Source organism: Mirounga angustirostris, unplaced genomic scaffold, assembly GCF_029215605.1.
Source record: "Mirounga angustirostris isolate CCGP_5_RB_7025 unplaced genomic scaffold, mMirAng1.0.hap1 SCAF_14, whole genome shotgun sequence".
Lineage (NCBI taxonomy): Eukaryota > Metazoa > Chordata > Mammalia > Carnivora > Phocidae > Mirounga > Mirounga angustirostris.
The window spans coordinates 94918419-94990507 of record NW_026991722.1 but is presented as its reverse complement, the minus strand read 5'-3'; the positions used below and the strand labels follow the sequence as shown (position 1 = coordinate 94990507).

The 72089-nt window shown below is 45.3% G+C and overlaps 1 protein-coding gene across 1 annotated transcript; it reads left to right on the top strand.

Annotated features, from left to right (window-relative positions):
- The first annotated feature begins 27550 nt into the window (after positions 1-27550).
- LOC135362485 (proline-rich protein 36-like) lies at positions 27551-56259 on the top strand. The gene is made up of 11 exons (XM_064577716.1): positions 27551-27571; positions 50150-50965; positions 51008-51246; positions 51955-52139; positions 52372-52481; positions 52603-53442; positions 53502-53927; positions 54445-54550; positions 54663-54829; positions 55213-55265; positions 55494-56259. Exons 1-11 carry the CDS (start codon positions 27551-27553, stop codon positions 56257-56259), a joined length of 3729 nt encoding a protein of 1242 aa, XP_064433786.1.
- Positions 56260-72089: the final 15830 nt, after the last annotated feature.

The following is a 72089-nucleotide window of genomic DNA, read 5'->3' as shown; positions in this document are numbered from 1 at the left end:
GTGTCGATCCCAGGAACCTAACATCATGACTTGAGCCCAAGGCAGACACTTAACTGATTGAGCCACCCAGGCACCCCTCAGAGCTTACTTTAAAAAAAAAAAAAATGGTTCTAAGAGGGACGTTTATAGTGATACAGGCCGAACTCAATAAACAAGAAACATCTCGAATAAGCAAACTTTCCACCTCAAGAAAACAGAAAAAAAAAAAAAAATGGAAGTCCAAAGTTACTAGAAGAAAGGAAGTAACCTATCAGAACAGAAATAAATCAAATACAGACTATGAAGACGATAGAAAGATAAAAAAAGACAACAGGAAGATTAACAAAAGAGCTGGTTCTTTGAAAAAAAACAAAGCTGACAAATTTTCAGCTAGACTTAAGGTAAAAAAAGAATGAGGACTCACAATCAGAAATGAAAGAGATCTTCCCACTGATATCATAGATATACAAAGGCTCATAAAAGGCCACTCGAACAATTACACCCCAACAAGTTAGACAATCTAGAGGAAAAGGATAAATTCCGAGAAACATACAACCTTACAAGACTGAATCCCGAAGAGACAGAAAATCTGAACAGACCAATTACCCATAGGGAGATTAAATAAGTAATCAAAAACCTCTCAATACACAGAAGTCCAGGACCATGTGGCTTTCCTGGTGAATTCCACCAAATTTTCAAAGAAAAATGAATACCAATCCTCAAACTTTTCCACAAAAACAAGAGGAAGGAATGCTTCCCAACTCCTTTTAGGAGGCCAGCACTGCCCTTATCAAAACCTACCAAGATGCCACAAGAAAAGAAAATTACAGATCAGTATCTGTGATGAACATAGATATAAAAATCCTCAACAAAATAACAGTAAACCAAATTCAACAATACAGGAAGAGGTATGAAAAATATTTCAGGGATGCAAGGGGGGGTTCAACATCCACAAATCAAAGTAATAGGCCGCATTAACAAAATGAAGGATAAAAATCATATGATCATCTCAACCAATGCAGAAAAAGCATCTGACAAAATGCAACAGCCATTTTGATAAAAGCTCTCAACAAAGCAGGTATACAGAGAACGAAACTGAACATAATAAAGGCCATACCTGAGAAGCCACATCCTATGCAATGGTGAAAGCCAAAAGCTTCTCCTCTAAGATCATGAACAACACAGGGATGCCCACTCTTGCCACTTTTATTCAACATACAGTTGGCCCTTGAACAATGCAGGGATTAGGACTGCCAAAACCCTGTGCAGTTGAAAATCTGAGTATACTTTTGACTCACCCAAAAGTGACCTGCTAATAGCCTTCTTTTGACCAGAAACTGTACCTCTAACACAATGAGTCGATTAACACATACTGTATATGTTATCTGTATCATAGACTGTATTCTTACAACAAAGTAAGCTACAGAAAAACAATGTGATTAAGAAAATCCTTATAGAGCTAGAGTGTATGATGCTCAGCAAAATAAATCAGAGAAAGGCAAATACCATATGATTTCACTCCTGTGGAAATTAAGAAACAAAACAGATCAACAAATGGGAGGGGGAATACAAAGAACAGAGAAGGAAAAAGTATAAGAGAGTCTTTTTTAAACTTTTTTATTGTTATGTTAATCACCATACATCCTTAGTTTTTCATGTAGTGTTCCATGATTCGTTATTTGCATATAACACCCAGTACTCCATGCAGAATGTGCCCTCTTTAATACCCATCAACAGGGTAACCCATCCTCCCACCCCCTCCCCTCTAAAACCCTCAGTTTGTTTTTCAGAGTCCATCGTTTCTCATGGTTCATCTCCTCCTCCGATCCCCCCCTTCATTCTTCCCCATCCTGCTATCTTCTTTTTTTTCTTTAACATATAATGTATTACTTGTTTCAGAGGTACAGATCTGTCATTCAACAGTCTTGCACAATTCACAGCGCTCACCATAGCACATACCCTCCCCAATGTCTATCAGCCAGCCTCCCCATCCCTCCCACCCCCACCACTCCAGCAACCCTCAGTTTGTTTCCTGAGATTAAGAATTCCTCATATCAATGAGGTCACATGATATATGTCTTTCTCTGATTGACTTATTTCGCTCAGCATAACACTCTCCAGTCCTATCCATGTCGTTGTAAATGGCAAGATCTCATTCATTTTTATGGCTGCATAATGTTCCATTGTATATATATATCACTTGTTCTTTATCCATTCATCTGTTGATGGACATCTTGTCTCTTCCCTCAGTTTGGCTATCGTGGACATTGCTGCTATAAATATCTGGGTGCATGTACCCCTTGGGCTCCCTACATTTGTATCTTTGGGGTAAATACCCAGTAGTGCAATTGCTCGTTCATATGGTAGCTCTATTTTCAACTTTTTGAGGAACCTCCATACTGTTTTCCAGAGTGGTTGCACCAGCTTGCATTCCCACCAACAGTGTAGGAGGTTTCCCCTTTCTCCGCATCCCCGCCAACATCTGTCGTTTCCTGACATGTTCATTTTAGCCATTCTGAGTGGTGTGAGGTGATATCTCACTGAGGTTCTGATTTGGATTTCCCCGATGCTGAGCGATGTTCAGCACATTTTCATACATCTATTGGCCACTTCGTTGTCTTCTTTGGAAAAATGTCTCTTCATGTCTTCTGCCCATTTCTTGATTGGATCATTTGTTCTTTGGGTGTTGGGTTTGATAAGTTCTTCATGGATTTTGGATACTAGTCCTTTATCTGATATGTCATTTGCAAATATCTTCTCCCATTATGTCAGTTGTCTTTTGGTTTTGTTGACGTTTCTTTTGCTGTTCAAAAGGTTTTTATCTTGATGAAGTCCCAATAATTCATTTTTGCCCTTGCTTCCCTTGCCTTTGGCGATGTTTCTAGAAGCTGCTGTGGCTGGGTCAAAGAGGTTGCTGCCTGTGTTCTCCTTTAGGATTTGGATGGACTCCTGTCTCACATTGAGGCCTTTCAACCATTTGGAGTCTATTTTTGTGTGTGGTGTAAGGAAATGGTCCAATTTCATTCTTCTGCATGTGGCTGTCCAATTTTCCCAACACCATTTGTTGAAGAGACTGTCTTTTTGCCACTGGACATTCATTCCAGCTTTGTCGAAGATGAGTTGACCATAGAGTTGAGGCTCCATTTCTGGGCTCTCTATTCTGTTCCATTGACGTATGTCTCTGTTTTTGTGCCAGTACCATACTGTCTTGATGATGACAGCTTTGTAATAGAGCTGGAAGTCTGGAATTGTGATGCCGCCGGCTTTGCTTTTCTTTTTCAACATTCCTCTGGCTATGCGGGGTCTTTTCTGGTTCCATACAAATTTTAGGATGATTTGTTCCATTTCTTTGAGAAAAGTGGATGGTATTTTGGTGGGGATTGCACTGAATGTGTAGATTGCTCTAGGTAGCATTGACATCTTTACAATATTTGTTCTTCCAATCCATGAGCATGGAACGTTTTTCCATTTCTTTGTGTCTTCCTCAATTCCTTTCATGAGTATTTTATAGTTTTCTGAGTACAGATCATTGCCTCTTTGGTTAGATTTCTTCCTAGGTATCTTATGGTTTTGGGTGCAATTGAAAATGGGATTGACTCCTTCATTTCTCTTTCTTCTCTCTTGGTGGTGGTGTATAGGAATGCCACTGATCTCTGTGCATTAATTTTATACCCTGCCACTTTGCTGAATTCCTGTATGAGTCCAGGCAGTTTTGGGCTGGAGTCTTTTGGGTTTTCCACATAAGGTATCATATCATCTGCAAACAGTGAGAGTTTGACTTCTTTTCTGATTTGGATGCCTTTGATTTCTTTTCGTTGTCTGATTGCTGTGGCTAGGACTTCTAATACTATGTTGAATAGCAGTGTTCATGGTGGACATCCCTGCCGTGTTCCAGACTATAGGGGTAAAGCTCTCAGTTTTTCCCCATTGAGAATGATATTTGCTGTGGGTTTTTCATAGATGGCTTTTATGATATTGAGGTATGTACCCTCTATCCCTATACTCTGAAGAGTTTTGATCAAGAAAGGATGCTGTACTTTGTCCAATGCTTTTTCTGCATCTATTGAGAGGATCATATGTTTTTTGTTCTTCCTTTTATTAATGTATTGTATCACACTGATCGATTTGCAGATGTTGAACCACCTTGCAGCCCAGGGATAAATCCCAATTGGTCAGGGTGAATAATCCTTTGAATGTACTGTTGGATCCTATTGGCTAGTAGTTTGGTGAGAATTTTTGCATCCTTGTTCATCAGGGATATTGGTCTGTAATTCTCCTTTTTGATGGGGGCTTTGTCTGGTTTGGGGATCAAGGTAATGCTGGCCTCAAAAAGGAGTTTGGAAGTTTCCTTCCATTTCTATTTTTTGGAACAATTTCAGAAGAGGTATTAATTCTTCTGGAACTGTTTGGTAGAATTCCCGTGGGAAGCCATCTGGCCCTGGGCTTTTGTTTTTGGGAGATTTTTGATGACTGCTTCAATTTCCTTAGTGGTTATAGTTCTGTTCAGGTTTTCTATTTCTTCCTGGTTCATTTTTGGTAGTTGATATATCTCTAGGAATGCATCCATTTCTTCCAGGTTATCAAATTTGCTGGTATAGAGTTGCTCATAATATGTTCTTATAATTGTTTGTATTTCTTTGGTGTTGGTTGTGGTCTCTCCTCTTTCATTCATGATTTTGTTGATTTGGGTCATTTCTCTTTTCTTTTTGACAAGTCTGTCCAGGGATTTATCAATCTTTTTAATTGTTTCAAAGAACCAGCCCCTAGTTTCGTTGATCTGCTCTACTGTTCTTTTGGTTTCTATTTCATTGATTTCTGCTCTGATCTTTATTATTTCTCTTCTTCTGCTGGGTTTAGGCTTTATTTGCTCTTTTTTTCTCCAGCTCCTTTAGGTGTAGGGTTAGGTTGTGTACTTGAGACCTTTTCGTTTCTTGAGAAAGGCTTGTATTGCTATGTACTTTCCTTTAGGACTGCCTTTGCTGCATCCTAAAGATTTTTAATAGTTGTGTTTTCATTTTCATTGGTTTCCATGAACTTTTTAAATTCTTCTTTAATTTCCTGGATGACCCATTCATTCTTTAGTAGCATGCTCTTTAGCCTCCATGTATTTGAGTTCATTCCAACTTTCCTCTTGTGATTGAGTTCTAGTTTCAAAGCACTGTGGTCTGAAAATACGCAGGGAATGATCCCAATCTTTTGGTACTGGTTGAGACCTGATTTATGACCTAGGATGGGTTCTATTCTGGAGAATGTTCCATGGGCACTAGAGAAGAATGTGTATTCCGTTGCTTTGACATGGAATGTTCTGAATGTGTCTGTGAAGTCCCTTTTGTCCAGTGTGTCATTTAAAGTCTTTATTTCCTTGTTGTCTTTTGCTTAGATGATCTGTCCATTTCAGTGAGAGGGGTGTTAAAGTCCCCCACTATTTTTTTTTTTTTATTTTTTTATTTTTTTATTTTAAAGATTTTATTTATTTGACAGAGAGAGATACAGCGAGAGAGGGAACACAAGCAGCGGGAGTGGGAGAGGGAGAAGCAGGCTTCCCGCGGAGCAGGGAGCCCGATGCGGGGCTCGATCCCAGGACCCTGGGATCATGACCCGAGCCGAAGGCAGACGCTTAACGACTGAGCCACCCAGGCGCCCCTAAAGTCCCCCACTATTATTGTATTGTTGTTGATGTGTTTATTTGCTTTTGCTATTAATTGCCTTATATAATTGGCTGCTCCCATGTTAGGGGCATAGATATTTACAATTGTTAGATCTTCTTGTTGGATAGACCCTTTAAATAGGATATAGTGTCCTTCCTCATCTCTTATTACTATCTTTGTTTTAAAATCTAATTTGTCTGATATAGGGATTACCACCCCAGCTTTCTTTTGGTGTCCATTAGCATGGCAAATGGTTTTCCACGCCCTCACTTTCAATCTGGGAGTGTCTTTGGGTCTAAAATGAGTCTCTTGCAGACACTATATCGATGGGTCTTGTTTTTTAATCCAATCTGATAGACTGTGTCTTTTGATTGGGCCATTTAGCCCATTTACATTCAGGGTAACTATTGGATGGTATGAATTTTGTTCCATTGTTATTGCCTGTAAGGTGACTGTTACTGTATATTGTCTGTGTTCCTTTCTGGTCTATGTTGCTTTTAGGCTCTCTCTTTGCTTAGAGGACCCCTTTCAAGATTTCTTGTAGGGCTGGTTTTGTGTTTGCAAATTCCTTTAGTTTTTTTTGTTTCTCCTGGAAGCTTTTTATCTCTCCTTCTATTTTCAGTTATTGCTTAGCGGGATATAGTGTTCTTGGCTGCATATTTTTCTCGTTTAGTGCTTTGAATATATCCTGCCAGTCCTTTCTGGCCTGCCAGGTCTTTGTGGATAGGTCTGTTGCCAATCTAATGTTTCTACCGTTGTAGGTTACATATCTCTTCACCCGAGCTGCTTTCAGGATTTTCTCTTTGTCTCTGAGACTCGTAAATTTTACTATTAGATGTCAGGGTGTTGACCTATTTTTATTGATTTTGAGAGGGGTTCTCTGTGACTCCTGGATTTTGATGTCTGTGTCCTTCCCCAAATTAGGGAAGTTCTCTGCTATAATTTGCTCCAGTATACCTTCAGCCCCTCTCTCTCTTTCTTCTTCTTCTGGGATCCCAATTATTGTAAGGTTCTTTCGTCTTATTGTATCGCTTATCTCTCAAATTCTGCCCTCGTGACCCAGTAGTTGTTTATCTCTCTTTTTCTCAGCTTCTTTATTTTCCATCATTTGGTCTTCCATATCACTGATTCTGTTTTCTGCCTCATTTATCCTAGCAGTGAGCACCCCCATTTTTGATTGCACCTCATCAATAGCTTTTTTGATTTTGACTTGGTTAGATTTTAGTTCTTTTACTGCTCCAGAAAGGGTTTCTCTAATAACTTCCATGCTTTTTTCAAGCCCAGCTAGTATCTTTAAAGTCATGTTTCTAATCTCTCGATCCGACATCGTACTAATGTCCGTATTGATTAGGTCCCTGGCAGTCGGTACTACCTCATGTTCTTTTTGTTGAGGTGATTTTTTCCATCGTGTCATTTCATCAGAGACTAGGTGTCAGGAGAATTGGTGAATGAGAGAACAAAATGCCAACAGGGTAACAACGTCCCCAGAAAGTATACTCTAAACAAATCAGAAAAGCCCTAAGCTGGGGGAAAAGAAAGGGAAAAAAAGAAAGAAGGAAAAGAAAAAGATAAAAACAAACAAAAACAGAACAAAACAAAAAAAAAATAAAAACCAGAATATGATCAAATATGATCAGGCTGGTGCATAGATTAATATCACACACTAGATTATGGGTGTATTTTGTTTTGTTAGAAGAAAGTGCTTCCCAAATTTTAAAGAAAGAAAAACTTATATATGCACAAAAATAAGGGTTGATATAATGAAGGGATGGAATATGACTGTAAAGATGAAAATTATAAAAAATTTTATAAAAGGAATTGATAAGAAGTTGTTTGAAAAAAGAAAGAAGAGGATTAAAAAAAGAAAAGAAAAGGGAGAGAATGTGATCAAGCAGGAGACTAGAACAAAGCCATACACTAGAGATTTAGGGTATATTTTGATCTGTTAGAAAAAACGATCTCAAAAATTTAAAGAGAGAACAACTTATATATATATATGCCAAAAATAAGGGTAACTACTATGAAGGGATAGAATATGACTCTAAATGAAAAATAAAAATGTTTTTTAAAAGAGGGATTGATAAGATGTTGGTTGAAAAAGGGAAAAAGAAAAATACAAAAAAAAAAAAAGACAGTTAAAAAATTAACTTTGAAAGACTAAAGAATCATGGTAAAAAAGCCATGGATTCTATGTACATACTCCCCTAGCGCTGGAGTTCTGCCGTTCTCATTGTTCGGTAAACTTGGTCTTGGCTGGCTGTTCTTGCTGATCTTCTGGGGGAGCGGCCTGTTGCCGTGGTTCCCAAAAGTCTTTGCCGGAGGCAGAATTGCCCCGCCCTTGCCCGGTCCAGGCTAAGTAATCTGCTTGGGTTTGCTCTCGGGAGCTTTTGTTCCCTGCAAGCCTTCCGGACAGCTTTGGAGGACGAGAGATAAAATGGTGGCCTCCCAATCTGCGCCACAGAGGAGCCAAGACCTTGGGGCACCTCTCCTCTGTGCGCCCCCAGAGAAAAGCAGTCAATCACTCCCATCTCCCTGGTCTCCTGACACGCTCCATGCTCACCCAGCCTGTGACCGAGCATTTCTATCCCTGGCACCCGACCCCATGTTGAGTCTCCAGACCCAGCAGATCCCTGTGGTGCGCTCCCACGCCACTCCTCCCAGGGAGGAAGGGGAGTCTCCCTGGATCTGCCGCTTGTTGGGTCCCTGTTGGAGGAGCAGTGTCCCGACTGTGCCACGGATCACGGTTTATGGCAACCCCGAGCTGAGAGCCCTCACCTCGGCTCCGTCTCTGCAGCCGGCTTCCCCGCTCCTATACCTGGGAGCTCTGCCGCACTCAGGCACCCCCGGTCTTTCTGTGACCCTGAGGGTCCTGGGACCACACTGTCCTGCGAGGGTTCCACCCCCTGCTTAGCCACTGGAGCAACATCCCTCAGTGGAGCCGACTTCTAAAAGTTCCGATTTTGTGCTCCGGGGCTCTATCACTTGCCAGAAGCGGCCAACGGAGGACCCCTCCCCCACTGTCTATCCTCCCGAATATCGCCTCGGATTCACTTCTCCGCACGTCCTACTTTCCAGAAAGTGGTCGCTTCTCTGTTCAGAGAGTTGTTGCTATTCTTTTCTTTGATCTCCTGTTGAGTTTGTAGGTGTCTAGAATGGTTTGATCCCCATCCACCTGAATTCCTGAGACCAGACGAAATCCAGGTCTCCTACTCCTCTGCCATCTTGCTTTGCCCCCCCCCCCCCGGATAATAATACTTGAATAGTAGGAGACCTCAACATTCCACTCAGCAATAGACTGTCTAAGCAGAAGATCAACAAAGGAACAAGAAATTTGAATGACACACTTGACCAGATGGACTTCAGGGATACATACAGAACATTCTATCCTAAAACAATAGACTACTCCTTTTTCTCCAACACACATGAACTTTCCCAGAATAGACCACATACAGGGTCACAAATCAGGTCTCAAATGATACCAAGAGACTGAGAATTATTCCCTGCATATTGTCAGACCACAATGCTTTGAAACTGAAACTCAATCACAAGAAAAAAATGAGATGAAATTCAAACACATGGAAGCTAAAGACCACCCTGCTTAAGAATGTTTGGGTCAACCAGGAAATTAAAGAAGAACTTAAACAATTCATGAAAACCAATGAGAAAGAAAACACATCAGTCCAAAACCTATGGGATACTACTAAGGTAATCCTAAGGGAAAATACTTTGCCACCCAAGCCTCACTCAAAAAAGCAGAAAAATCGTGAATGCACAAGCTAACCTTACACCTAAAGGAACTGGAGAAAGAACAGCAAATAAAATCTAAACCAAGCAGGAGAAGGGAAATCAAGATTAGAGCAGAGATCATTGAAATAGAAACCAGAAAAACAGTAGAGCACATCAATGAAACTGCTTCCCAGGTTGTCAACATAGTCAAGAAATTGATATCAAAATCCCAGCTGCCTTTTTTTTATTCCCAGAAATTCACATAATCATCCTAAAATGCACATGACATTAATGGGGCCCAGAAGAGCAAAACAGTCTTGAAAAAGAAGAAAAAATGAGTACTAACAATTTCTCATTTGAAAGCTTACAACTAAGCTACAGTAATCAAGATAATGTTGTAGTGGCGTAAGGATTGACAGCTGGATCAACGAATCCATTCGAATTCAGAGTCCAGAAATAAACCTTATATTTATATGGTCGATTGCTTTAGAAAAGGCTGCCCAGACAACTCGGGGGAAACAATAGTCTTTTCAGGAAATGATGCTGAAACAAGTAAACAACCACATGGAAAGGAACAAAGTGGACCCCTTCCTCACATGATCTACAGGTATTAATTCAAAGGGATTTAAACCTAAGAGAATTACAACCACAACTAGAAGAAAACACAGAAGCAGATCTTCATGACCTTGGATTAGCCAAGGGGTCCGCCAAAAGCAAAAGCAAGAAAAAAAGAGATAAATCTGACTTCATCAAAATTAAAAACTATGGAGCTTTAAATGAAAACATCAAAGGGACAAGACAACCCAAAGACTGGGACAAAACGTTGGCAGATTTGTATCTGAGAAGGAACATAAAACCTTTTTACAACTCAATAATAATTGATTTTTAAGAAATAACGCAATTTGAAAAATGAGGGTAAAGGATCTGAGCAGATACTTCTCTGAAAAAGATATGCAAATGGCCAAAAAGCAGACAAAAAGATGCCTAACATCATAACCGTTAGGGAAATGGGAATCAGAAACTTCACAGGAAACCACACCCAACCCTCCAAGATGGCTGTGGGCACCAAGACAGAGGACACCCAGTGTTGGCAAAGACTGGGAGAAATCAGAACCTTCGTGCAGTGTTGGTAGAAGCGTGGGATGGATCAGCCACTTTGGAAAGCATTCTGGCAGTTCCTCAAAACGCTAGACACAGAGTTATCATCTAGCCTGGAAGTTCTGCTCCTGGGTTTCTACCCAACAGAAATGAAAACACAGAATTACCAGAAAAAGAAACTAGGAAGATGATCCCACCTGAAGTTGCATCAAAAAGAACAAAATAACCCAGGAAGAAACTTCACCAAGAGGTGAAACCCTATATACTGAAAACTACAAGACATTAAGGAAAGAAACTGAAGACAAGACACGTAAATGGAAAGACATTCCATGCTCAAAGATTAGAATAGTGTGAAAATGCCACACTTCCCCAAAACATCTACAGATTTGATGTAATTCCTATCAAAATTCCAATTTCATTTTTCACAAAAATAGAACAAAGGATCCAAAAATTTGTATGAAGCCACAAAAGACTCTGAATAGCCAGAGCACTCTAGGGAAAGAAGAACAATGATAAAGGCATCACACTCGCTGATTTCAGACTATTACAAAGCTAGAGTACTCAAAACAATCTAGTATTGGCATAAAAGCAGACACACAGAGCACCAGAACAGAAGAGAGAGCCCAGAAGATAACCCACACATCTGTGGCCCAGTAACTTCTGACTAAGGAGCCAAGAATATACAAGGGAGAAAGAACAGTTTCTTTAATAAACGGTGCTGGGAAAACTGGACAGCCACATGCAAAAGAATGAAACTGCACCACTATCTTACACCATACAAAAGAATTAACTCAAAAGAATATAAGACTTGAAACCATAAAACTCTTAGCAGAAAACACAGGGAAAGGCTACCTGACATAGGTCTTTGTAATGCTTTATTTAACCTGATACCAAAAATAAAAACCAAAAAAAAAAAAAAAAAAAAAAGTGGGACTACATCGAACTAAAAAGCTTCCAAACAGCAAAGGAAACTATCAACAAAATAAGGCAACCTACTGTATGGGAAAACATTTGCAGATCATATACGGGATAAGGGGTTATTTATCCAAAATATAAAGAACTCGTGCAACTCAAAAGCAAAACAACAAAACAAAACCACAAAACAAAACAAAACAACAAAAAACCCCACAAACAATCTAATTTAAAAATGGGCACATCCAAATAGACATTTTTCTAAAGAAGACATACAGATAGGTCAACATGAACATGAAAAGTTGCTCAACATGATTAATCATCAGGGAAATGCAAATCAAAACCACAGTGAGACACCACTTCACACCTGTTAGAATGGCCATTATTAAACAGACAAGAATGAACAAGTTTTGGTGAAGATGTGAAGACGACGAAAACTCTTGGGCATTGTTACTGGGAGTATAAATTGGTGCGGCCACTATGGAAAACAGTACAGAAGACACTCAAAAAAATTAAAAATAGAACTACCATATGGTCCAGCAATTCCCCTTCTGAGTATTTATCCGAGGAAACTGAACACACTAACTGAAACAGGTATGTGCACCCGTGTTTCCTGCAGGATTATCTACAACAATGAAAATATAGAAACAACCTAAGTGCCCATGAGTGGATGAATGGATAAAGAAATTGCCGTAGGTAAACACAATGGAATACTACTCAGCCAGAATAAAGAATGAAATCTTTCCAGCTGCCAAATGGATGAACCTTTAAGGCATTCTGTGAAGTGAAACAGGCCAGACAGAGAAAGACAAATACTATCCATCACTTACTTGTGGAACTTCAAACAAAACCAAAACAAAAAACTGACCTCCTAGATAGAACAAATGGGTGATTGCCAGACGTAGGGTGTTGGAGGTGGGAGAAATGGGTGAAGAGGTTAGAAGGAAAAAGAAAACAAGCCCAATCACATCTTTTTATTGTAAGTAAGCTGAACCCACAATGTGGCTCAAAGTCATAACTGTGAGATCAAGAGTCTCATACTACACTGACCGAGCCAGCCAGGTAACCCAAATTATAGCATCATCCAAAGCGCAATGATTTGAGAAAGGCTAAAGTAATTTAATCTACAATATTTTGAGGGTTATGTATGTATTTGGTAAACTTAAAAAAGAAAGAACACAGACTTCAGAGTCCCACACTCAGGTCTGTATCTGGTTCTAATATTTACTATGACATTGAGTAAGTCACTTAACTTCTTCTTTTTATTATTTTATTTATTTATCTGTGAGAGAGACACATACAGAGAGTGAGCAAAAGCAGGGGGAGAGAGAGAGGGAGAAGCAGACTCCCCACTGAGCAGGGTACCTGACACAGGGCTCAATCTCAGGACCCTGGGATTATGACCTGAGCCAAAAGCAGAAGCTTAACCAAATGAGCCACCCAGGTGCCCCTACTTAACCTCTCTTGTGCCTGTGTTTCCCCAGCTCTGAGCATAATATGAAAATTTACTTTTAGGATAGCTTTTGTTTTTAATTTTCTTTAAGAAAAAATTGTTTTTAGAATTAAATGAGGTAGAGGTCACATAGAATACTGCTACAACAGTAAGCCCTCAATAAATATTATTATTTTTTAAAATCTTATTCTGGGGGTGCCTGGGTGGCACAGTCAGTTAAGCAGCTGACTCTTGATTTTGGCTCAGGTCATGATCCCAAGGTCCTGGGACAAAGCCCCACATCGGACTCTGCACTCAGCAGGGAGTCGGCCTGAGGATTCACTCTCTCCCTCTGCCCCTGCCCCTCCCCTCTCGAATACATGCCTGTGCATGCTCTCTCTCCCTAAAGTAAATACATGTGTCAAAAAAAAAAAAATCTTATCCTGAACATTTGGCTGTGGTATAATCAAAAGCAGTATAACTTTTCATATTTGGGCGTTATCTATAGTTTACAAAGCACTTTTATACACATTCTCTTATTTGAGTCATGAGATGGTCCTCGGAGAAGAATTTGTTGTTTTTATTTTATAGAGGAAAAAAAAAACCAGACTAAGAGAAGGGGTATGTTTTGTTCAAGGCTGCAGAGGTAACATATGATCTTCTGATTCTCAGTCTAACCAAGGAGAAAAAAATCCAAACATTGTAACAAGAGCCAAAGAAGGGAATTACATAATGATAAAGGAATCAATCCAAACAGAGGATGCAACATTTGTAAATATTTACCCACCCAACAGAGGAGCAACTAAATATGTAGAGCATATATGAACACACCTCAAAGGAGAAATCAGCAGCAATACCATGGGGGACTGTCACACCTCACTTGTATCAATGGATAGACCATCCAGACAGAAGATCAATAAGGAAACATCAGCCTCAGACAACTAGGTAATTAGATGGAGTTAAGAGATACATACAGAAGCCTCCGTCCAAATGCAGCACATGGGATACACTCCTCTCAAGTGCACATAGAACATTCTCCAAGCTAGACCATATGTTAGGCCACACAAGTCAATAAATTCAAGAAGCCTAGAATTTTCCAAAATGATGACTGAAATCAAATCAAGCATCTTTGCCAACCACAGTGGTATGGAATGAGAAATCAATTACAAGAAGAAAACTGGAATTTCACAAACATGCAGATTAAACAACATGCTACTGAATAACCAGTGGGTTTGTGAGCAAACCACAAGAGAAACCAAGAAATACTTGGAGACAAATGAAAATGGAATACAACATAGCAAAATTTATGGAATGCAGCAAAATGGGTTCTAAGAATGCTGAACTTGGCTGGCCTAGACGGCGGAGCATTGGGACTCTTGATCTTGTGGTTGCAAGTTTGAGTGCCCCATTGGGCATGGAGTTCAATATATTTGTTTTTAAAAGTTTCATTTACTACTGGATCACGAGGGCAGAATTCGAGATAAGCGATACCGTAAGACGAAACAACATTAGAATTATTGGGATCCCAGAAGAAGAAGAAAGAGAGAGAGGGGCAGAAGGTATACTGGAGCAAATTACACCAGAGAACTTCCCTAATTTGAGGAAGGAAACAGGCATCAAAATCCAGGAGGCATAGAGAACCCCTCTCAAAATCAATAAAAATAGGTCTACACCCCAACATCTAATAGTAAAATTTACGAGTCTCAGAGACAAAGAGAAAATCCTGAAAGCAGCTCGGGGGAAGAGATATGTAACCTACAATGGCAGAAACGTTAGATTGGCAACAGACCTATCGACAGAGACCTGGCAGGCGAGAAAGGACTGGCAGGATATATTCAGGGCAATAAATGAGAAAAATATGCAGCCAAGAATACTCTATCCAGCTGGGCTGTCATTGAAAATTGAAGGAGAGAGAAAAAGCTTCCAGGACAAACAAAAACTAAAGGAATTTGCAAACACAAAACCAGCCCTACAGGAAATCTTGAAACTGGTCCTCTAAGCAAAGAGAGAGCCTAAAAGCAACATAGACCAGAAAGGAACACAGACAATATACAGTAACAGTCACCTTACAGGCAATAACAATGGCACTAAATTCCTATCTTTCAATAGTTACCCTGAATGTAAATGGGCTCAATGCCCCAATCAAAAGACACAGTCTATCAGATTGGATTAAAAAACAAGACCCATCCATATGGTGTCTGCAAGAGACTCATTTTAGACCCAAAGACACCCCCAGATTGAAAGTGAGGGGGTGGAAAACCATTTACCATACTAATAGACACCAAAAGAAAGCTGGGGTGGCAATCCTTATATCAGACAAAATAGATTTTAAACCAAAGACTGTAATAAGAGATAGGGAAGGACACTATATCCTACTTAAAGGGTCTATCCAACAAGAAGATCTAACAATTGTACATATCTATGCCCCTAACATGGGAGCAGCCAATTATATAGGGCAATTAATAACAAAAACAAAGAAACACATCGACAACAATACAATAATAGTGGGGGAATTAACACCCCCCTCACTAAAATGGACAGAATATCTAAGCAAAAGACAACAAGGAAATAAAGACTTTAAATAACACACTGGACAAAAGGGACTTCACAGACATATTCAGAATATTCCATGCCAAAGCAACGGAATACACATTCTCCTCTAGTGCCTATGGAACATTCTCCAGAATAGATCCCATCCTAGGTCATAAATCAGGTCTCAACCGGTACAAAAATATTGGAATCATTCCCTGCCTATTTTCAGACCACAATGCTTTGAAACTAGAACTCAATCACAAGAGGAAAGTCGGAAAGAACTCAAATACATGGAGGCTAAAGAGCATCCTACTAAAGAATGAGTGGGTCAACCAGGAAATTAAAGAAGATTTTAAAAAATTCTTGGAAACCAATGAAAATAAAAACACAACTATTCAAAATCATTGGGATGCAGCAAAGGCAGCCCTAAGAGGAAAGTACATGGCAATACAAGCCTTTTTCAAGAAACAAGAAAGTGGCTCAGTTGGTTAAGCGACTGCCTTCAGCTCAGGTCATGATCCTGGAGTCCCAGGATCAACTCCCGCATCGGGATCCCTGCTCAGCAGGGAGCCTGCTTCTCCCTCTGACCCTCGTGCCCTCTCATGTGCTCTCTGTCTCTCTCATTCTCTCTGTCTCAAATAAATAAATAAAATCTTAAAAAAAAAAAAGAAACAAGAAAGGTCTCAAATACACAACCTAACTCTACACCTAAAGGAGCTGGAGAAAGAACAGCAAATAAAGCCTAAGCCCAGCAGGAGAAGAGAAATAATAAAGATCAGAGCAGAAATCAATGAAATAGAAACTAAAAGAATAGTAGAAAAGATCAACGAAACTAGGAGCTGGTTCTTTGAAAGAATTAACAAAATTGATAAACCCCTGGCCAGACTTATCAAAAAGAAAAGAGAAATGACCCAAATAAATAAAATCATGAATGAAAGGGGAGAGATCACAACCAACACCAAAGAAATACAAACAATTATAAGAACATATTATGAGCAACTCTATGCCAGCAAATTCGATAACCTGGAAGAAATGGATGCATTCCTAGAGATGTATCAGCTACCAAAACTGAACCAGGATGAAATAGAAAACCTGAACAGACCTATAACCACTAAGGAAATTGAAGCAGTCATCAAAAATCTCCCTACAAACAAAAGCCCAGGGCCAGATGGCTTCCCACGGGAATTCTACCAAACATTTCCAGAAGAATTAATACCTATTCTTCTGAATCAGTTCCAAAAAATAGAAATGGAAGGAAAACTTCCAAACTCATTGTATGAGGCCACCATTACCTTGATCCCAAAACCAGACAAAGACCTCATCAAAAAGGAGAATTACAGACCAATATCCCTGATGAACAAGGATGCAAAAATTCTCACCAAACTACTAGCCAATAGGATCCAACAGTACATTCAAAAGATTATTCACCACAACCAGGTGGGATTTATCCCTGGGCTGCAAGGTTGGTTCACCATCCGCAAATCAAACAACGTGACACAATACATTAACAAAAGAAAAAACAAGAATCATATGATCTTCTCAATACATGCACAAAAAGCATTGGACAAAGTACAGCATCCTTTCTTGATCAAAACTCTTCAGAGTATAGGGATAGAGGGTACATACTTCAGTATCATAAAAGCCATCTATGAAAAACCTATAGCGAATATCATTCTCAATGGGGAAAAACTGAGAGCTTTCTCCCTAAGGTCAGGAACGCGGCAGGGATGTCCTCTACAACGACTGCTATTCAACATAGTATTCGAAGTCCTAGCCACAGCAATCAGACAACGAAAAGAAATCAAAGGCATCCAAATCGGCAAAGAAGAAGTCAAACTCTCACTCTTTGCAGATGATATGATACCTTATGTGGAAAACCCAAAAGACTCCACCCCAAAACTGCTAGAACTCATACAGGAATTCAGTTAAGTTGCAGGACATAAAATCAATGCACAGAAGTCAGTGGCATTCCTATACACCAACAAGACAGAAGAAAGAGAAATGAAGGAGTCAATCCCATTTTCAATTGCACCCAAAACCATAAGATACCTAGGAAGAAATCTAACCAAAGAGACAAAGGACCTGTACTCAGAAAACTATAAAATACTCATGAAAGGAATTGAGGAAGACACAAAGAAATGGAAAAACGTTCCATGCTCATGGATTGGAAGAACAAATATTGTAAAGATGTCAATGCTACCTAGAGCAACCTACACATTCAATGCAATCCCCACCAAAATACCATCCACTTTTCTCAAAGAAATGGAACAAATCATCCTAAAATTTGTATGGAACCAGAAAAGACCCCGCATAGCCAGAGGAATGTTGAAAAAGAAAAGCAAAGCTGGCGGCATCACAATTCCGGACTTCCAGCTCTATTACAAAGCTGTCATTATCAAGACACTATGGTACTGGCACAAAAACAGACACATCGATCAATGGAACAGAATAGAGAGCCCAGAAGTAGACCCTCAACTCTATGGTCAACTCATCTTCGACAAAGCAGGAAAGAATGTCCAATGGCAAAAAGACAGTCTCTTCAACAAATGGTGTTGGGAAAGTTCGACAGCCACATGCAGAAGAATGAAATTGGACCATTTCCTTACACCACACACAAAAATAGACTCCAGATGGTTGAAAGACCTCAATGTGAGACAGGAGTCCATCCAAATCCTAAAGGAGAACACAGGCAGCAACCTCTTCGACTCAGCCTCAGCAACTTCTTCCTAGAAACATTGCCAAAGGCAAGGGAAGCAAGAGCAAAAATGAACTATTGGGTCTTCATCAAGATAAAAAGCTTTTGAACAGCAAAAGCAACAGTCAACAAAACCAAAAGACAACCGACAGAGTGGGAGAAGATATTTGCAAATGACATATCAGATAAAGGGCTAGTATCCAAAATTATCAAACCCAACACCCAAAGAACAAAGAATCCAATCAAGAAATGGGCAGAAGACATGAACAGACATTTTTCCAAAGAACACATCCAAATGGCCACAGACACATGAAAAAGTGCTCAACATCGCTCGGCATCAGGGAAATCCAAATCAAAACCTCAATGAGATACCACCTCTCACCAGTCAGAATGGCTAAAATTAACAAGTCAGGAAAGGACAGATGTTGGCAGGGATCCAGAGAAAGGGGAACCCTCCCCTCCTACACTGTTGGTGGAAATGCAAGCTGGTGCAGCCACTCTGGAAAACAGTATGGAGATTCCTCCAGAAGTTGAAACTAGATCTACCATATGATCCAGCAACTGCACTGCTGGGTATTTATCCCAAAGATACAAATGTAGGGACCAGAAGTGGTACATGCACCCCGATGTTTATAGGAGCAATGTCCACAATAGCCAAACTGTGGATAAAGCCAAGATGTCCATCGACAGATAAATGGATTAGGAAGAAATGGTATATATATACAATGGAATATTAGGTAGCCATCAAAAGGAATGAGATCTTGCCATTTGCAACGAGGTGGATGGAATTGGAGGGCATTATGCTGAGCGAAATAAGTCAAACAGAGAAAGACATGTATCAAATGACCTCACTGATATGAGGAATTCTTAATGTCAGGAAACAAACTGAGGGTTGCTGGAGGGGGGGGTGGAATGGGAAGACTGGGTGATAGACATTGGGGAGGGTATGTGCTCTGGTAAACCTTGGGAATTGTGCAAGACGGTTGAATCTCAGATCTGTACCTCTGAAACGAATAATGCAATATATGTTAAGAAACAAAAAAAAAAAAAAAAAAGAAGAAGAAGGTATCAGGAGGGGAAGAATAAAGGGGGGGAAAGTGGAGGGGGAGATGAACCATGAGAGATGATGGACTCTGAAAAACAAACTGAGGGTTCTAGAGGGGAGGGGGGTGGGAGGATGGTTTAGCCTGGTGATGGGTATTAAATAGGGCACATTCTGAATGGAGCACGGGGTGTTATGCACAAACAATGAATCATGGAACACTACATCTAAAACTAATGATGTATGGTGATTAACATAATAAAATTTTTAAAAAAAAATTAAAAAATTTTAAAAACAGTGTTTCTAAGACGGTAGTTTGTAGTGATACAGGCGTAAATCAAGAAACAAGAATCGTCTCAAATAAGCGGCCTAACTTTCCACCTCAAGGAACCAGAAAAAGAACACGGAAGCCCAAATTTAATAGAAGAAAGGAAGTAACATCTCAAACAAATAAATCAAATACAGACTATGAAGGCAATAGAAAGATCAACAAAAGAGCTGGTTCTTTGAAAAGAAAAAAGCTGAGGGCGCCTGGGTGGCTCAGTTGGTTAAGTGACTGCCTTCGGGTCAGGTCATGATCCTGGAGTCCCGGGATCGAGTCCCGCATCGGGCTCCCTGCTCAGCAGGGAGCCTGCTTCTCTCTCTGACCCTCCCGCCCTCTCATGTGCTCTCTGTCTCTCTCATTCTCTCTGTCTCAAATAAATAAATAAAATCTTTAAAAAAAAGAAAGAAAGAAAAGAAAAAAGCTGACAAATTTTCAGCTAGCCTCAAGGTAAAAAACAAAAGAATGAGTACACATAATCAGAAATGAAAAAGATGTTTCCATTGATACCATAGACAAAGGCTCATAAGAGACTACTGTGAACAATTACACCCTGACAAGTTTGACCGTCCAAAAGGAAAGGATAAATTCCAAGAAACACACAACCTTCCACGAATGAATCATGAAGAGACAAATTCTGAACAGACCAATTACCAGTAGGGAAACAAAATGAGTAATTGAAAACCTCTCAACAGTCAGGAGTCCAGATGGCTTTCCTGGTGAATTCTACCAAATTTTCAAAGAAAAATGAATACCAATCCTTCTCAAACTTTTCCACAAATACAAGAGGAAGGAATGCTTCTCAACTCCTTTTAGGAGGCCAGCATTGCCCTTATCAAACCCTACCAAAATACCACAAGAAAAGAAAATTAGAGACCCATATCTGTGATGAACATAGATATAAAAATCCTCAACAAAATAACAGCAAATGAAATTCAACAATACAGGAAGAAGTATGAACAAGTCAGATTTATTTCAGGGATGCAAGGGGGGTTCAACATCCACAAATCAATCAAAGAAATAGGCCACATTAACAAAACAAAGGGTAAAAATCATATGATCTTCTCCACCAATGCAGAAAAAGCATCTGACAAAACGCAACACCCATTTTGATAAAAGCTCTCAACAAAGCAGGTATACAGAGAATGTAACTCAACCTAATAAAGGCCATACCTGAGAAGCCACGTCCTATGCAAGAGTGAAAGCCAAAACCTTCTCCTCTAAGATCAGGAACAAGACAAGGATGCACACTCTCGCCACTTCTATTCAACATACAGTTGGCCCTTGAACAATGCAGGGATTAGGGTTGCCAACCCCTGTGCAGTTGAAAATCTGAGAATACTTTTGAGTCACCCAAAACTGAACTACTAATATCCTACTGTTGACCACAAAAGTTATCAGGAACACAAAGATTTGATTCAGACATATTTTGAATGTTATATGTATTATAGACTGTATTCTTACAACAAAGTAAGCTAGAGAAAAAGAGTGTGATTAAGAAAATCCTGATGGAGCTTGGGGCTCAGTTATTAAGCGTCTGCCTTCGGCTCAGGTCATGATCCCAGGGTCCTGGGATCGAGCCCCGCATTGGATCCAAAGACTGTGGGGAGCCTCCTTCTTCCTTTCCAACTCCCCCTGCTTGTGTTCCCTCCCTTGCTGTGTCTCTCTCTGTCAAAAAATAATAGTGTGGAGGTTCCTCAAAAATTTAAAAATAGAGGTACCCTATGACCCAGCAATTGCACTACTGGGTATTTGTCCCAAAGACCCAGATGTAGTGAAAAGAAGGGCCATATGCACCCCAATGTTCATAGCAGCAATGTCCGCAATAGCCAAACTGTGGAAAGAGCCGAGATGCCCTTCAACAGATGAATGGATAAAGAAGATGTGGTCCATATATACAATGGAATATTACTCAGCCATCAGAAAGGATGAATACCCACCTTTTACATCAACATGGATGGGACTGGAGAAGATTATGCTAAGTGAAGTAAGTCTAGCAGAGAAAGTCAATTATCACATGGTTTCACTTATTTGTGGAATATAAGGAAAAACATGGAGGACATGAGGAGAAGGAAGGGAAAAATGGGGGGGGGAATGGAGGGAGAGATGAACCATGAAAGACTATGGACATGAGAAACACACAGGGTTTTAGAGGGGGGTGGGGGGGATTGGTTAGCCCAGTGATGGGTATTAAGGAGGGCACGTACTGCATGAAGCACTGGGTGTTATACGAAAACAATGGACCGTGGCTCACTACATCAAAAAGTAATGATGTATTGTATGGTGACTAACATAACATAATAAAATTAAAAAAAAAGAAAAAGAAAGAAATAAATTCTTTAAAAAAAAAAAATCCTGATGAAGCTAGAGTGTATTATGCTAAGCAAAATAAGTGAGTCAGAGAAAGACGAATACCATGTGATTTCACTCCTAAGGATTTAAGAAACAAAACAGATCAACAAATGGGAGGGGGAATACAAACAACAGAGAGGGAAACAAACTGTAAGAAACTCTTGATGCTGGAAAACAGAGATTTGACAGAGGGGACGTGTTTGGGGGATGGTCTAGCTGGGTGATGGGATTAAGGAGGGCACTGTTATGATGAGTAGTAGGGGTTGTAAGCAAGTCATGAATCACGGAATTCTCCTGAAACCAATATTGCTAAGTAAGTAGAATATAAATAATCATTTTAAAAGAAAAAAAAAATTCAAAAGGACAATACCTTTACAAGCAATGCCTGTATTTACTGAATAAAAAATGTATTAATTGGACCACACAATTCAAACCAATGATGGACAACGGTCAATTATACTACTGGAAATCCCAGCCAGAGCAATTACACAAGAAAAATAAAGAAATAAAATACATCCAAATTGGAAAGGAAGAAGTAAAGGTCATTATATCCAGGGGCGCCTGGGTGGCTCAGTTGTTTAAGCGACTGCCTTCAGCTCAGTTCATGATCCTGGAGTCCCGGGATCGAGTCCCGCGTCGGGCTCCCTGCTGGGCAGGGAGTCTGCTTCTCCCTCTGACCCTCCTCCCTCTCATGCTCTCTGTCTCTCATTCTCTCTGTCTCAAATAAATAAATAAAATCTTTAAAGAAAAAAAAAAAAAGGTCACTATATTCAAATGACATTTTATATGTAAAAAAACCCTAAAAACAACATGAAAAAAACTATTAAACAGATTCAATAAAGTTGCAGGATAAAAAGTACATAAAAATATGTTCCATTTTTATATACTAATAATGAACAGGAAAATAAATTTAAAAAATAATATTTAAAACTGCATCAAAAAAAAAAAAAACACAAAAAACACTTAAAGATAAATTTAACCAAGGAGGTGAAAGCCTATATAATGAAAACTGTAGGACACTAAGGAAAGAAACGGAAGACAACACAAGTAAATCGACATTCCATGCTCATGGATTAGAAGAATTAAGTGTTAAAATGTCTACACTATCCAAAACCGTCTAGAGATTGAATGCAATTCTTACCAAAATTCGAAACACGTTTTAAAGACATAAGGCAAAGAATCTTTAAAATTTGTATGGAGGGGCGCCTGGGTGGCTCAGTTGGTTAAGCGACTGCCTTCGGCTTAGGTCATGATCCCAGAGTCCCGGGATCGAGTCCCACGTCAGGCTCCCTGCTCAGCAGGGAGTCTGCTTCTCCCTCTGACCCTCCCCCGTCTCATGCTCTCTATCTCATTCTCTCTCTCAAATAAATAAATAAATGAATCCTTAAAAAAAAAAAAAAGATTAGTATCCAGTACATATAAAGCACTCCTACACTCAATAACTACAGCAAAAAAACAAAGTGGTTAAAAAGTGGGAGGATTATCCAAATGGACATTATCCAGAGAAGACATCCAGAGATCCAACAGGCACGTGAAAAGATGCTCAACATCATGAATCATCAGGGAAATGCAAATCAAAACAACAATGGGATAGCACCTCACACTGGTTAGAAAACTTAGTATCAAAAAGATGAGAAATAACACATGTTAGCAAGGATGTGGCCGAAAGGGAACCCCAGTGAGCTGTTGGTGGGAACGTAGGTAGGTGCATCCACTGTGGAAAAGAGTATGCAGGCTCCTCAAAACATTAAAACTAGAACGAGCCTACAATCCAGCAATTTTTCTCCTGGCCATTTAGCCAAGGAAAACAAAAACACCCATTTGAAAAGATACCTGAACCCCCATGTTCACTGCAGTATTATTCATAACAGCTAAGATAGGAGAACAACCTACATGTCCACGGAGGGATGAATCGATAAGGAAGATGTGGTGTATGTAGACACTGCAATACTCTTTAGCCGTAACAAAAAACGAAATCGTTCTTTTTACAACAACATGGATGGACCCTGAGGGCACAATGCTAACTGAAAGAAGTCAGAGACCAATACTCTATGACAACACTTTTATATGGAATCTAAAAACACCAAAAAACTGAGCTTAAAGATACAGCAGTCAGATTGGTGGTTGACAGGCACGGGGATGGGTGTGGAATGGGTGACAGGGGTCAAAGGTTCAAACTTACAGGTATAAAGTCAGTCAGTCACAGGATGTAACGTACAACATGGCGGCTATAGTTAATAACACTGTATTACAAGCTTCGAAGTTGTAAAGAGAGTGATCTTACAAGTTATCCTAAGGAAAAGGTCTTGTAAAACACTCCAAGACAAAACTGGATTTAAACAGGTAAGCCGTACACCATTGTTCAGGGGACTCAGAAAGTGCAGGGACCTGCCCAAATCTGTGCGGGAAACTGCCCTCCTGTTCCTCACAGAGGCTAAAGGAGAGCTTTGTACACTGGTGAGTGGGTGCACAGAACAGCATGTAAAGTGCTGGGCTCCTCTCTACCCAGAGCACTGGGCACTGCATCCCGCTTAGGGGTACAGGAAGAAGCAGGGAGTTCCTGGGAGATACTGAAAAAGTTGAGGAAGAACAAGGCAGGGTGGATGGAAAGTGCCTTACCGGTTTTCCAAATCCCTGGGCATGTTCCATCGTGTCGGTGTCTTTTGAGATGCTACCAAAGGTCGCCGCTGCGGTCTACTCAGGCTCTTGCGGCTGGGCAGCCAACTTCTTTAACTCACTGGCAACCTCTGAGTCATCACTGTCTCTTGACCGTCATTCTAGGGGGAGAGGAGCACATAAAATGGGTCTCATTTCTCTCAGTTGGGATGGTCTGTCAGCTCTTGATCTGAATCACTAACCACCGCCGTTACATCTGTGCCCATAAAGCACTGCGAGGGAATAAAGACTACGACAGTAACAGAAATAGAGAATACTTATTCCTCCGTATTCCTCTGTGTTAGGCCCTATTCTAAGCTGTAAGGTGCAGAGTCAAGCAGAGAGGCATGAGGGTTTCGGATACACCCCAATCATGGAGAGGTTGGAGGCACAGGTTTTGGAGCTGCAAAGACAAGGGCTTGAAATCTGGTTCCAAGCATTACCTGCGTCTCTAAGACTCAGAGGCCTATCAGGATCCTAGCCCATGGAGATGTGCAAACTGATAAAGGGTGTAGAATGCTTAGCTAGTGCCAGGCACAGAGCAGCTCCTCAATTAACTCACGATGATAATCATGAGGATGGCAATCAAGGTGTTCCTTCCCCGGTGCTAGCAATAACAATAACTAATACTTCTGTGATATTAATCCCAAAGACTCGTACTGGACTTATCTCGTGCCAGGAACCATGATTTACATTGACTTTGGAAATGGGTTCTGTGTACTACTTCACTAAATCCCCAAAACAAGCCTATATAGGTCCTCTTTGCAGGCCCATCTCTCAGATGAGAATTCTGAGGCCTGGCGATTACCTATCTTGCTCAAGGACACACAGCTGGAAGTGGAATAAGAGGAATGACAACCTGTACTCTGAACCAGTCTAGAGGAAACCCATTACCTACGTTAAATCTGCACCATAACCCTAAGGTTTGGCTGTTCTGCCCACTTTACAGATGGAGAGACTGAAGCTCAGGCCCAGGGCAGAGGCCGAACTCACCTGGCCTCCCCAATGGGAGGAAGCAGGACTTGGCACTTCGCCTCAGGCTTGGCCACTGGGTCTGGGTGGCCCCCTGTGTCCCCTGCAGATACCAGGCTGAGGGGCACCTCTTCCTCGGAACCGCAGCATGCTAGGGTTCCAAGGACGCCGCTGCCCCCGGCTCCCTCTGCTCCCAGCCATACCGCCACTGCCCCCAGCTACCGCCACTGCCCCCAGCTACCGCCACTGACACCCGCTGCCCAGCACAGACGATGCTTCTGACCGCCGACGCGGCTGGCCCACGCTGCCGCCCTCTGCCGCCTGCTGCTTGCTGGCACTGACTGCTCAGCGCTGACCCTGCCCCTACCGCCACCGGGCCGCTGCCCCCGCCAGTTGCTGCCAGTTATCGCTGCCTACCGCCCCAGCCACCTAGCTGCCGCTGCCGCCTGCCACCCTTGCCTGCATCCCCTTGCCTCCGCCTGCCTGCCCCCGTCCCCTGCCGCTGCCGCCGCCTGCTACCTCCTTCCACTGCCCGCCGCCCTTGCCTGCCTGCCGCGGCCGCCTGCCTGCGTGCCGTTGCTTACCACAGCCTGCCACCGCTTCCTGCCGCCGCCTGCAATCGCCTACCGCCGGCGCCTGTCTGCCAACCCTGCCTGCCACCGCCCACCACACTTGCCTGCCGCTACCTGCCTCCCTGCCCCCACCGCTTACTGCCGCACCCTGCCTCCACTGCCTCCACCGCCCCCCGCTGCCACATACTGACCCCACTAACCCGACACCTACCGCTGCCGCCGCCCGCTGCTGATACTCCCACTGCTGCCTCTGCTGCCCGGAGCTTCCTCTGCTGCCCAACGCGGAAGCTGACTGGCGCCAACAATACCGCTGACGCCGCTGACGCCGCTGACGCCGCTGACGCCGCTGCGTAACCCGACTATGCCCGCCGGCGCTTCCGGCGCCCCTCCCCACGCTGACACACGCTGCCGCCGCTGACCCGCCTGCTGCTGACCCCGCCCCTATCGCGGCGCATGCTTCCCCCGCCGGTGACTCCGGCTGAACCCAATGGCACCTGCTGTTGAGGCTGCCACACACCGCCACCCGATGACCCGGGGCTGCCCAAAGCTGGCGCCCCTGCAGCCCTTGCCGCCCCTGCAGCCGCTGCAGCCGCAGACGCCCCCCGCTGGTGCTGTCACCGCTGCAACCTCTGCTGCTGCCCGCTGCCGCCTGCCACCGACTGCCACCGCCTGCCTGCCGCTGCCTGCAGCCACTGCCCACCAATGCTGCCACCGCCGCCTGCCACTGCCTGCCTGCTGCCGCCACCAGTCAGTACTACCACTGCCGTCTGCCACTGCCGCCCCCTGCTGCCGCTTACCTCTGCCTGCCGCCGCCACCTGCCTTCTGCCACCCAACGCCCTTGCCTGCGCCTGCAGCCTGCTGCCCACCGGCATCCGTGACCGCCTGCCTGCCGCCGCCGTCTGCTGCCGCAGCCTGGCTCCACCGGGCCCAGCTACCTAACCCCGAGAATGCATGCCAACGCTGCCTGCCTACCCCCACCGCTGCCGGCACCGCCGGCCTACCGCTGCCACCTCCCTAATGCTGCTCTCTGCCACCTGCCTGCCCCCGCCGCCTGCCTGCTGCCGCCGCCTGCTATATCCTTGCACCACCCGCGGCCCTTACCTGCCGTGGCCTGCCTGCCAGCCACTGCTTACTGTAGCCTGAACTTGCTACCTTTTACCTGCCGCCACTGCCTGCCTACCGCTGGCGCCTTCAGCCCGCTGCCCCCACTGCCTGCCTCCGCTGCAGCCTGCCTCCTCCTGCCACCTTCCCGCGCCACCTGCCTCCGCTGTCTGCCACCGCTTCCTGCCACTGCCGCCTGACACCGCTGCCGGTTGCCCGCCACGGCCCGCTGCCGGTTGCCCGCCACGGCCCGCTGCCGGTTGCCCGCCACGGCCCGCTGCCGCTTCCTTACCACCGCCGCCTGCTGCCGCTTACCACTGCCCGCCACCGCAGTCCGCCACCAACGCATGCCTACTACTGCCGCCTCCCAACAGTTGCAATTCCCGCCTTCCTAACACTGCTGCCTGCGGCCACCACCTGTCCCCGCCAACCGCCTGCCACTGCTTCCTCCCACCACCGCCTGTTGCCATCTGCGGCTACTGCCACCAGCCTCCGCTGCCTAACCTCGACGATGGTTGCCAACGTTCTCCAAGTATGATTTCTCCCCCTCTAGGCACATCATCAATTTTTTTTCCTGCTTCCTTAAGGCTCTACTTGACTACTTAAGAATTTCCAGCCAATAATGTCTAAGCATAAACAATATAGTCATCACTGCAGGATAACTAGATCTACCCTATCTGAGTGCCAGATATCTTGTTAAGCATTTTACATTTATTAACTCATTAATTCTCACAATAACCCTATGAGGTAGATAGTTTATTATCTCCCCTTTACAGATGAGGAAACTGAGGCCTAGAGTAGTTAAGTAGTTTTCCCATGGTCAAAATCCACCAAGTGGCAGAGCTTAGATTTGAACCCATGGAGTCAGGCCTCAGCACCTATGCTCTCAATCACACAAATGATGAGAAAGCCTTTAGTTTGTGCAAGGAAGCAAAGCGAAGTCATCTGTTTGGGGAGAAACATATTTATATATGACAGTCAACCCAGGGGTCCATGGGGTCCTCTTATCATAGAGTTATCAGGGACTGTACTAAAGTCTTATTTTATGAATGGAACTGTACTAGTCAGTGTTTCTCTCTCTCTCTGAGAAAGAAAAGAAAGAAAGAAAGAAAGAAAGAAAGAAAGAAAGAAAGAAACAAAGAAACAAAGAAAGAAAGAAAGAAAGAAAGAAGAAAGAAAGAAGAAAGAAGGAAAGAAAGAAAGAAGAAAGAAAGAAAGAAGAAAGAAAGAAAAAGAAAGAAAGAAAGAAGAAAAAAGAAAGAGAAAGAGAGAAAGAAAAAGAAAGAATGAAAGAAAAGAAATTGAGGAAGAAAAAAAAAGAGAGAGAGAAAGGTCTATTAGAAGGAATTGCCTCACCCAGTTATGGAGGCTGACAAGTCTAAAACTGCAGTGTGCAGACACAGGAGAGACAATCATGCAGATGAAGTCCAAAAGCAGCCTTCTGTGGAATTTTCTCTTACTCAGAAAAGCTGCTCTTTCTGTTCTAGTCAGGCCCTCAACGGTTTGGATAAGGCCCACCCACATTATGGACGTCAGTCTGCTTCAGCCTAAGTTCATCAATTTAAATGTTAGTCTCATACAAAAGAGCCTTCTAAGCTGACACATAAAATGGACCATCACAGGAATATAGGACCTAGAGGGGTTGAGTCAATAGTCCAAGTTTACATGACAAAGCCAACATCAGAGCTCAGACCTTCTGGTTCCCCAGGCAGTATGATCCTAACACACACTGTCTCCCTGTGAAACCGTGAGACCCATGTGCCACACTTGAGGAAAGAGGTAAGGAGGGAGTGAAGGTGCCCTGTTTAGCTCTGCTGTCTAATGGCAAGAACACAAAGGAGCTTTAATTCCTTCTTATCAATTCTTTTGTAGTTGATGCATCAAATGGAAGTTTTGATAAATAGCCATGGTCTGTTATTTACTGCTTCGAGAAATGGAAACAGAGGAACCACAAAATGTGGCTTAAAATTAGGTAAGGCATATGACTTTTTCCAAGCTGTAGCATTTTTGTTTAGGAGAACTGATGTTTGACCCCCTCAACTAAGAAAGACCGGATCCAGCCCACAATAAGGAGTAGGAGACAGACTGCATTTGAGCTCATCTGAAAATTGCATTTTAATCGCTTCTTTTATCTTAGACTCTCCTGACTTCTTAATTCTTATCTAAATGATATTTCTTGTCCCCCTGCCACATGCCACACTTTATGACATTACCAAAGCAGGTGTCAAACATTGTGCTTGGTGTAACATTGACCAACAACTCAGATGCTCAGAAACATATCATCTCGCTCAAGGTTAAAGGCATTGTTCCCTCTCCTATACATGCAAGATATGTGTATGGACATGAGCTGGATAAACCTCAAAGCATAGACTGTTTGTATAGACATGATGCAACCAGGAAGTCTGAGAACTGAAAGTTTCAAGAGGTTTATCCAAAGTCAACCAATTTTTCCTTAAGATCCCCATTGCCAGATTATTTGCATGCCAATAACTACTAAATGGTGTGCTTTCTGGGTACAAAACACTGCTGAGCACTTTCCAAGTATTGATTCCTTTCTCTCATACATCCCTGAGGTCGTTACGATTGTGCCCAGTTTATACATGGGGCAACTGAGATGCAAAGAGATTAAGTGACTAGCTCAGTGTCACCCCAACTAGCAAATGTTGGAGACAGAAACCTATCCTCTCATCATCTAGACTGGGGGTTAGCAAACATTCCCTGTGAAGGGCCAGATAGTAAATATTTCAGGCTTTGGGGACCACACATTCTCTATTGCAACTTCTCAGCTCTGCTATTATAACAAGAAAGCCACAGAAAACACGTGAATGAATGAGCATGGATGTGTTCCAGTAAGTGTTTTATGGACACTTGTCAGTCACACAAAACCAGCAGCTGCCTGGATCTGGCCCATGGGCGATGGTTTGCCAAACCTTCATCGAGACCATCACAGGTTCTGACTTGACAAAGAACTGCAGAATGAATCTAGGAATTCGGAGTGAAACGTGTCATTTCTCAAACCATGAGAGACTATGGACTCTGAAAAACAAACTGAGGGTTCTAGAGGGGAGGGGGGTGGGGGAATGGGTTAGCCTGGTGATGGGTATTAAAGAGGGCACGTTCTGCATGGAGCACTGGGTGTTATACACAAGCAATGAATCATGGAACACTACTTCAAAAACTACTGATGTTATGTATGGTGATTAGAATAACATAATAATAAAAAAAAAAGAAACATGTCATTTCTACCAGCCAATCATAAAGCTGTAATTATCAAGTAAAATATTGGAAAGAAAGACCTTATCTCCACTTAAAAATGGATTTAAGTACCAGAGAACAGGCAGCTGAGATGTTCGGGTGTGTGTGTGGAGCAAGGTGAGTTTGACTTTGGGCCTAAAGTTCTACTCACAGATGTCTGTGCTGGGAAGAGAAAGCAGAGGGGTTGGGTGGGAAATGGCAGCACCATTCAGAAGGCAAGTGCAAGATAATGCCCTCTGGTTTTTCTCTTTCTTCCTCAGTTCTAGCAAGACTAATACAAGAATGTCCCCTTGCCTTCCCCATAGTGACTAAAGTAAATGAGACATTGAAGAAGTTCAAGAGGCATCGGATGGAGGTGCCTATGTGTAGGCAGAGGCCAGCTCTACTTTCTGGGCAAAGGAGTCCAGTCAGTCTTTGGGTTTTAAAGCCCTGGGCTCCCAGGGAGCAGTTGGGGTGCCACCATAGGAGAGAGGGGTAACAGGAAACTTATTATCCCAGTGGGTTAAGTACTAAAGGCTGAAACCCTCTGGGTCAAATCATGGTGTCCCATTAGCAGAGCTTAGCTCTGAGGCACATCATCCACCCTGGAAGATACACAATGGTGTGGTCAGTGGTTGCCCCGCAGAGACTTCCAGGTGGATGGAACCAGCGGTGAACCCAAGCCATGTGACTGCTAGCACCAATCCAAGCCCAGCTTCGTGGGTGGGGTTTGATTAAGTTTGGCCCATTTGGATCAGGTCAACCCCACCAGGTTCCTGAGCAATTTGCAGAGGAGAGAGCCTCAAGAGGGAGATGCTGGACTTTCAGACAAGATGGCCCTTTGAAGGGCGAATCCATTTTTAGTTAGGAAAGAAAATGAATAGATGGGAAGTGTTTGCACCCAAGCTCTGGGAAGCCTTCACTGGGTTATCTGAGGACTAAGTGAGATCCTGTATTTGGAGACTTCCTCATGTGGCCTGATGTGCCCCGGGGTATAAAAACTGTTCACCTCCATGCTCCCCACTTGGACATTCTCTACCCGTTAAGGAAGAGAGAACCCCATACAGGCTCTGCAGATTGACTCCTTGAGTCTCTGGGTTTTGAGACTGGCCCTCACTTACTGGGCCCCCTACAGGGGCAGACCTACGCTGCCAGTTGGCAAGTCTATCTTCTCTTTGCCTTCTGCCTTCAGTGCTAGCCCTTAGCACCCCTTCTTGGAACACCGAACTCCTCCCCTCTGCACCCAGACATCTCCGTGCCCTTACATCCTCGAGCCCCAGGACTCCCAGATTCCCAGCTGGGATAAGAGGGCAGCTGAAAGTCCAGCTGAGGGACTAGTTACCCAAAAGCAGGTGGACAGGGTGGGGCACCGGTGGAGTGAGACCCTGGACGTGGGGCCCGAGGGACTGCACCTGGTGCCGTGTGCAGTGGGGGAAAGGTAGCACCCTGTTCTGCGGGCACTGCCCTCTCTGTTCTTGTTGACTATCTGGAGGGCTGGGGAGAAGGGGCTGGTCTAAGGTCTTTCTCATCATTCTGGTTATCAACAGTAGGAAACTTAGCAACATGAGTAGAGGAAATCAAAAGTAATATGCATTTGAAACTTTTTGAAATTGCTTATCATCTCTGCCTCATTACCAAGAAGCATAATCATGATTACTGACAGCCACTAAGTGTCTCAATTGCTTCTTTTCCCAGTGTCCTGTATTCCCAAATCACCATCTCAAGACTTGCGGTTGCAGCTCTGATGAACGGGGCCGTCTCTACAAGCTGCACACGCACTTTTGCATTATCTCTAGATGACCGTTCTTGAAGGACCTACTGTCTTCTCTTAAGGAAGGACAGGACACTGCTCCCAAGACGTGACTCTGCAGACCAGGAAGCAGCTCCTGGATCTCTTGTCAGCCTGGATCTTCCAGGTCACCGTCTTAGCATTTCTTTGTATTCTGACGCTCTGACTCCTGGGGCCTTGCCAACCTGGAGACACTGTCCCTCACAGGGCTGGCCAATTCCTAGAGATAGTAGGTGATTCACCTGCAAGCACACTTTCCATATGTAAGCCAACCAATACAGAGCCCATTCCCAACCACCTCTTTGACTGGGCTCTCACACTCTGGGCCAATATCCCCTTACACAGATGCCCCTGGGGTCAAGAACCAGACAACTAGAGACAGCCCCTACACCCCAGAGCCCACCAAAATTATTCAAGCCAGCCAATCCTATGCCTGCTTATTCTGCTTCACCTGTTCCTTCCCATGGAAACCACAATAAGGCTCTTGCCCACATCCTTGTCTGACGTTCTGCCTCCTGAGGGACCCCATTGCTTCCCATATGGCCCTGCATGGCGTGGCATGGCCTCTGTTCTTGGGAACTGTGAGTGACACACATCTTTTCAATGGCAGTCATCTGATCTGCTGGCTTCACCGTATTTGAATAATAATAAAAAATACATTTTAAAATAGTCATGTCACCAACAAATGCCACAGATCTTCCTGCTCCTGTAAAAACTGAAAATGACCCAAACCTTCACGCATTAAAGATGTTCTAGCACAAATATGCAAAGAAATGGCCCAGAGGGGGAGACATGGGCTTTTTTTTTTTTTATGTTATGTTAGTCACCATACAGTACATCATTAGTTTTTGATGTAGTGACCCATGATTCATTGTTTTCGTATAACACCCAGTGCTCCATGCAATACGTGCCCTCCTTAATACACATCACCGGGCTAACCCACTTTGGAGTCAGATTCTGGGGGAGCCTGAGGTTGTCTCCTGCCCTTCTGCTTTGGAGCTGGGTGGTTACTGCACCTCTCTGTGCTTCAGGCCCCTCGTTTGCAAATAGGAGGCTCAACTGGATTTCAACTAAAAAAAAACCGGATACTTCAAAAGTTTGTATCATGCAATAAACACTCAAGATGATTATTTTTGCTGGCAACATTACTCTTCTTCAATAATTAGTTACCCATATTTTTTTTTAACCAATAGGCCCAATCTTATCTGAATGAAGATTGTCATTTTCCCCTTTTCTTCAACTATTCTCTTAAACATTTGATTTGCATATGGTCATTAGAAAGGGTATAGACCTCATTAATCATTAAGGCTTCAAAACCTTTGGGTTAGAATTTGACTGGAGCCTCAAGCAGTGTTTTCCTAACTTGAAAGTTAAGGCAGCCAAGAACACCTCAGCGGACAGGCCCCAGCTTGAGAAGCACAGCATTAAAAATTAAATATTGTCCATAGGGGTGATTTCTTCATGCTGACAGAATCATAAAGCCAACAAATGGGGGCCAAACGCAAATGAGGGACCTGAAATATCACAGGAATGCATGAGGCTATTACTCAAATAATCCATGTTATGAACATAAATATGTAGAGCTAGATGGAATCTAAAGGAAGAAAAAAAAAAAAAAAACTTCTCAAAGAGAGAGTCCCCAGGGATAGTTATAAAGTAGTAGTAAAGTAATTCAAAACATCTTGAAGATGAAAAAAAAAAAGAAAAAAACGAGGTGAAGCCTCTGCAAATAGACCCTTTTCTTCTAGACGCACAACTTTTCTTTTTTTTTTTTAATTTAATTTAATTTTATTATGTCATGTTAGTCACAATACAATACATCATTAGTTTTTTTTTTTTTATTAAAGAGTTTATCTATTTATTTGACAGAGAGAGACACAGCGACAGAGGGAACACAAGCAGGGGGGGTGGGAGAGGGAGAAGGAGGCTCCCCGCAGAGCAGGGAGCCCGATGCGGGACTCGATCCCAGGACCGTGGGATCATGACCTGAGCTGAAGGCAGTCGCTTAACCAACTGAGCCACCCAGGCGCCCTAGTTTTTTTTTTTTTTTTTTTTTTTAATTGCACTTTGTTTTATTGCACTTCACAGATACTGTGCTTTTTACAAATTGAAGGTTTGTGGCAAAACTGTATGGAGAAAATCTATTGGTGCCATTTTCCCAATAGCAATTGCTTACTTCCTGTCTCTGTGTCACATTTTGGGTATTCTCATAATACTTCAAACTTTTTTTAAATTTTATTATGTTATGTTAATCACCGTATATTACCTCTTTAGTTTTTGATGTAGTGATCCATGACTCATTGTTTTTGTGTAACACCCAGTGCTCCATGCAGTACGTGCCCTCCTTAATACCCATCACCGTGCTAACCCATCCCCTCACCCACTCCCCTCTAAAACCCTCCGTTAGTTTCTCAGAGTCCATAGTCTCTCATGGTTCATCTCTCCCTCCGATTTCCCCCCTTCCATTTTCCCTTCCTTCTCCTAATGTCCTCCATGCTATTCCTTATGTTCCACAAATAAGTGAAACCATATGATAATTGACTTTCTCCTCCTGACTTATTTGACTTAGCAGAATCTCCTCCAGTCCCATCCATGTTGATGCAAAAGTTGGGTATTCATCCTTTCTGATGGCTGAGTAATATTCCATTGTATATAAGGACCACATCTTCTTTATCCGTTCGTCTGTTGAAGGGCATCTCGGCTCTTTCCACAGTTTGGCTATTGCGGACATTGCTGCTATGAACATTGCATATGGGGTGCATATGGCCCTTCGATTCACTACATCTGTGTCTTTGGTGTAAATACTCAGAAGTGGATGCACAACTTTTCTTAAATCAGCTTTCTGGACTAAAGAATTTATCCAGCTTCCATATTATAAACGTTAAGTCTTGGGCATGACAAGTGACTAAATCAACAGCGAGAAAAGATTTGCTCCTCCCCCACTGACACCTATAGTCTCAGCGTCATGGGCATGTCACCTGTGTGCTCAACCAGGGCATGTGCTCAAAGGCCTCCACACTTGATTTATCCCTGCTATCTTGAAAGTCTTACACTTTTTGAACAATGTGCCTGCATTTTCATTTTGCATTGGGCCCCTCAAACTATGCAACCAATCCTGTTCATCCCCACTTACTGCCCAAGGGGTGAAGGGTACAACCCAGCCAGAGAGCCGCCCTGGGAGGCTGCCTTGGGAAATGTGGAGGGCCATCAAGGCACCCTGACAGGAGGCTGGCTCTTCAGAGAACCACCTTCTGGTAGAAATATAATGAGCAAATTTAAAATCATTAAAAATTTAGCAGATACCAGCTTAGAAAAGATGAGGCACCCTACCAGCTGCCTGTTCTCTTGTTTATCTTGGCATTTGATTCTTTATTTGGTAGCAAATTAATCTGGGTAGTGATCCCTATCGTAAGTCTTCTGAGTGGTTGAAAGGGCTGATTTTATTACAAGAGATAAATTCTTGGATGCCTGCGGCCTGTTGGAAGATACAGAGCAGGCAGAGCAAATACCTTCTGTTCTTTACAAGGTCAGTGTTCCAGAGAACTATTGTCTTGTATCTAAACAAACAACATAGGCGATTCCAGCTCCAAGCCCCTTCTCTTTATCTTTGGCATTGGAAACAGCAACTGGGATCACGCTGCTAATCACTGATCAGACAGGGAACAGACACAGAGACAAAGTTTGCTCTTAGCACCTCCCCAACTCTTTCCAGGGTCCCTGTTTCCTTTTTGTAAGATGCCTCTAATCCTCAGGTCCCCCTTTGCTCAGATAGTGCTGTTGGCTCTCTGATGCTCCCTTCCTCCGTCGGTTGCCTGAGTGCCCTTCCACCTCCCACTTGCCAAGCCCTGCAACCTGTAACCTCAGGACTCCACCCTCAGCCCCTCGTCCCTGGAAAACACTAAGCAAACAGGACAGCTGAGGACTGATGACGTGGCAATGGCAATCAAGGAATGCTTGCATTTCACAAGAGGAGACTCCCGGATACAGAATCTGTAAGCACTGTTCCAGACGTGGGGGGTTCTAGGGGTACTTCCTTCCACACGTGACAAGGACATGATCCGGAGTAAGATGAGCTGGGAGAAAGGCTGTCGAGATCTACTTAAAATAATATTATATTTTGTTAAATGTTTGAAAACTTACATTATCAGAGGGAAAAAATGATGGTTTCTTCCACTGAGACTGTCTCAATACATCTCCTTGCACGAGTTTTGCTAGCAACTAAGAGAAACTGGTGGGTCTCCAGGGGTGTGGCCTAGCTTCCCAAAGACATATCTCAGTGGCATTGGTGTATTTGCTCCACTGGTTTCTTACTTAAAATAAAAACAAGAAAATTAACTGTTGGTGGGAATGCAAGCTGGTGCAGCCACTCTGGAAAATAGTATGGGAGTGCCTCAAAAAGTTGAAAATAGAGCTACCATATGGTCCAGCAATTACCCTTCAGAGTATTTATCCGAGGAAACTGAACACACTAACTGAAACAGGTATGTGCACCCGTGTTCACTGCAGGATTATCTACAATAATGAAAATATAAAAACAACCTAAGTGCCCATGAGTGGATGAATGGATAAAGAAATTGTCGTAGGTAAACACAATGGAATACTACTCAGCCAGAATAAAGAATGAAATCTTTCCAGCTGCCAAATGGATGGACCTTTAAGGCATTCTGTGAAGTAAAACAGGACAGACAGAAACAGACAAATACTATCCATCACTTACTTGTGGAACTTCAAACAAAACCAAAACAAAAAACTGACCTCCTAGATAGAACAAATGGGTGATTGGCAGAGGTAGGGTGTTGGAGGTGGGAGAAATGGGTGAAGAGGTTAAAAGGAAAAAGAAAACAAGCCCAATTACAACATCTTTTTATTGTAAGTAAGCTGAACCCACAATGTGGCTCAAACTCATAACTGTGAGATCAAGAGTCTCATACTACACTGACCGCGCCAGCCTGGTAACCCAAATTATAGCATCATCCAAAGCGCAATGATTTGAGAAAGGCTAAAGTAATTTAATCTACAATATTTTGAGGGTTATGTATATATTTGGTAAACTTAAAAAAGAAAGAACACAGACTTCAGAGTCCCACACTCAGGTCTGTATCTGGTTCTAATATTTACTATGACATTGAGCAAGTCACTTAACTTCTTCTTTTTATTATTTTATTTATTTATCTGTGAGAGAGACACATACAGAGAGCGAGCAAAAGCAGGGGGAGAGAGAGAGGGAGAAGCAGACTCCCCACTGAGCAGGGAACCCGACACCGGGCTCAATCTCAGGACCCTGGGATTATGACCTGAGCCAAAAGCAGAAGCTTAACCAAATGAGCCACCCAGGTGCCCCTACTTAACCTCTCTTGTGCCTGTGTTTCCCCAGCTCTGAGGATAATATGAAAATTTACTTTTAGGATAGCTTTTGTTTTTAATTTTCTTTAAGAAAAAAATTGTTTTTCGAATTAAATGAGATAGAGGTCACATAGAATACTCCTACAACAGTAAGCCCTCAATAAATATTATTATTTTTTTAAAATCTTATTCTGGGGGTGCCTGGGTGGCACAGTCAGTTAAGCAGCTGACTCTTGATTTTGGCTCAGGTCATGATATCAAGGTCCTGGGACAAAGCCCCACATCGGACTCTGCACTCAGCAGGGAGTCGGCCTGAGGATTCACTCTCTCCCTCTGCCCCTGCCCCTCCCCTCTCGAATACATGCCTGTGCATGCTCTCTCTCCCTAAAGTAAATACATGTGTCAAAAAAAAAAAATCTTATCCTGAACATTTGGCTGTGGTATAATCAAAAGCAGTATAACTTTTCATATTTGGGCGTTATCTATAGTTTACAAAGCACTTTTATACACATTCTCTTATTTGAGTCATGAGATGGTCCTCAGAGAAGAATTTGCTTTTATTTTATAGAGGAAAAAAAAAAACAGACTAAGAGAAGGGGTATGTTTTGTTCAAGGCTGCAGAGGTAACACATGATCTTCTGATTCTCAGTCTAACCAAGGAGAAAAAAAATCCAAACATTGTAACAAGAGCCAAAGAAAGGAATTACATAATGATAAAGGAATCAATCCAAACAGAGGATGCAACATTTGTAAATATTTACCCACCCAACAGAGGAGCAACTAAATATGTAGAGCATATATGAACACACCTCAAAGGAGAAATCAGCAGCAATACCGTGGGGGACTTTCACACCTCACTTGTATCAATGGATAGACCATCCAGGCAGAAGATCAATAAGGAAACATCAGCCTCAGACAACTAGGTAATTAGATGGAGTTAAGAGATACACACAGAAGCCTCCGTTCAAATGCAGCACATGGGATACACTCCTCTCAAGTGCACATAGAACATTGTCCAAGCTAGACCATATGTTAGGCCACACAAGTCCATAAATTCAAGAAGCCTAGAATTTTCCAAAATGATGACTGAAATCAAATCAAGCATCTTTTCCAACCACAGTGGTATGGAATGAGAAATCAATTACAAGAAGAAAACTGGAATTTCACAAACATGCAGATTAAACAACATGCTACTGAATAACTAGTGGGTCTGTGAGCAAACCACAAGAGAAACCAAGAAATACTTGGAGACAAATGAAAATGGAATACAACATAGCAAAATTTATGGAATGCAGCAAAATGGGTTCCAAGAATGCTGCACTTGGCTGGCCTAGACGGCGGAGCATTGGGACTCTTGATCCTGTGATTGCAACTTTGAGTGACCCATTGGGCATGGAGTTCAATATATTTGTTTTTAAATGTTTCATTTACTACTGGATCACGAGGGCAGAATTCGAGATAAGCGATACCGTAAGACGAAACAACATTAGAATTATTGGGATCCCAGAAGAAGAAGAAAGAGAGAGAGGGGCAGAAGGTATACTGGAACAAATTACACCAGAGAACTTCCCTAATTTGAGGAAGGAAACAGGCATCAAAATCCAGGAGGCACAGAGAACCCCTCTCAAAATCAATAAAAATAGGTCTACAACCCAACATCTAATAGTAAAATTTACGAGTCTCAGAGACAAAGAGAAAATCCTGAAAGCAGCTCGGGGAAAGAGATATGTAACCTACAATGGCAGAAACGTTAGATTGGCAACAGACCTATCGACAGAGACCTGGCAGGCCCGAAAGGACTGGCAGGATATATTCAGAGCAATAAATGAGAAAAATATGCAGCCAAGAATACTCTATCCAGCTGGGCTGTCATTGAAAATTGAAGGAGAGAGAAAAAGCTTCCAGGATAAACAAAAACTAAAGGAATTTGCAAACACAAAACCAGCCCTACAGGAAATCTTGAAAGGGGTCCTCTAAGCAAAGAGAGAGCCTAAAAGCACCATAGACCAGAAAGTAACACAGACAATATACAGTAACAGTCACCTTACAGGTAATAACAATGGCACTAAATTCCTATCTTTCAATAGTTACCCTGAATGGAAATGGGCTCAATGCCCCAATCAAAAGACACAATCTATCAGATTGGATTAAAAAACAAGACCCATCGATATGGTGTCTGCAAGAGACTCATTTTAGACCCAAAGACACCCCCAGATTGAAAGTGAGGGGGTGGAAAACCATTTACCATACTAATGGACACCAAAAGAAAGCTGGGGTGGCAATCCTTATATCAGACAAATTAGATTTTAAACCAAAGACTGTAATAAGAAATAGGGAAGGACACTATATCCTACTTAAAGGGTCTATCCAACAAGAAGATCTAACAATTGTAAATATCTATGCCCCTAACATGGGAGCAGCCAATTATATAAGGCAATTAATAACAAAAGCAAAGAAACACATCGACAACAATACAATAATAGTGGGGGACTTTAACACCCCCCTCACTAAAATGGACAGAATATCTAAGCAAAAGCCAACAAGGAAATAAAGCCTTTAAATGACACACTGGACAAAAGGGACTTCACAGACATATTCAGAATATTCCATGCCAAAGCAACGGAATACACATTCTTCTCTAGTGCCCATGGAACATTCTCCAGAATAGATCACATCCTAGGTCATAAAGCAGGTCTCAACCGGTACCAAAAGATTGGGATCATACCCTGCCTATTTTCAGACCACAATGCTTTGAAACTAGAACTCAATCACAAGAGGAAAGTCGCAAAGAACTCAAATACATGGAAGCTAAAGAGCATCCTACTAAAGAATGAGTGGGTCAACCAGGAAATTAAAGAAGATTTTAAAAAATTCGTGGAAACCAATGAAAATGAAAACACAACTATTCAAAATCATTGGGATGCAGCAAAGGCAGCCCTAAGAGGAAATTACATAGCAATACAAGCCTTTTTCAAGAAACAAGAAAGTGGCTCAGTTGGTTAAGCGACTGCCTTCAGCTCAGGTCATGATCCTGGAGTCCCAGGATCGAGTCCCGCATCGGGCTCCCTGCTCAGCAGGGAGCCTGCTTCTCCCTCTGACCCTCGCGCCCTCTCATGTGCTCACTGTCTCTCTCATTCTCTCTGTCTCAAATAAATAAATAAATTCTTAAAAAAAAAAAAAAGAAACAAGAAAGGTCTCAAATACACAACCTAACCCTACACCTAAAGGAGCTGGAGAAAGAACAGCAAATAAAGCCTAAGCCCAGCAAGAGAAGAGACATAATAAAGATCAGAGCAGAAATCAATGAAATAGAAACTAAAAGAACAGTAGAAAAGATCAACGAAACTAGGAGCTGGTTCTTTGAAAGAATTAACAAAATTGATAAACCCCTGGCCAGACTTATCAAAAAGAAAAGAGAAATGACCCAAATAAATAAAATCATGAATGAAAGGGGAGAGATCACAACCAACACCAAAGAAATACAACCAATTATAAGAACATATTATGAGCAACTCTATGGCAGCAAATTAGATAACCTGGAAGAGATGGATGCATTCCTAGAGATGTATCAACTACCAAAACTGAACCAGGATGAAATAGAAAACCTGAACAGACCTATAACCACTAAGGAAATTGAAGCAGTCATCAAAATCTCCCCACAAACAAAAGCCCAGGGCCAGATGGCTTCCCACGGGAATTCTACCAAACATTTCCAGAAGAATTAATACCTATTCTTCTGAAACTGTTCCAAAAAATACAAATGGAAGGAAAACTTCCAAACTCATTATATGAGGCCACCATTACCTTGATCCCAAAACCAGACAAAGACCCCATCAAAAAGGAGAATTACAGACCAATATCCCTGATGAACAAGGATGCAAAAATTCTCACCAAACTACTAGCCAATAGGATCCAACAGTACATTCAAAGGATTATTCACCACAACCAAGTGGGATTTATCCCTGGGCTGCAAGGTTGGTTCACCATCCACAAATCAATCAACGTGATAAAATACATTAACAAAAGAAAGAACAAGAATCATTTGATCTTCTCAATAGATGCAGAAAAAGCATTTGACAAAGTACAGCATCCTTTCTTGATCAAAACTCTTCAGAGTATAGGGATAGAGGGTACATACTTCAGTATCATAAAAGCCATCTATGAAAAACCTAAAGCAAATATCATTCTCAATGGGGAAAAACTGAGAGCTTTCTCCCTAAGGTCAGGAACGCGGCAGCGATGTCCACTACCACGACTGCTATTCAACATAGTATTCGAAGTCCTAGACACAGCAATCAGACAACGAAAAGAAATCAAAGGCATCCAAATCGGCAAAGAAGAAGTCAAAATCTCACTCTTTGCAGATGATATGATACCTTATGTGGAAAAACCAAAAGACTCCACCCCAAAACGGCTAGAACTCATACAGGAATTCAGTTAAGTCGCAGGATATAAAATCAATGCACAGAAGGCAGTGGCATTCCTATACACCAACAAGACAGAAGAAAGAGAAATGAAGGAGTCAAGCCCATTTACAATTGCACCCAAAACCCTATGATACCTAGGAAGAAATCTAACCAAAGAGACAAAGGATCTGTACTCAGAAAACTATAAAATACTCATGAAAGGAATTGAGGAAGACACAAAGAAATGGAAAAACGTTCCATGCTCATGGATTGGAAGAACAAATATTGTAAAGATGTCAATGCTACCTAGAGCAATCTACACATTCAATGCAATCCCCACCAAAATACCATCCACTTTTCTCAAAGAAATGGAACAAATCATCCTAAAATTTGTATGGAACCAGAAAAGACCCCGAATAGCCAGAGGAATGTTGAAAAAGAAAAGCAAAGCTGGCGGCATCACAATTCCGGACTTCCAGCTCTATTACAAAGCTGTCATCATCAAGACAGTATGGTACTGGCACAAAAACAGACACATCAATCAATGGAACAGAATAGAGAGCCCAGAAGTAGACCCTCAACTCTATGGTCAACTCATCTTCGACAAAGCAGAAAAGAATGTCCAATGGCAAAAAGACAGTCTCTTCAACAAATGGTGTTGGGAAAATTGGACAGCCACATGCAGAAGAATGAAATTGGACCATTTCCTTACACCACACACAAAAATAGACTCCAAATGTTTGAAAGACCTCAATGAGAGACAGGAGTCCATCGAAATCGTAAAGGAGAACACAGGCAGCAACCTCTTCGACCTCAGCCTCAGCAACTTCTTCCTAGAAACATTGCCAGAGGCAAGGGAAGCGAGGGCAAAAATGAACTATTGGGTCTTCATCAAGATACAAAGCTTTTGAACAGCGAAAGAAACAGTCAACAAAACCAAAAGACAACCGACAGAGCGGGAGAAGATATTTGCAAATGACATATCAGATAAAGGGCTAGTATCCAAAATTATCAAACTCAACACCCAAAGAACAAAGAATCCAATCAAGAAATGGGCAGAAGACATGAACAGACATTTTTCCAAAGAAGACATCCAAATGGCCAACAGACACATGAAAAAGTGCTCAACATCGCTCGGCATCAGGGAAATCCAAATCAAAACCTCAATGAGATACCACCTCACACCAGTCAGAATGGCTAAAATTAACAAGTCAGGAAAGGACAGATGTTGGCAGGGATCCAGAGAAAGGGGAACCCTCCTACACTGTTGGTGGAAATGCAAGCTGGTGCAGCCACTCTGGAAAACAGTATGGAGGTTCCTCCAGAAGTTGAAAATAGATCTACCATATGATCCAGCAACTGCACTGCTGGGTATTTATCCCAAAGATACAAATGTAGGGACCCGAAGGGTTACATGCACCCCGATGTTTATAGCAGCAATGTCCACAATACCCAAACTGTGGATAGAGCCAAGATGTCCATCGACAGATAAATGGATAAGGAAGAAATGGTATATATATACAATGGAATATTATGTAGCCATCAAAAGGAATGAGATCTTGCCATTTGCAACGAGGTGGATGGAATTGGAGGGCATTATGCTGAGCGAAATAAGTCAAACAGAGAAAGACATGTATCAAATGACCTCACTGATATGAGGAATTCTTAATCTCAGGAAACAAACTGAGGGTTGCTGGAGTGGGGGGTGGGATGGGATGACTGGGGGATAGATATTGGGGAGGGTATGTGCTCTAGTAAACCTTGGGAATTGTGCAAGACGGTTGAATCTCAGATCTGTACCTCTGAAACGAATAATTCAATATATGTTAAGAAAGAAAAAAAAAAAAGAAGAAAAAGATATCAGGAGGGGAAGAATGAAGGGGGGTAAATTGGAGGGGGAGATGAACCATGAGAGATGATGGACTCTGAAAAACAAACTGAGGGTTCTAGAGGGGAGGGGGGTGGGAGGATGGTTTATCCTGGTGATGGGTATTAAATAGGGCACATTCTGAATGGAGCACGGGGTGTTATGCACAAACAATGAATCATGGAACACTACATCTAAAACTAATGATGTATGGTGATTAACATAACAATAAAAATTTTTTTAAAAAATTAAAAAACAGTGGTTCTAAGACGGTAGTTTATAGTGATACAGGCGTAAATCAAGAAACAAGAATCGTCTCAAATAAGCGGACTAACTTTCCACCTCAAGGAACCAGAAAAAGAACACGTAAGCCCAAATTTAATAGAAGAAAGGAAGTAACATCTCAAACAAATAAATCAAATACAGACTATGAAGGCAATAGAAAGATCAACAAAAGAGCTGGTTCTTTGAAAAGAAAAAAGCTGAGGGCGCCTGGGTGGCTCAGTTGGTTAAGTGACTGCCTTCGGGTCAGGTCATGATCCTGGAGTCCCGGGATCGAGTCCCGCATCGGGCTCCCTGCTCAGCAGGGAGCCTGCTTCTCCCTCTGACCCTCCCGCCCTCTCATGTGCTCTCTGTCTCTCTCATTCTTTCTATCTCAAATAAATAAATAAAATCTTTAAAAAAAAGAAAGAAAGAAAAGAAAAAAGCTGACAAATTTTCAGCTAGCCTCAAGGTAAAAAACAAAAGAATGAGTACACATAATCAGAAATGAAAAAGATGTTTCCATTGATACCATAGACAAAGGCTCATAAGAGACTACTGTGAACAATTACACCCCGACAAGTTTGACCGTCCAAAAGGAAAGGATAAATTCCAAGAAACACACAACCTTCCAAGAATGAATCATGAAGAGACAAATTCTGAACAGACCAATTACCAGTAGGGAAACAAAATGAGTAATTGAAAACCTCTCAACAGTCAGGAGTCCAGATGGCTTTCCTGGTGAATTCTACCAAATTTTCAAAGAAAAATGAATACCAATCCTTCTCAAACTTTTCCACAAATACAAGAGGAAGGAATGCTTCTCAACTCCTTTTAGGAGGCCAGCATTGCCCTTATCAAACCCTACCAAAATACCACAAGAAAAGAAAATTACAGACCCATATCTGTGATGAACATAGATATAAAAATCCTCAACAAAATAACAGCAAATGAAATTCAACAATACAGGAAGAAGTATGAACAAGTCAGATTTATTTCAGGGATGCATGGGGGGTTCAACATCCACAAATCAATCAAAGAAATAGGCCACATTAACAAAACAAAGGGTAAAAATCATATGATCTTCTCCACCAATGCAGAAAAAGCATCTGACAAAACCCAACACCCATTTTGATAAAAGTTCTCAACAAAGCAGGTATACAGAGAATGTAACTCAACCTAATAAAGGCCATACCTGAGAAGCCACGTCCTATGCAAGAGTGAAAGCCGAAAGCTTCTCCTCTAAGATCAGGAACAAGACAAGGATGCACACTCTCGCCACTTCTCTTCAACATACAGTTGGCCCTTGAACAATGCAGGGATTAGGGTTGCCAACCCCTGTGCAGTTGAAAATCTGAGAATACTTTTGAGTCACCGAAAACTGAACTACTAATATCCTACTGTTGACCACAAAAGTTATCAGGAACACAAAGATTTGATTCAACATATTTTGAATGTTATATGTATTATAGACTGTATTCTTACAACAAAGTAAGCTAGAGAAAAAGAGTGTGATTACGAAAATCCTGATGGAGCTTGGGGCTCAGTTATTAAGCGTCTGCCTTCGGCTCAGGTCATGATCCCAGGGTCCTGGGATCGAGCCCCGCATTGGATCCAAAGACTGTGGGGAGCCTCCTTCTTCCTTTCCAACTCCCCCTGCTTGTGTTCCCTCCCTTGCTGTGTCTCTCTCTGTCAAAAAATAATAGTGTGGAGGTTCCTCAAAAATTTAAAAATAGAGGTACCCTATGACCCAGCAATTGCACTACTGGGTATTTGTCCCAAAGACCCAGATGTAGTGAAAAGAAGGGCCATATGCACCCCAATGTTCATAGCAGCAATGTCCACAATAGCCAAACTGTGGAAAGAGCCGAGATGCCCTTCAACAGATGAATGGATAAAGAAGATGTGGTCCATATATACAATGGAATATTACTCAGCCATCAGAAAGGATGAATACCCACCTTTTACATCAACATGGATGGGACTGGAGAAGATTATGATAAGTGAAGTAAGTCAAGCAGAGAAAGTCAATTATCACATGGTTTCACTTATTTGTGGAACATAAGGAAAAACATGGAGGACATGAGGAGAAGGATGGGAAAAATGGGGGGGGGGATTGGAGGGAGAGATGAACCATGAAAGACTATGGACCTGAGAAACACACAGGGTTTTAGAGGGGGGTGGGGGGGATTGGTTAGCCCAGTGATGGGTATTAAGGAGGGCACGTACTGCATGAAGCACTGGGTGTTATACGAAAACAATGGACCGTGGATCACTACATCAAAAAGTAATGATGTATTGTATGGTGACTAACATAAGATAATAAAATTTAAAAAAAAAAGAAAAAGAAATAAATAAATTCTTTAAAAAAAAAAAATCCTGATGAAGCTAGAGTGTATTATGCTAAGCAAAATAAGTGAGTCAGAGAAAGACGAATACCATGAGATTTCACTCCTAAGGATTTAAGAAACAAACAGATCAACAAATGGGAGGGGGAATACAAAGAACAGAGAGGGAAACAAACTGTAAGAAACTCTTGATGCTGGAAAACAGAGATTTGACAGAGGGGAGGTGTTTGGGGGATGGTCTAGCTGGGTGATGGGATTAAGGAGGGCACTGTTATGATGAGTAGTAGGGTTTGTAAGCAAGTCATGAATCACGGAATTCTCCTGAAACCAATATTGCACTGTATGTTAAGTAAGGAGAATATAAATAATCATTTTAAAAGAAAAAAAAATTCAAAAGGACAATACCTTTACAAGCAATGCCTGTATTTACTGAATAAAAAATGTATTAAGTGGACCACACAATTCAAACCGACGATGGACAACGGTCAATTATACTACTGGAAATCCCAGCCAGAGCAATTACACAAGAAAAATAAAGAAATAAAATACATCCAAATTGGAAAGGAAGAAGTAAAGGTCATTATATTCAGGGGCCCCTGGGTGGCTCAGTTGGTTAAGGGACTGCCTTCGGCTCAGGTCATGATCCTGGAGTCCCGGGATCGAGTCCCGCATCGGACTCCTGGCTGGGCACGGAATCTGCTTCTCCCTCTGACCCTCCTCCCTCTCATGCTCTCTGTCTCTCATTCTCTCTGTCTCAAATAAATAAATAAAATCTTTAAAGAAAAAAAAAAAAAGGTCACTATATTCAAATGACATTTTATATGTAAAAAAACCCTAAAAACAACATGAAAAAAACTATTAAACAGATTCAATAAAGTTGCAGGATAAAAAGTACATAAAAATATGTTCCATTTTTATATACTAATAATGAACAGGAAAATAAATTTAAAAAATAATATTTAAAACTGCATCAAAAAAAAAAAAAACACAAAAAACACTTAAAGATAAATTTAACCAAGGAGGTGAAAGCCTATATACTGAAAACTGTAAGACACTAAGGAAAGAAACGGAAGACAACACAAGTAAATCGACATTCCATGCTCATGGATTAGAAGAATTAAGTGTTAAAATGTCTATACTACCCAAAACCGTCTAGAGATTGAATGCAATTCTTACCAAAATTCGAAACATGTTCTACAGACATAAGGCAAAGAATCTTTAAAATTTGTATGGAGGGGCGCCTGGGTGGCTCAGTTGGTTAAGCGACTGCCTTCGGCTTAGGTCATGATCCCAGAGTCCCGGGATCGAGTCCCACGTCAGGCTCCCTGCTCAGCAGGGAGTCTGCTTCTCCCTCTGACCCTCCACCCTCTCATGCTCTCTATCTCATTCTCTCTCTCAAATAAATAAATAAATAAATCCTTAAAAAAAAAAAAAAAAGATTAGTATCCAGTACATATAAAGCACTCCTACACTCAATAACTACAGCAAAAAAACAAAGTGGTTAAAAAGTGGGAGGATTATCCAAATGGACATTATCCAGAGAAGACATCCAGAGAGCCAACAGGGACGTGAAAAGATGCTCAACATCATGAATCATCAGGGAAATGCAAATCAAAACAACAATGGGATAGCACCTCACACTGGTTAGAAAACTTAGTATCAAAAAGATGAGAAATAACACATGTTAGCAAGGATGTGGCCGAAAGGGAACCCCAGTGAGCTGTTGGTGGGAACGTAGGTAGGTGCATCCACTGTGGAAAAGAGTATGCAGGCTCCTCAAAACATTAAAACTAGAACGAGCCTACAATCCAGCAATTTTTCTCCTGGCCATTTAGCCAAAGAAAACAAAAATACCCATTTGAAAAGATATCTGAACCCCCATGTTCACTGCAGCATTATTCATAACAGCTAAGATAGGAGGACAACCTACATGTCCACGGAGGGATGAATCGATAAGGAAGATGTGGTGTATGTAGACGCTGCAATACTCTTTAGCCATAACAAAAAAAGAAATCGTTCTTTTTACAACAACATGGATGGACCCTGAGGGCACGATGCTAACTGAAAGAAGTCAAAGACAAATACTCTATGACAACACTTTTATATGGAATCTAAAAACACCAAAAAACTGAGCTTAAAGATACAGCAGTCAGATTGGTGGTTGACAGGCAGGGGGATGGGTGTGAAATGGGTGACAGGGGTCAAAGGTTCAAACTTACAGGTATAAAGTCAGTCAGTCACAGGATGTAACGTACAACATGGCAGCTATAGTTAATAACACTGTATTACAAGCTTCGAATTTGTAAAGAGAGTGATCTTACAAGTTATCCTAAGGAAAAGGTCTTGTAAAACACTCCAAGACAAAACTGGATTTAAACAGGTAAGCCGTACACCATTGTTCAGGGGACTCAAAAAGTGCAGGGACCTGCCCAAATCTGTGCGGGAAACTGCCCTCCTGTTCCTCACAGAGGCTAAAGGAGAGCTTTGTACACTGGTGAGTGCGTGCACAGAACAGCATGTAAAGTGCCGGGCTCCTCTCTACCCAGAGCAGTGGGCACTGCATCCCGCTTAGGGGTACAGGAAGTAGCAGGGAGTTCCTCGGAGATACTGAAGAAGTTGAGGAAGAACAAGGCAGGGTGTATGGAAAGTGCCTTACCGGTTTTCCAAATCCCTGGGCATGTTCCATCGTGTAGGTGTCTTTTGAGATGCTACCAAAGGTCGCCGCTGCTGTCTACTCAGGCTCTTGCGGCTGGGCAGCCAACTTCTTTAACTCACTGGCAACCTCTCAGTCATCACTGTCTCTTGACCGTCATTCTAGGGGGAGAGGAGCACATAAAATGGGTCTCATTTCTCTCAGTTGGGATGGTCTGTCAGCTCTTGATCTGAATCACTAACCAACGCCGTTACATCTGTGCCCATAAAGCACTGCGAGGGAATAAAGACTACGACGGTAACAGAAATAGAGAATACTTATCCCTCTGTATTCCTCTGGGTTAGGCCCTATTCTAAGCTGTAAGGTGCAGAGTCAAGCAGAGAGGCATGAGGGTTTCGGATACGCCCCAATCATGGAGAGGTTGGAAGCACAGGTTTTGGAGCTGCAAAGACAAGGGATTGAAATCTGGTTCCAAGCATTATCTGCGTCTCTAAGACTCAGAGGCCTATCAGGATCCTAGCCCATGGAGATGTGCAAACTGATAAAGGGTGTAGAATGCTTAGCCAGCGCCAGGCACAGAGCAGCTCCTCAATTAACTCACGATGATAATCATGAGGATGGCAATCACGGTGTTCCTTCCCCGGTGCTAGCAATAACAATAACTAATACTTCTGTGATATTAATCCCAAAGACTCGTACTGCACTTATCTCGAGCCAGGAACCATGATTTACATTGATTTTGGAAATGGGTTCTGTGTACTACTTCACTAAATCCCCAAAACAAGCCTATATAGGTCCTCTTTGCAGACCCATCTCTCAGATGAGAATTCTGAGGCCTGGCGATTACCTATCTTGCTCAAGGTCACACAGCTGGAAGTGGAATAAGAGGAATGACAATCTGTACTCTGAACCAGTCTAGAGGAAACCCATTACCTACGTTAAATCTGCACCATAACCCTAAGGTTTTGCTGTTCTGCCCACTTTACAGATGGAGAGACTGAAGCTCAGGCCCAGGGCAGAGGCCGAACTCAACTGGCCTCCCCAATGGGAGGAAGCAGGACTTGGCACGCCGCCTCAGATTCAGCCTCTGGGTCCTGGGTGGCCCCCTGTGTGCCCTGCAGATACCAGGCTGAGGGGCACCTCTTCCTCGGAACCGCAGCATGCTAGGGTTCCAAGGACGCCGCTGCCCCCGGCTCTCTCTGCTCCCAGCCATACCGCCACAGCCCCCAGCTACCGCCACTGCCCCCAGCTACCGCCACGGACACCCGCTGCCCATCGCAGATGCTGCTGCTGACCGCCGACGCGGCTGGCCCACGCTGCCGCTCTCTGCCGCCTGCTGCTTGCTGGCGCTGGCTGCCCAGCGCTGACCCTGCCCGTACCACCACCGGGACGCTGCCCCCGCCAGCTGCTGCCAGTTACCGCTGCCTACCGCCCCAGCCACCTGCCCGCCACCGCTTCCTTCCGCTGCCGCCTGCCACCCTTGCCTGTATCTCCTTGCCTCCGCCTGCCTGCCCGCACCCCCTGCTGCCATTTACTGCTGTCTACCGCCGCCACCTGCAGCCCGCCACCTGCCACCTCCTCTGCTGCCACCAGCCTCCGCTGCCTAAACTCGACGGTGTCTGCCACGCTGCCAACCTACCGCCGCCAACTGCTGCCGCTGCTCCCTGCAGCCCGCTTGCCTCCGCTGCCTGCGGCCACTGCTGCCTGCTTCCCACACTGCCTGCCCCCACTGTGGCCCGCCCCCCCCCCGCCCCCTACCCCCGCCTGCCGCCGCTTTCTACCACCGCTTATGGCTGGCTGCGATTATCAGCCGCCGCTTCCTGCCTGGGCCCTGGGGCCTGCAGCCCGCCACGGCCTTCTGCTGCTTACCTACCACCGCCGCCTACCACCGCCTGCTGCCACTTACCACTACCCGCCACGCCAGCCCAAGGCCACCACACGCCTATCGCTGCCGCCTACCTAACGCTGCTGCCTGGCCCTGCCACCTGCCGCCGCTTCCTCCCGCCGCTTACCACTGCCTGCCCCGTCTGCCACCTCTTGACCCTGCCGCCCCCTGCCTGCCCCTAGCCGGGGTCTGCCGGCCGCCACTACCTGCCCCCAACACCTGCCCGCCGCCGCTTCCTGTCGCCACTGCCTGTTGCCACCTGCAGCTACTGCGTACCCCCAGTGCTGCAGCCTGCCTGCAACTGTCTGCCACCTGCCTGCCGCAGCCTGCCCGCCCCCGCCCCCTGCCGCCACCGCCGCCTGCTACCTCTTGTTGCCGCGGCCCCCTGCCCCCACCACTTGTTGCCACCTGCGGCTACTGCGTACCCCCAGTGCTGCAGCCTGCCTGCAACTGTCTGTCACCTGCCTGCCGCAGCCTGCCTGCCCCCGCCCCCTGCCGACGCCGCCGCCTGCTACCTCCTTCCACCGCCCGCCGCCCTTGCCTGCCTGCCGCGGCCGCCTGCCTGCCTGCCGTTGCTTACCACAGCCTGCCAACGCTTCCTGCCGCCGCCTGCAATCGCCTACCGCCGGCGCCTGTCTGCCAACCCTGCCTGCCGCCGCCCACCACACTTGCCTGCCGCTACCTGCCTCCCTGCCCCCACCGCTTACTGCCGCCCCCTGCCTCCACTGCCTCCACCGCCTCCCGCTGCCACATACTGACCCCACTAACCCGGCACCTACCGCTGCCGCCGCCCGCTGCTGATACTCCTGCTGCTGCTTCTGCTGCCCGGAGCTTCCGCTGCTGCCCAACGCGGAAGCCGACTGACGCCAACAGTACTGCTGACGCCGCTGACGCCGCCGCGTAACTCACAGATGCCCGCCGGCGCTTCCGGCGCCCCTCCCCACGCTGACTCACGCTGCCGCCGCTACCCGCCTGCTGCTGACCCCGCCCCTATCGCGGCGCCTGCTTCCCCCGTCGGTGACTCCGGCTGAAGCCAATGGCACCTGCTGCTGAGGCTGCCACACACCGCCGCCCAATGACCCGGGGCTGCCCAAAGCTGGCGCCCCTGCAGCCCTTGCCGCCCCTGCAGCCGATGCAGCCGCAGACTCCACCCGCTGGTGCTGCCACCGCTGCCCCCTCTGCTGCTGCCCGCTGCCGCCTGCCACCGACTGCCACCGCCTGCCTGCCGCTGCCTGCCGCCACTGCCCACCAGTGCTGCCACCGCCGCCTGCCACCGCCTGCCTGCTGCCGCCACCAGTCAGTACTACCACTGCCGTATGCCACTGCCGGCCCCTGCTGCCACTTACCTCTGCCTGCCGCCGCCACCTGCCTTCTTCCACCCACCGCCCTTGCCTGCGCCTGCAGCCTGCTGCCCACCGGCATCCGTGACCGCCTGCCTGCCGCCGCCGTCTGCTGCCGCAGCCTGGCTCCACCGGGCCCAGCTACCTAACACCGAGAATGCATGCCAACGCTGCCTGCCTACGCCAACCGCTGCCGGCACCGCCAGGCTACCGCTGCCGCCTGCCTAATGCTGCTGTCTGCCACCTGCCTGCCCCCGCCGCCTGCCTGCTGCCGCCGCCTGCTATATCCTTAAACCACCCGCGGCCCTTACCTGCCGTGACCTGCCTGCCAGCCGCTGCTTACTGCAGCCTGCACCTGCTACCTCTTACCTACCGCCACTGCCTGCCTACCACTGGTGCCTGCAGCCCACTGCCCCCACTGCCTGCCTCCGCTGCAGCCTGCCTCCTCCTGCCACCTTCGCCCGCCACCTGCCTCCTCTGTCTGCCGCCGCTTCCTGCCACTGCCGCCTGACACCGCTACCGCCGCTTCCTGTTGCCGCCTGCCTGACGCATGCCGGGGCTTCCTGCCTGCCGCCCCAGCTGCCTGCGTCCCACCGCTTCCTGCCGCCGACGCCTGCTACCTCCTCGCACCGCCCGCCTCCCTTGCTTGTGGCTGCCTGACTGCCAGCCACGGCTTACCACAGCCTGCCCGCGCTGCCGCCTGCTGCCACTGCCGCCTGCCTTCGCTTCCTGCTGGGGCTGCCTGCTACTACCTACCACCACCGCCTGTCTGCCAACCCTGCCTGCCGCCGCCCGCCGTCCTTGCCTGTGTCCCCCTGCCTCCGCCTGCCTGCCCGCACCCCCTGCCGCCGCTTACCGCTGCCTACCGCCGCCACCTGCCGCCACCACCACCACCACCTGCCTACCGCGGCCGCTTGCAGCCCGCTGCCGACATTGCCTGCCACCGCCTGTCTGCCCCGACTGCCCGCTGCCCGCTACAGCCCACTGCCGCTTCCTTACCACCGCCGCCTGCTGCCGCTTACCACTGCCCGCCACCGCAGCCTGCCACCACCGCATGCCTACTACTGCCGCCTCCCAACAGCTGCAATTCCCGCCTTCCTAACACTGCTGCCTGCGGCCACCACTTGTCCCCGCCACCCGCCTGCCACTGCTTCCTGCCACCACCGCCTGTTGCCATCTGCGGCTACTGCCACCAGCCTCCGCTGCCGAACCTCGACGATGCCTGCCAACATTGCCTGCCTACCGCCGCCACCTGCTGCCGCTGCCCCCTGCAGCCCGCTTGCCCCCACCGCCTGCCGCTGCCGTCTGCTGCCCTCACTGCCTGCCGCCGCTGCAGCCTGCCTCCCCCTGCCACCTGACCCTGCCGCCTGCCGCCACTTTCTGCCACCGCTTACGGCCGGCTGCGACTGTCAGCCGCCGCTTCGTGCCTGGCCCCTGCACCCTGCAGCCCGCCAGGGCCTGCTGCTGCTTACCTACCACCGCCGCCTACCCCCGCCTGCTGCCACTTACCACTACCCGCCACGGCAGCCCACCGCCACCACATGCCTACCGCTGCCGCCTACCTAACAATGTTGCCTGGCCCTGCCGCCGGCCGCCGCTTCCTCCCGCGGGTTACCACTGCCTGCCCCCGTCTGCCACCTCTTGCCGCCGCCGCCCCCTGCCTGCCCCTAGCCGGGGTCTGCCGGCCGCCACTACCTTGCCCCCACCACCTGCCCGCCGCCGCTTCCTGCCGCCACTGCCTGTTGCCACCTGCGGCTACTGCGTACCCCCAGTGCTGCAGCCTGCCTGCAACTGTCTGCCACCTGCCTGCCGCAGCCTGCCTGCCCCCGCCCCCTGCCGACGCCGCCGCCTGCTACCTCCTTCCACCGCCCGCCGCCCTTGCCTGCCTGCCGCGGCGGCCTGCCTGCCTGCTGTTGCTTACCACAGCCTGCCACCGCATCCTGCCGCCGCCTGCAATCGCCTACCGCCGGCGCCTGTCTGCCAACCCTGCCTGCCGCCGCCCACCACACTTGCCTGCCGCTACCTGCCTCCCTGCCCCCACCACTTACTGCTGCACCCTGCCTCCACTGCCTCCACCGCCTCCCGCTGCCACATACTGACCCCAGTAACCCGGCACCTACCGCTGCCGCTGACCGCTGCTGATACGCCTGCTGCTGCCTCTGCTGCCTGGAGCTTCCGCTGCTGCACAAAGCTGAAACCGACTGACGCCAGCGCTACTGCTGCCGCCGCTGCCGCCGCTGACGTCACTGACGCCACTGATGCCACCGCGTAACCCGCAGATGCCCGCGGCGCTTCCGGCGCCCCTCCCTACGCTGAGGCACGCTGCCGCCGCTGACCCGCCTGCTGCTGACCCCGCCCCTATCGCGGCGCCTGCTTCCCCCTCCGGTGACTCCGGCTGAAGCCAATGGCACCTGCTGCTGAGGCTGCCACACACCGCCGCCCAATGACCCGGGGCTGCCCAAAGCTAGCGCCCCTGCAGCCCTTGCCGCCCCTGTAGCCGATGCAGCCGCAGACTCCACCCGCTGGTGCTGCCACCGCTGCCACCTCTGCTGCTGCCCGCTGCCGCCTGCCACCGCCTGCCACCGCCTGCCTGCCGCTGCCTGCATCCACTGTCCACCACTGCTGCCACCGCCGCCTGCCACCGCCTGCCTGCTGCCGCCACCAGTCAGTACTACCACTGCTGTCTGCCACTGCCGACCCTGCTGCCGCTTACCTCTGCCTGCCGCCGCCACCTGCCTTCTGCCACCCACCGCCCTTGCGTGCCTGCCGCGGCCGCCTGCCTGCTTGCCGTTGCTTACCACAGCCTGCCACCGCTTCCTGCCGCCGCCTGCAATCGCCTACCGCCGCCGCCCACCACACTTGCCTGCCGCTACCTGCCTCCCTGCCGCCACCGCTTACTGCCGCCCCCTGCCTCCACTGCCTCCACCGCCTCCCGCTGCCACATACTGGCCCCACTAACCCGGCACCTACCGCTGCCGCCGCCCGCTGCTGATACTCCTGCTGCTGCCTCTGCTGCCCGGAGCTTCCGCTGCTGCCCAACGCTGAAGGCGACTGACGCCAGCACTACTGCTGACGCCGCCCACGCTGCCGACGCAGCCGCGTAACCCCACTATGCCCGCCGACACCTCCGGCGCCCCTCCCCACGCTGACACACGCTGCCGCCGCTGACCCGCCTGCTGCTGACCCCGCCCCTATCGCGGCGCCTGCTTCCCCCGCCGGTGACTCAAGCTGAAGCCAATGGCACCTGCTGCTGAGGCTGCCACACTGCCGCTCAATGACCCGGGGCTGCCCAAAGCTGGCACCCCTGTAGCCCTTGCCGCCCCTGCAGCCGCTGCAGACGCAGACGCCACCCGCTGGTGCTGTCACCGCTGCCACCTCTCCTGCTGCCCGCTGCCGCCTGCTACCGACTGCCACCGCCTGCCTGCCGCTGCCTGCCGCCACTGCCCACCAGTGCTGCCACCGCCGCCTGCCACCGCCTGCCTGCTGCCGCCACCAGTCAGTACTACCACTGCCGTCTGCCACTGCCGCCCCCTGCTGCCGCTTACCTCTGCCTGCCGCCGCCACCTGCCTTCTCCAACCACCGCTCTTGCGTGCACCCGCCTCCTGCTGCCCGCCGGCATCCGTGGCCGCCTGACTGCCTCCGCATCCTGCCGCCGCCTGCCACCGCCGTCTGCTGCCGCAGCCTGGCTCACCGGGCCCAGCTACCTAACCCCGAGGATGCATGCCAACGCTGCCTGCCTAACCCCACCACTGCCGGCACCGTCTGCCTACCGCTGCCACCTGCCAATTGCCACAGCTGCCGTCTGCCTAATGCTGCTGTCTGCCGCCTGCCTGCCCCCGCCGACTGCCTGCTGTCGCCGCCTGCTATGTCCTGGCACCACCCGCGGCCCTTGCCTGCCGTGGCCTGCCCGCCAGCCGCTGCTTACTGCAGCCTGCACCTGCTACCTCCTACCTGCCGCCTCCGCCTGCCTACCGCTGGCACCTGGAACCGGCTGCCCGCACTGCCGGCCGCCACTGCAGCCTCCCTCCTCCTGCCACCTTCCCCCGCCGCCTGCCTCCGCCGTCTTCCGCCGATTCCTGCCACCGCCACCTGAAACCGCTGTGGCCGCTTCCTGTTGCCGCCTGCCTGCCGTTTGCCGGCTCTTGCCTGCCTGCGGCGCCAGCTGCCTGTGCCTCACCGCTTCCTGCCGCCCCTGCCTCCACCGCCTCCCGCTGCCACATACCGACGCCCACTATCCCGGCACCTACCGCTGCCGCCACCCGCTGCTCATACGGCTGCTGCCTCTGCTGCCGGGAGCTTCCGCTGCTGCCGAACGCTGACTCCGACTGACGGCCAGCACTACTGCTGCCGCCGCTGACACCACTGATGCCACCGTGTTCCCCGCAGGTGCCCGCCGGCGCTTCCGACACCCCTCCCCACGCTGACCCACGCCGGAGCCTCCTAGCCTCGCACAGGCACCATGCTCCTCAACATGGGCACGCTGCTCAGCCCCTGAGAGCGCCAGGCCAGGCATCCCAGAAGGCGGGGGCACCCGGAGCTTACCGGCCTCGCCGACGAACACCTCCACGGGCGCGCTACTGGGCTCTCGCCGATGATGTTGTAGGCCGTCAGGATGACGTCGTAGCACCGGTGTTTCTCGGAGCTACAGGTGGAAAGAGACAGGGGTCAGCTGGCCTGGGAACACCTCGCTCTTCCCACTCCTTGAACATTTAGCTTTGCTGGGCCCTTGTAAATCTTACCTTCCCTTGTGTCCTCGGTGAAATCCCTTTTCCCTGACAACCTATCTCAAATGGCTCCTCCTCCGTGAAGCCCCCCCTGATCGCCACAGTGGGTGCAAGTCCCCAAAGCCCAGGAGCTCTCCATGGGCCACCCCTCTCCGTGCACACCTGGGCTGCCACAGAGACCTGTCCACCCCAGTGGCTGTGCCCCCTGGAGGTGAGCCCCATCTCCTCTGGCCCTCCAGGGCATCTCCCACCCAGGTTTGTGGCAGCCTCACTGGGGGCGGGGCGTGCAGTGAGTGCTCTGCATGCCAGATCACCCCTATTCTGCCCTGACTCAGACCTAAGCTGGAAGCCCCGTGGTCCCTCCAATGTCAGGTGACAATGAAGGGCGGGCCTAGGGTAGGGCAGGTGCTCATTTGACATTTTGACACCCTGTGGAACATGAATGGTGGTAGCCAGGCCCTGAATCTCAGAATTTAACCCACACCAGGATGCACACAGAGATGCCCAGCTCACATTCTCCCTCCCGTCAATTTCTGTTGGTTAATTAGTCTGGGGAGGGCTGCAGCAGCCAGAGTGCAGGCCAGGGGGCCAGGGGCTCTGGGTCCCGGGTCTCCTCTGGAATACTCAGCAAATAAGGACAAGAACCGCTCAAGCTGTGACCAGACAGATGGACAAAGGGCACGCCCATGACCCCTGGCTGCAGCAGGGCGGTGAAGCTTGTCCAGAGATGGATGCACGCTGAATTCTCAGTGATGCCTACACAGCCGCTGTCTATAGGATGCCACCAGCATCTTAGGAAATGCTGTCCTGGTCTCAGAGTAGAGGCCACAGCTTTGTTGTACGAAAACTGCTCTGTTGTGGGTTGAACTGTGTCCTCCAAAAAGATACATTGGTGTTCTAACCCCTGGTACCTGTGGATGCCAGCTTATATGGACACAGGGTTTTGCAGACCTTGCAGTTAAGAGCAAGTCACAGTGCAGTAGGAAGCACCCTAATCCAGGGACTGGTTTCTTTTTTGGAGGGCAATTTGGTTTTATTTATCAAGGTTTTCAATGCACTTGCCTTTTAACCCAACAATTACACTTCTAGAAATCTACCTGACATAAATGCATGTATAGAGTCCTGGGTCCTACAAATACAAGCTAAACCTACCGATGCCCCCAAAACCCCAAAACAAAGCATCGAGGGGTCTTTTCAATGACACCTAAGTCAAGAGGACTACCTTCAAGCTTGAGGTCACTAACAGCAAAGCTGCTTGTAAATGTAACTGCAAACTCTGGACAGATGAACATGAGCAAGGTATTATAATCGCTAATTCACATGGGGAGCCCAAGTGTTCCACATGATCCATTGCTGAACATGAAGAAAGGCATATTTTGAGAAGCAATTTAGGATCCAGCAATCATTTGACAAATAGTGAGGCAATAAGGCGATCCAAACATCCTTAGAAGAGGAGAGAAATTTGGACACACCGCTGGGAGGGCGTCCTGTGAGCACAGAAGCAGAGACTGGAGCCATGTTTGCAATGTTGTGACTTGTAAGAAGAATATCTATTTAGCCATTCAGATGAGAAAACTTGTTTCTCATATACACGTCTTTGTCCAGAGTGACAAAGGTGTCTCTTGTCATGTTAATGAGAATGTGGGCTGGTCACCAGGACAACCAACGTTGTGATCAGAGGGTTGGAACTTTTGGTCCCGCCCATGACTTCTGAGGACGGGAGAGGGGCTGGAGGTTCAATCAATGGCCAATGGCCAATGCTTTCATCAGTCTAGCCTATGGAATGAAGCCTCCACAAAAACCCCAGAGGACAGGTTCGGCCTGATGTGTGGAAGTAGAGAGAGCAATGGGCTGCAATGCCTGGAAGGTGGCCAGAAGGTGGCAAGAGCTCAGTGCACACCGGCCTCTTTTGCCTTCTATCTTTGGTAGGTTTCAGATCAGCCCTTTGGATTGTTTTTCAAGCACTCTGGGTTCAACCCCTGCCTCACTTAAACCATCTGCTCTAGATCTTGTCCTAGAGTGATCACACGCAGGGACACCGGCTCACACTCTGAGCAAGGCCATGGCACCACGTGGACGGTGCTGGCCCTTGGGTGCTTCCCGAGAGGCCACCAGGTGGGCGCCAGGGCACAGAGAGGGGAAGGGCCTTGTCTAAGGTCACACAGCTCCAGAGCCTGGCGCTAGGCACTCCCAGATGGGAGGTAGGACAGGCCATCTCTCCGAGCGCACCCGTTGGCTCTGCGTGCAAGTGCCTTCCTGTCCTCCTCTTCCCTCAGACCTCTGGGTCTGGCACTGACCTCCACACCTGGAATTGGGGTGGCCTTGGTTAGGGAGCCTGCTGAGGCAGATTCCACAGCGAGGCTGAAGGGCATGTCAGGGGCTTGCCGAGATGGGAACTCACAGAAGATTGGTGTGGGAAAAGGGGGTCGGGGGGGGGTCTATGAAGGGTGTTCACATCACTGCCCCCACAGCAGGAAATGACTGAATCTGTCTGGACCCCCACTTCTTCTGTAGAACTGGGGCTCACAGAGCTTTGCTCCCCAGGCTTTGGTGAGGATAAACCAAGACAATGTACAATAAGCATCTCGCCAGTGTTTGCAACAGAAGCGGCGTCCATGAAGACAGATCTCCCTACGATTGCTCCACAGGAAACTTTAATGAGCACCTGCTCAGCTGGGCACATGGTTTTGAACATCAGAGACCAAGTGCCTGGCTTCAGGGAGCTGCCCTCCAACACAGTGACTCAGAGCCACCCTGGGCCAGTTACACAACCTTTCTGAGCCGAGTCTCTAGCATTAAACCGGGGACATTCCTGCCTGGCTGATAAATGTCAGGCTGTGTAGACACGCGACGGTACAGGGCCTGACCTGGACGTCGTTGACCATGCAAGTTCCCGGCTCCGTTTCCTGCCCAGCTCTCCTCCCTGTAGCACCACGACAGTGGACTTGGGCCTCGGGTCTTACCTCTCTTCTCAGTGGTGACGACGGGGGCCTACAGCAGCTTGCCCAGCCCTGCCTCAACTTGGCCGGCAGCCTGAAGATGTATGCCGACTCCAGGGCCAGCTTGGTGCCCATGAACTGCCTCACCATGGCACCCACCTCCACAGTGGTGAACGTGCTGGGGCTACTGCCGGCCAGGCGGTGGCGATCTGGTACCCCGCGGGGTGGACAGGAGGGCCATGCGTCAGTGACATCACCCTCAAATGGCACAGGAAACCTTCCTCTAGCCTCTCAAACGGCACGGAGTGCCTTCCCCTCTCTGTTCTGCTCACCACATACTTGTTGACAGGCCACACGCCTTGATGGGAACCTGGGCCCCTGGACGCCGGGACTGCATCTATCTTGGCCTCCCCCCAAAGCCCTTGCCTTGCCCAGGGCAGGCACTCAGGGAAGATGACATGAATGGAGTGGCAGGGTTTCAGGGCCCCACCAACATTGGTGAAGGATTCTCTTCTCTCAGGAGGGCCTGATTTTCAGATTTCACAATAATGACTTGGCCATTTTCGAACACGGACAGGGATCAAATGATCATTCTGTAATCCCCCCAGCAATGCAAAGCAGCTTGCAGGGGTGTATCCCTACACTGGCTTCAGGCACCTGCTGGTGAGATGATCTTTTCCAGGTCTCACAATTTCACCCCAGGGCACACGATCTACCCACAGCTCACAGCCAGATGCTATGGGTGGGACTGGGCTACCGTGCAAAGAGAGATGTTCTGTCTCGTTCTATGACCTCCCCTAGCACAAAGTAAATCCCAACCAGAAAATCACCATGTGAAGCACCGAGACCTGCGTACCCCTTCATTTTTTAACACCAAGAGTAAGTACCAACTTAGGAAATTACCAGAGGTTCCTGAACACAGGATTCTCACTAGAATTTTGCAAATGTAACAGGTTTCAGGCCATGCCATTTGTTCCATTTGGTGTTTTTTTGACGGGCACCACCTGGGCCACGATGTGGGGCATTGACGGGTCCCCTGTGACAGGCGCCACGAACACAAGTGAGAAGTGGGAGGGAACGATGGCTATTGCAGAGCAGGGGCATCCGTGGGGCACAGCCTGGGGTCCCCCTCGGTCAGCAATCACACGGCCCTCCTGCTCCCCTTCCCCAAGCCACTCACCTCGCTCTCGCTGAGAACAGTCACACCATGGCTATTCAAAACCACGATTTCTAGTTGGCTAACATATCACAATGGACACACCACAACAAAGGCTCAAAGGAACTATTGTGAAGAGTACACAGCAACAATTTGGACAACCTCAAAGAATCAGATGTTTATTTATTCATATTTATGTTATACGTTTTTATTTCAATTCTAGTTCCTTGCGGCACCTGATGGCTCAGTCGGTTGAGCATCCAACTCTTGGTTCCGGCTCATGCTATGGTCTCAGGGGCATGTGACTGAGCCACAGGCCAGGCTCCAAACTCAGCATGGAGTCTTCTTGAGACTCTCTCTCTCCTCCTCTCCCTCTACCCCTCCTGCTGTCCATGGTCTCTCTCTCTCTCATAAAAATAAAATCTTAGGGGCGCCTAGATGGCTCAGTCATTAAGCGTCTGCCTTCGGCTCAGGTCATCATCCAGGGTCCTCGGATCGAACCCCACATGAGGCTCCCTGCTCGGCGGTAAACCTGCTTCTCACTCCCCTAATCCCCCTGCTGGTGTTCCCTCTCTTGTTGTGTCTCTCTCTGTCAAATAAATAAAGTCTTTAAAAAAAAACAAAAAAAAAAAAAAGAAAAGAAAATCTTAAAAATAATAAATAAATAAATTCGAACTAGTGACATACAGAGTACAGTATTAATTTCAGGAATAGAATTCAGTGATTCAACACTTCCATAAAGCACCCAATGCTCGTCATATCAGCAATTTACAACCTCCCAAAAACCAAGTTCCAGGACCAGATGCCTTTACTGGTGAATTCTTCCATTCAGGGAAGAATTCATACCAATCCTTCTCAAACATTTCCAAAAAACAGAAGAGAAAGCTACCAAAATCATTTCCTGAGTCCAACATTATCCTGATACCAAATCCAGACAAGGACACCCCAAGAAAATAAAATTACAGGCCAATATCCATGATGAACACAGAGGCAAAAATGTTCAACAAAATACTAGCAAACCGAGTTCACCAATATGCTGAAAGGATCATATGCTATGATCCTGGGATTTGTTCCAGGAATGCAAGGAGGGTTCACACGTGCACATCAACCCAAGTGATCCATCACGTTAACAAACTGAAGAATAAAAATCATGCTACCATCTTGAGAGATGCACAAAAAGCATTTGAAAAAACTCAATATCCATTGACGGTCAATATTCTCAACAGTGAGTGGAGCGGGAACATACCTCAACATGATAAAGGCCATACAGGACAAGCCCACAGATAACATCACATCCAATAGAGAAAAGTTTCAGCTGTTACTATTTCCTCTAAGATCCTCTACATTAGGAACTTGCCTGGTCTTTCCTCGCCACTTTCATTCAACATAGTACCGGAAAACCTAGGCAGAGCAATTATGCAACAAAAATAAACAAGGCATCTAAATTGGAAAGGAAAAAGTAAAACTTTCACTATTTGCAGATGGCAGGCAGAGTATATAAGGAAAACCTTAAAGACTCCACAGAAAAATTGTTCGAACTAACGACTGAATTCAATAAAGGTACAGGATCCAATATCAATATACAAAAATCTGTTGCATGTCTATACACTAATAACGAACTATCAGAAAAAGAAATTGGGAAGATCATCCCACGTGAAGTTGCATCAAAAAGAATAAAATACCCAGAAAGAAACTTCACCAAGACGTGAAAGCTTATACTGAAAACTACAAGATGTTAAGGAAAGAAAACGAAGACAACACATGGAAATGGAAAGATACTCCATGCTCTTGGATTAGAAGAAATCATGGTGTTAAATTCTCCACACTTCCCCAAACCATCTACAGATACAATGCAATTCTTATCAAAATTGTAATTCTATTTTTCACAGAAATACAACAAAGGATCCAAAAACTTGTATGAAGCCACAGAAGACTCTGAATAGCCAGAGCAATCTAGAGAAAGAAGAACAACGCTAAAGGCATCACACTCACTGATTTCAGATTATTGCAAAGCTAGAGTATTCAAGACAATCTAGTGTTGGCAAAAAACCAGACACACACAGAGCACCAGAACAAAAGAGAGAGCCCAGAAGGAAACCCACCCATCCAAGGTACAGTACCTTATGACCAAGGAGCCAAGAATATACAAGGGGGAAAGAACAGTCTCTTTAAACAACAAGGCTGGGAAAAGTGGACAGTCACATGCAGAACAACGAAACCACACCACTATCTTACACTACACAAAAAACTAACTCCAAATGCATTCAAGAATTGAATATAAGTCCTGAAACCCTAAAACTCTTAACAGAAAACACAGGGAAAAGCCACTTGATAGAGGTCTTGGTAGTGATTTTTTAACCTGATACCAAAAGTAAAAACAATTAAAAAAAGTGTGGGATGACATCAGCAAGGAAACCATCAACAAAATAAAAAGGCAACCTACTGTATGGGAAAACATTTGCAAATCATATATCTGATAAGGGGTTAATATCACTCATGCAACTCAACAGCAAAACAAAACAAAACAATCGGGAAAGGAAAAAAACAAGAAAAAAAAAGAGAAACAAAACAAAACCAAAAAACCCACAAGCAATCTAATTTAAAAATAGGGAGATCTTGAGATACCACCTTACACCCGTTAGAATGGCCAAAATGGACAGGGAAAGAAACAACAAATGTGGAGAGGTTGTGGAGAAAGGGGAACCCTCTTACACTGTTGGTGGGAATGCAAGTTGGTACAGCCACTTTGGAATACAGTGTGGAGGTTCCTCAAAAATTTAAAAATAGAGCTCCCCTATGACCCAGCAATGGCACTACTGGGTATTTACCCCAAAGACACAGATGTAGTGAGAAGAAGGGCCATATGCACCCCAATGTTCATAGCAGCAATGTCCGCAATAGCCAAACTGTCGAAAGAGCCGAGATGCCCTTCAACAGATGAATGGATAAAGAAGATGTGGTCCACATATACAATGGAATATTACTCAGCCATCAAAAAAGATGAATACCCAACTTTTACATCAACATGGATAGGACTGGAGGAGATTATGCTAAGTGAAACAAGTCAAGCAGAGAAAGTCAATTATCATATGGTTTCACTTATTTGTGGAACATAAGGAATAGCACGGAGGACATTAGGAGAAGGAAGGGAAAAATGGCCGGGGGGAATTGGAGGGAGAGATGAACCATGAGAGACTATGGACCTGAGAAACAAACAGGGTTTTAGAGGGGAGGGGGGAGGGGGGATTAGTTAGCCTGGTGATGGGTATTAAGGAGGGCACGTACTGCATGGAGCACAGGGTGTTATACGAAAACAATGGATCGTGGATCACTACATCAAAAACTAATGATGTATTGTATGGTGACTAACATAACATAATAAAATTAAAAAAAAAAAATAGGAAGATCCAAATAGACATATTTCTAAAGAAGAGATACAGATGGTCAACACGAACATGAAAAGATGCTCAACATCATTAACCACCAGGGAAATGCAAATCAAAACCACAATGAGACACCACTTCACACCTGTTAGAATGGCCATTTTCAAACAGACAAGAAATGACAAGTTTTGGTGAAGATGTAAAGAAGACAAAAACTCTTGTGCACTGTTAGTGGGAATATAAGTTGGTGCAGCCACGATGGGACACAGTACAGACGATCCTCAAAAAATTTAAATAGAGAACTCCTGTAAGATCCAGGATTCCCCTTCTGAGTATTTATCCGAAGAAAACGAAAACATTAACTCAAAAAGGTGTATGCACCCCTGTGTTCACTGCAGGGTTATGTACAAGGAAACTAGAAACAACCTAAGTGCCCATGAGTGGATGAATGAATAAAGAAATTGTGGTAGATACACACACTGGATACTACTCAGCCAGAATAAAGAATGGAATCTTTCCACATGCACCATGGCTGGACCTTGAAGGCATTCTGCTAAGTCAAACAGGCCACACAGAGAAAGACAAATACTATCCATCACTTACTTGGAGAACCTTAAATGAAACAAAACAAAAACGAAAAAACTGAGCTCCTAGACAGAACAGATGGGTGTTTGCCAGAGGTAGGGGGTTGGAGGTGGGAGAAATGGGTGAAAGGGTCAAAAGGAAAAAGAAAACAAGCCCAATTACAACATCTTTTTATTTTAATTAAGTAAGCCGTACACACAAATTGCTCAAACTCATAACCCTGAGATCGAGTCACATATTCCACTGACCGAGCCTGCCAGTTGCCCTCAATTATAATGTCTGAGCCGAAGGCAGAAGCTTAACCGACTGAGCCACCTAGGGGCCCCTACTTAACCTCTCTTCTGCCTGTGTTTCCCAAACTCTGAGGATCATAGGAATATGTACTTTTAGAATAGGTTCTATTTTTCATTTTTTTAAGAATTGATTTTAGAATTAAATGTGATAGAGGCCACTTAGAATAGGACTTACAACAGTAAGCCCTCAAAAAAAATTGCTTTTTAAATCTTATTCCGGGGTGCCTGGATGACACAGTCAGTTAAGCAGCTGACTCTTGCTTTTGGGTCAGGTCATGGTCCCAAGCTCCTGGGATAGAGCCCTGCATCGAGCTCCGCACTCAGCAGGGATTCGCTCTCTCCCTCTGCCCTTGCCCCACCCCTCTCTAACACATGCCTGTGCATTCTCTCTCTCTCTCTCTCTCTCTCTCTTCTCAAGTAAATAAATATGTCTAAAAAAAAATTTTATCCTGAACATTTGGCTGTTGCATAGTCATGGGCATTACAACTTTTTTTATTTGGGCAGTACCCATACTTCAGAAAAGACTTTTACAGTACATTCTCTTATTTGAGTCATGAGATAGTCCTAGGAGAAAAATTTATTATTTCTACTTTACAGAGAAAAAAAAAAAAACAACAGACTGTGTTTTGTTCAAGGTTGCAGCTAAAAAATGATCTTCTGATTCTCAGTCTAATGCAGGAGAAAAAAAATCCAAACACTGTTATCAAGAGCCAAAGAAGGGCATTACATAATGATAAAGGAATCAATCCAAAAAGAGGATGCAACATTTGTAAATATTTACCCACCCAACAGAGGCGCAACTAAATATGTAGAGCATATATATACACATCTCAAAGGAGAAACCAGCAGCAATACCGTGGGGGACTTTCATACCTCACTTATATAAATGGAATCATTAGCCTCAGACAACAAGGTAATTAGGGACTTAACAGATACATACAGAAGCGGCCGTCCAAAAGTAGCACATGGGATCCACTCCCTCTCAAGTGCACATAGAACACTCTCCAAGCTAGACAATACGTTAGGCCACAAGACAAGACAATAAATTCAAGAAGCCTAGAAATTTCCAAAATGATGACTGAAATCAAATCAAGCATCTTTTCCAACCACAGTGGTATGGAATGAGAAATCAATTACAAGAAGAAAACTGGAAATTCACAAACATGCAGATTAAACAACATGCTACTAAATGGGTCCTTGAGCAAACCACAAGAGAAACCAAGAAATACTTTGAGACAAATGAAAATGGAATACAACATAGCAAAATTTATGGAATGCAGCAAAAGGGGTTATGAGAATGGGACACCTGGCTGGCTTAGACGGTAGACCGTTGTGACTCTTGAACTTGTGGTTGAGTTTGAGCCACACACTGGGCATAGAACTCACTTTATTTTTTTAAAATATTTCATTTATTTATTTGACAGAGAGAGAGAGAGATTGAGCACAAGCAGGGGGAGCTGCAGGCAGTGGGAAAGGGAGAAGCAGGTTCCACCCTCTGAGCAGGGAGCCCAATGCAGGTGTCGATCCCAGGAACCTAACATCATGAATTGAGCCCAAGGCAGACACTTAACTGATTGAGCCACCCAGGCACCCCTCAGAGCTTACTTTAAAAAAAAAATGGTTCTAAGAGGGACGTTTATAGTGATACAGGCCGAACTCAATAAACAAGAAACATCTCGAGGGCGCCTGGGTGGCTCAGTCGTTAAGCGTCTGCCTTTGGCTCAGGTCATGATCTCAGGTTCCTGGGATCGAGTCCCACATCAGGCTCCCTGCTCAGCGGGAAGCCTGCCTCTCCCTCTCCCACTCCCCCTGCTTGTGTTCCCTCTCTCGCTGTGTCTCTCTCTGTCAAATAAATAAATAAAATCTTAAAAAAAAAGAAACATCTCGAATAAGCAAACTGACTTTCCACCTCAAGAAAACAGAAAAAAAAAATGGAAGTCCAAAGTTACTAGAAGAAAGGAAGTAACCTATCAGAACAGAAATAAATCAAATACAGACTATGAAGACAATAGAAAGATAAAAAAAGACAACAGGAAGATTAACAAAAGAGCTGGTTCTTTGAAAAAAAACAAAGCTGACAAATTTTCAGCTAGACTTAAGGTAAAAAAAGAATGAGGACTCACAATCAGAAATGAAAGAGATCTTCCCACTGATATCACAGATATACAAAGGCTCATAAAAGGCCACTCGAACAATTACACCCCAACAAGTTAGACAATCTAGAGGAAAAGGATAAATTCCGAGAAACATACAACCTTACAAGACTGAATCCCGAAGAGACAGAAAATCTGAACAGACCAATTACCCATAGGGAGATTAAATAAGTAATCAAAAACCTCTCAATACACAGAAGTCCAGGACCATGTGGCTTTCCTGGTGAATTCCACCAAATTTTCAAAGAAAAATGAATACCAATCCTCAAACTTTCCACAAAAAACAAGAGGAAGGAATGCTTCCCAACTCCTTTTAGGAGGCCAGCACTGCCCTTATCAAAACCTACCAAGATGCCACAAGGAAAGAAAATTACAGATCAGTATCTGTGATGAACATAGATATAAAAATCCTCAACAAAATAACAGTAAACCAAATTCAACAATACAGGAAGAGGTATGAAAAATATTTCAGGGATGCAAGGGGGGGTTCAACATCCACAAATCAAAGTAATAGGCCGCATTAACAAAATGAAGGATAAAAATCATATGATCATCTCAACCAATGCAGAAAAAGCATCTGACAAAATGCAACAGCCATTTTGATAAAAGCTCTCAACAAAGCAGGTATACAGAGAATGAAACTGAACATAACAAAGGCCATACCTGAGAAGCCACATCCTATGCAATGGTGAAAGCCAAAAGCTTCTCCTCTAAGATCATGAACAACACAGGGATGCCCACTCTTGCCACTTTTATTCAACATACAGTTGGCCCTTGAACAATGCAGGGATTAGGACTGCCAAAACCCTGTGCAGTTGAAAATCTGAGTATACTTTTGACTCACCCAAAAGTGACCTGCTAATAGCCTTCTTTTGACCAGAAACTGTACCTCTAACCCAATGAGTCGATTAACACATACTGTATATGTTATCTGTATCATAGACTGTATTCTTACAACAAAGTAAGCTACAGAAAAACAATGTGATTAAGAAAATCCTTATAGAGCTAGAGTGTATGATGCTCAGCAAAATAAATCAGAGAAAGGCGAATACCATATGATTTCACTCCTGTGGAAATTAAGAAACAAAACAGATCAACAAATGGGAGGGGGAATACAAAGAACAGAGAAGGAAAAAGTATAAAAGAATCTTTTTTTTAAACTTTTTTATTGTTATGTTAATCACCATACATCCTTAGTTTTTCATGTAGTGTTCCATGATTCGTTATTTGCATATAACACCCAGTACTCCATGCAGAATGTGCCCTCTTTAATACCCATCAACAGGGTAACCCATCCTCCCACCCCCTCCCCTCTAAAACCCTCAGTTTGTTTTCCAGAGTCCATCGTTTCTCATGGTTCATCTCCTCCTCCGATCCCCCCCTTCATTCTTCCCCATCCTGCTATCTTCTTCTTTTTTTTCTTTAACATATAATGTATTACTTGTTTCAGAGGTACAGATCTGTCATTCAACAGTCTTGCACAATTCACAGCGCTCACCATAGCACATACCCTCCCCAATGTCTATCAGCCAGCCTCCCCATCCCTCCCACCCCCCACCACTCCAGCAACCCTCAGTTTGTTTCCTGAGATTAAGAATTCCTCATATCAATGAGGTCATATGATATATGTCTTTCTCTGATTGACTTATTTCGCTCAGCATAACACTCTCCAGTCCTATCCACGTCGTTGTAAATGGCAAGATCTCATTCCTTTTTATGGCTGCATAATGTTCCATTGTATATATATATCACTTGTTCTTTATCCATTCATCTGTCGATGGACATCTTGTCTCTTCCCTCAGTTTGGCTATCGTGGACATTGCTGCTATAAACATCTGGGTGCATGTACCCCTTGGGCTCCCTACATTTGTATCTTTGGGGTAAATACCCAGTAGTGCAATTGCTCGTTCATATGGTAGCTCTATTTTCAACTTTTTGAGGAACCTCCATACTGTTTTCCAGAGTGGTTGCACCAGCTTGCATTCCCACCAACAGTGTAGGAGGTTTCCCCTTTCTCCGCATCCCCGCCAAGATCTGTCGTTTCCTGACTTGTTCATTTTAGCCATTCTGAGTGGTGTGAGGTGATATCTCACTGAGGTTCTGATTTGGATTTCCCCGATGCTGAGTGATGTTGAGCACTTTTTCATACATCTATTGGCCACTTCGTTGTCTTCTTTGGAAAAATGTCTCTTCATGTCTTCTGCCCATTTCTTGATTGGATCATTTGTTCTTTGGGTGTTGGGTTTCATAAGTTCTTCATGGATTTGGGATACTAGTCCTTTATCTGATATGTCATTTGCAAATATCTTCTCCCATTATGTCAGTTGTCTTTTGGTTTTGTTGACGTTTCTTTTGCTGTTCAAAAGGTTTTTATCTTGATGAAGTCCCAATAATTCATTTTTGCCCTTGCTTCCCTTGCCTTTGGCGATGTTTCTAGAAGCTGCTGTGGCTGGGTCAAAGAGGTTGCTGCCTGTGTTCTCCTTTAGGATTTGGATGGACTCCTGTCTCACATTGAGGTCTTTCAACCATTTGGAGTCTATTTTTGTGTGTGGTGTAAGGAAATGGTCCAGTTTCATTTTTCTGCATGTGGCTGTCCAATTTTCCCAACACCATTTGTTGAAGAGACTGTCTTTTTGCCACTGGCCATTCATTCCAGCTTTGTCGAAGATGAGTTGACCATAGAGTTGAGGCTCCATTTCTGGGCTCTCTATTCTGTTCCATTGACGTATGTCTCTGTTTTTGTGCCAGTACCATACTGTCTTGATGATGACACCTTTGTAATAGAGCTGGAAGTCCGGAATTGTGATGCCGCGAGCTTTGCTTTTCGTTTTCAACATTCCTCTGGCTATTCGGGGTCTTTTCTGGTTCCATACGAATTTTAGGATTATTTGTTCCATTTCTTTGAGAAAAGTGGATGGTATTTTGGTGGGGATTGCATTGAATGTGTAGATTGCTCTAGGTAGCATTGACATCTTTACAATATTTGTTCTTCCAATCCATGAGCATGGAACGTTTTTCCATTTCTTTGCGTCTTCCTCAATTCCTTTCATGAGTATTTTATACTTTTCTGCGTACAGATCCTTTGTCTCTTTGGTTAGATTTATTCCTAGGTATCTTATGGTTTGGGGTGCAATTGTAAATGGGATTGACTCCTTCATTTCTCTTTCTTCTCTCTTGTTGGTGGTGTATAGGAATGCCACTGATCTCTGTGCATTGATTTTATACCCTGCCACTTTGCTGAATTCCTGTATGAGTTCAGGCAGTTTTGGGGTGGAGTCTTTTGCGTTTTCCACATAAGGTATCATATCATCTGCAAACAGTGAGAGTGTGACTTCTTTTCTGATTTGGATGCCTTTGATTTCTTTTCGTTGTCTGATTGCTGTGGCTAGGACTTCTAATACTATGTTGAATAGCAGTGTTCATAGTGGACATCCCTGCCGTGTTCCAGACTATAGGGGTAAAGCTCTCAGTTTTTCCCCATTGAGAATGGTACTTGCTGTGGGTTTTTCATAGATGGCTTTTATGATATTGAGGTATGTACCCTCTATCCCTATACTCTGAAGAGTTTTGATCAAGAAAGGATGCTGTACTTTGTCAAATGCTTTTTCTGCATCTATTGAGAGGATCATATGTTTTTTGTTCTTCCTTTTATTAATGTATTGTATCACACTGATTGATTTGCAGATGTTGAACCACCTTGCAGCCCAGGGATAAATCCCACTTGGTCAGGGTGAGTAATCCTTTGAATGTACTGTTGGATGCTATTGGCTAGTATTTTGGTGAGAATTTTTGCATCCTTGTTCATCAGGGATATTGGTCTGTAATTCTCCTTTTTGATGGGGGCTTTGTCTGGTTTGGGGATCAAGGTAATGCTGGCCTCAAAAACGAGTTTGGAAGTTTCCTTCCATTTCTATTTTTTGGAACAATTTCAGAAGAGGTATTAATTCTTCTGGAAATGTTTGGTAGAATTCCCGTGGGAAGCCATCTGGCCCTGGGCTTTTGTTTTTTGGGAGATTTTTGATGACTACTTCAATTTCCTTAGTGGTTATAGGTCTGTTCAGGTTTTCTATTTCTTCCTGGTTCAGTTTTGGTAGTTGATACATCTCTAGGAATGCATCCATTTCTTCCAGGTTATCAAATTTGCTGGTATAGAGTTGCTCATAATATGTTCTTATAATTGTTTGTATTTCTTTGGTGTTGGTTGTGGTCTCTCCTCTTTCATTCATGATTTTGTTGATTTGGGTCATTTCTCTTTTCTTTTTGACAAGTCTGTCTAGGGATTTATCAATCTTTTTAATTGTTTCAAAGAACCAGCTCCTAGTTTCGTTGATCTGCTCTACTGTTCTTTTGGTTTCTATTTCATTGATTTCTGCTCTGATCTTTATTATTTCTCTTCTTCTGCTGGGTTTAGGCTTTATTTGCTCTTTTTTTCTCCAGCTCCTTTAGGTGTAAGGTTAGGTTGTGTACTTGAGACCTTTTCATTTCTTGAGAAAGGCTTGTATTGCTATGTACTTTCCTTTAGGACTGCCTTTGCTGCATCCTAAAGATTTTGAATAGTTGTGTTTTCATTTTCATTGGTTTCCATGAACTTTTTAAATTCTTCTTTAATTTCCTGGATAACCCATTCATTCTTTAGTAGCATGCTCTTTAGCCTCCATGTATTTGAGTTCATTCCAACTTTCCTCTTGT

Coding starts and splice junctions, on each gene's coding strand:
- LOC135362485 (XM_064577716.1), top strand. CDS start 27,551: ATGGTTGCCAACGTTCTCCAA. Junction 50,966..51,007: donor CGCTTACCACTGCCTGCCCC/GTCTGCCACCTC, acceptor GCCTGCCCCTAG/CCGGGGTCTGCCGGCCGCCA. Junction 52,482..52,602: donor ACCCGCGGCCCTTACCTGCC/GTGACCTGCCTG, acceptor CCTCCGCTGCAG/CCTGCCTCCTCCTGCCACCT.